The sequence below is a fragment of the Tiliqua scincoides genome, chromosome 1 (genome assembly GCF_035046505.1).
Source record: "Tiliqua scincoides isolate rTilSci1 chromosome 1, rTilSci1.hap2, whole genome shotgun sequence".
In the NCBI taxonomy this organism is placed as follows: Eukaryota; Metazoa; Chordata; class Lepidosauria; order Squamata; family Scincidae; genus Tiliqua; species Tiliqua scincoides.
The window spans coordinates 14,191,818-14,263,906 of NC_089821.1; the positions used below are offsets into that span (position 1 = coordinate 14,191,818).

Genomic DNA, 72,089 nt, shown 5'->3' on the forward strand with positions numbered 1-72,089 from the left:
CTTGGCATGAAGCAAGCCCATGTAGCCCTGCAGCTGCTGCTGCCCCGATGGTGATTACCAGCCATAAAAAGGGGTGCAATACAAACCATATAACCACACCCAGCAATGTGACAACACCATAGAGAAATATTACTCGCTCTGTTCTCAAAGAAGCCAGTCTCTGGGTCAACCTGTGACACTGATAGGCAGTATGTTCCAGGATGAACAAAAGGAACTACAGCTTCCCACAGCTGATAGTCACTAGAAATGAAACTTCAACATGCAGAGCCTGTATACCTCTGTAGCCTGATTACCAGATGCTGCAGGCAAATAATGGAAAATGGTTATCCATGAATCATGCTGTCCTTATGTGCTTCTCTGAGGCACCTTGCTGAGCACTGGATGTTGCCTGAGGGCCCAATCCTATCCAACTTTCCAGCACCGGTGCAGCCACAATGCAGTCCTGAGGTAAGGGAACAAAAGTTCCCATACCTTGAGGAGGCCTCTGTGACTGCCTCCTCACCACAGGATGCAGTGCACGCCCGATTGGCACAGCTGCACTGGAAGATTAGATCGGATTTGGCCCTGAGTCAGCTGATAGATCCATGAGGCCCAGTATTGTCTACAACAGTGGTTCTCAAACTTTAAGCAGCGGGACCCACTTTTTAGAATGAGAATCTGTCAAGACCCACTGGAAGTGATGCCATGACCAGAAGTGACATCATCAAGCAGGAAAATTTTTAACAATCCTAGACTGCAATCCTACCCACACTTACCCAGGAGTAAGTCCCATTGACTATCATTGTTAAAAGCATATACATAGTAGCCTGTTAAAAGTACAGATGTATAACATTTCCCCAAATGCAGTCACATACCATGGTAGCACCATGTCTAATATATTAAAAATAAAATATTGAAATGAATGGGAATCCACCTGAAATAGGCTCGCGACCCATCTAGGGGTCCCAACCCACAGTTTGAGAAACACTGGTCTACAGTGTCTACCAGCAGCTCTCCAAGCATTCAGACAAGAGACTTTCCAAATCCTCTACCGGAAATAACTTTCCTTTGAGATGCCAGCACTGCTGGCCTATCTGTGAGGCCAACTGAGGCTGTCAATTCAGGCAGCAAACTGGTGGGAACTGCCCATCTTCATCTGTCCACTTGCCTAAATTGCTCCTCCTTCCACTTCCTGGAGACACTCAAGCCCCCCACAAAGTCCTCTTCACCATATGTCCTCTTTGTCCTCCTCTCCATTTTCCAGATGGGAGGAAAAAAGGTAGCATTTGGCAGACCTTGGGCAGGTCCTGGGTACAGGAAATCAAACCTGGGATTTTGTACATGCCAATTATGTACTCTGTCACTCAGTAGCATAGCTATGGCATATGCTATGCTATAGCATAGCTATAGTCTTGCAGGGCATCTCCTGAACTGTGTAAGTTGTCCCTCCCACTGACAATTGGAGCTATTCCCAGTGTCAAGAACTAAGCAGAGGCATCTCTTCTGCAAAACTTGGTGCTGTGACCCCCCTGTAACTACACTACTGCTGTCACTGAATTACAATCCCGGCCTCTGCTTATTGGAGTATATACAAAACAGTGGTGTATGCAGAAACCTTTGGTCTTGTGCAGCATGGCAATGTTTACTCACTAGCTTTGGAGATCCTGGTGAATAGGTAACACATGTCTGGACAAATGCACTTTGGCAGCCTGCTGGGAACCTTCATAAGGCATGAATTTACTGGCACGGCCCCTTCCAGCACAGGGGTGAATACTTGTTCTAGGTTCTTTTCACAAGGCAGCATTCCTGTTCAGGCTTTGCACACAATCATGTCCATAGGCCACAGAGTGAAGTCATGGTAGTTGATCGTGGTGAGTCAGCGCAGGGCAAATCAACACTACAGATGAAGTTATTTCAGTTCCCAAAGTAACAGAACTGTGATTGTATAGTGATGCTGGAGGTCTTTTTCATTGATGGACTGCTCAGTATTGCCTGCAAACTACAATTCCCAGGATTCTTTGGGGAAGCAGAGCTAGTTAAACTAGTATAAAACCAATATATTTGCATGGAGCTTTGTATATCTGAATCAAAAGGATGTCAGTTCCTTTGCTTGGCGTTTGACATGCCATAATGGCAGTGCACATCAATCCTCAGTGCACACAACTGACAGCAGGTCCGCAATAGCAAGAAGTTTTCCCAGGTGATACATTGGGGATCCTCTTGGGGATTACTGGTTTCATTCACATGACCTGCTTATGGCCACCTCACAGCATACAGCTTCTGCCAATCATGTTTTTGAACATAATCAGAAGCCAAACTCTACTTGGTCATTTGTGGTGTCATGCAAAAGCTTAATCCCGGGGAGAGAAGAACATTGGTCGGGACCTACAAGGAGATTACTGGATGATTTGTCGTAGATTCTGGTGTATAGTAACACAGATGTAGATTTGGACTTGTATTCGCATGTCATCTCAGTGTATTGGCTCACGTTGTGCAGCAGAGAATTGTCTCCACCCCAAGCCAATATTTTACATTTGTCTCTTCCCCACCCCACTATTCTGCATATGGCTCGCATTGCAGAACTTCAGGGCCACTAAAAACCAAATATCTTGTAAACCTGAAGCCTGCTCAAACATAATCCACCTGACCATAGACACATTGCAATGTGCACAGCAATCCAAGAAAACTAAGTTTTGCAGGGAGCCTTTCCGTTTTGCTCCCCCCCCCCCCCATGTCCAGAATGACTCCAGAAGGGCGGCTTGCAAGGTGCATTCAGCCATCTGAAAAATTTAGGGTGCAATCCTAACCCCTTATGTCAGTGCTTTCCAGCACTGACATAAGGGCAATGCAGCTCTGCAGTAAGGGAACAAACATTCCCTTGCTTTGAGGAGGCCTCTGTGAGTGACACTCAACTGCAGGATGCAGCACAAGTCCCATTGGCACCACTATGCCAGTGCTGGAAAGTACTGACATAAGGGGTTAGGATTGCACCCTTAGTGCTTTGCACCCCCTCTAGCTAGGCAACTGCTTGAGACTCTATGTGATGGTGTCCAACCCATGAGCTATTAGAGAGCATTTCCTGGTGCATGTGGTGGAGCATTACCTGGACAGATAGCGGGGGAGCGCAGCCAGCAGCCCTTCTGCCACAAGGATGTGCCAGGGGTGGGGAGGCAGGTGAGGAAGAGCCTCCCCACCTAAGTCCTTTGAAAAGTGTTACTGCTGTGTGAGGCACCCAAGTGCTCACAATCTGGACATAGGGTAGGTGGGGAGGCAAGTGAGGCAGAGCCTCCCCACTAGAGTCCTTCAAAAAGCTTTGCTGCTGTGTAGTAGTAGTAGTAACTTTATTGTCATTGTGCTACAGCACAACCAAATTTATGCACCTTTGAGATACAAGCATAAATATATACTACTATTCCAACAATCACACTCTACACACTCACCCACACATTCTATACAACACGCATCATAATATAAAAACATTATAACAGACCATAATGCCCAGGAGCATGGTAACAACTATATCGCCTTATTCAATGTAATTATGGCTGTGGGATAAAAACTGTGTGAGCAGGGGCGTAGCTAGTGGGGGGTGGGAGGCAGCCCGCCCCGGGTACCACCCTTGGGGGGTGACATACCACAAATGCCCCAACATCACTAACATCGCGAAGCTTTGAAGCTCCTTGGCCAATCCGCTCCGGGCTTCCGAAGGGAGCGCCACTGCTCAGATGCGGCTGCAGGGAGAGCTGCAGGCTGGGCTCGGCGCAGCGAAGACTCCTCTTGCTGCGAGTCCCAACAGCCTCCCGAAGAGTAGCGTCCAACACGCCGCCTGTTCGCGTGGCAGATGCAAGCGCAGCGGAGGGAGGCAAGCGGAGGTGCGCCGCTTGCAGGATCCCTGGAGGGGCCTTGGAGGGGAGAGAACCGCGAGCCAAGAGAGGCACCGCTTGTGGCTCCCCCAAGACCCACCCGCATTTGTGCAGCCAGGTCTCCGATGGGACGTGCCATGCGGGCAAAGGTGCCCCCTCCCTCCTCGGATGTGATCCGGTCCCTAAGGCAGGTGGGAGGCAGTGGCGTAGCGAGAGGGGCTGCAAAGCACTAAGTTTTGCGGGAAGCCTTCATTTTGCTTCCCCGCTATTCAGAGAATGGCTCTGAAGGGAAGGGGGAGGAGCCCTTTACACGCTGCGGGGAAGCTCCCTGCAAAACTTAATGCTTTGCATCCCCTCTCGCTACGCTACAGAGAGGGGGCTTAAAAGAAGGACCATGGGGAGCCCTGATGGCCCAGCAGCCGCCTCTCTACCCGCTGGAGGCCCCTGCACTGTGAACGCGGGCCAAGACGATCCTCCTGCTCCCCAGGGCCAAAAACACGGGGGCGTGAGAATCGGGGTTCGCCCGCTTGTGTGCATGACCCATGCGTGGGGGCGTCTCATCTCAGCAGCTGCCAGAGTGCTTCAGAAAGTGCCAGGCAGCCTAGAGAATTCTCCTTTGCCCACCCTGCAGGGGCGTGCGGTGGGTGGGGAGGCAGGTGAGGCAGAGCCTCCCCACTTGAGTCCTTTGAAAAGCGCCTCCGCAGTGTGAGGCCCCCATGCACCCACAACTCCTGGGATCCCGGGTCGCTCTGTGCGTGGCTTGAGAGTGCTTGGGTGCTTCACACAGCAGCGGTGCTTTTCGAAAAACTCAGGTGGAGAGGCTCTGTCCTCACCTGCCTCACCTGCTCTGGTGGGGAAGGCTCTGTCCCCACCTGCCCTAACCAGAGCGCATGCGTTGTGGTTGCTTGGGTCCCTCACACGGTGGAGGACTCCAGTGGGGAGGCTCTGCTTCACCTGCCTCCCCACCCACCACAGATCCCTGTGCTGCGTCAGAGCAGGTTTCCTTCCTGGGGTCTGTTTTTTCAGGCCCCCTGGTCAGCTCCAGACGTTTCAAGAAGCTTCCAAAGAGTCTCCGTCGCTTCCCTGCCTCTGGAACCCGGGCTGCCTCATCCCCCTGGGATCATCCCAGTGCAAACACGTAAAATGGGAAGTATGTGATAAACTTAGTGAAAGTTCTTTTTCTTTTCCTGAAGTCTTTGTGCAGCTTTTCTTCCATAAATCCTTTTTACGGCCTTACTACAATGGTGTGTAAAGTATTGAGATCACAATTGTTCCCATTTTGCAGGTGGGTAAGTGAGGCTCAAGGTCAGGGACTGGCCCAAGCCATCCTGTGAATTCCAACTGAGCCTCCCACCCCCAGGTCCGCATTGTGCACGAACAGCCAGGGTTTCATCCTTGGACACATGCCCGGAATAGTCTTCTCTATGATAGCTGCTGGTCTCTCTTTCCTTCCCAGTCTCCTTCCCACGAAGGTTGCTGCCCAGACGAGTCTTAGCCCACCATGTCCTGATCCAAAGTGGATAAAAAATGCAAAATATGTCAGTCTTTCTCACCCTACAAAGAGTGACGTCTCCCCCTACTCAGGCTGATCTGTCCCCATTTAGTTCCATAGACTATAATGGGACTTACATCTGAGTAGAAAGGCATAGGATCAGGCTCTGAGGCTGCAATCCTATGCACACTTTCCTAGGAGTAAGTTCCCATTGAACACAATGGAACTTACTTTTGAGTAGACGTGCATAGGATTGGCCAGCCTGTCTACTCATTTCGGAGAAGAGTAGCGGAGGCCGAGAGCCGAACCCAAGCCGCCTTCTGCCCTCGCTGAAATTCCCTCCCAAGGAGTGCCAAGGGGCAGAGTGAAGCGTTTGGGTAGGTGGGCCCGGGCAGGCTCACTGGCGCGGAGGGAGGGAGCGGGGCAGAGCTGGCCCTGTTGTGGCATCTGGCCTGGAGAGCAGGGACGGAGCGCCCCGCGAAGCTGTTGCATTAAGTTGGGCGATCGATCTATTGAATGGCAGGTGTTGGCCACCCAACAGATGGAGAGCTCCGAGGCCTCCGCCGGGCATTTGCATGGAAAAGCGGCCATCGATCGGGAGCCCAGGAGACCCGCGCGATCGCTGCGCCGCTGCGGCCAGGAGGGCTCGTTTCGTGGGTTCAGCTCTGAATAACGAGGGGGGTTGTGCGTGGGACTGACAGCCAGCCCGGGTCGGACTGAGCCAGCCAGAGAGAGCGAGCTGGGGGTTGAACTTGCTAGCATTTGCCAGTCAGATTTTGATTTGGAAGTGTGTGGGGAGGGTTTGGGGGGGGGGAGCCCATAACTGCCCCATGCAGCCGATGAGTCCTCTGGGCAGGAACCGTTCTATGCCCAGCGCGTAGCAGGCGACCCATGAAGAGGAAGGGGGTCGGGTGCAACGAGCAGTCCGTGGTCCTGAACGTTCTCTTGGAAGCGAGCCCCATTGAAGCAGGGACGTACGGTGGGGGGGGGGCAGGTGAGGCAGAGCCTTCCCGCCAGAGTCCTTGGAAAAGCTCCACGCGTGGGAGGTGTGCAAGGACGTAGAGGTGTGTGAGGTGTGCTTGCGGCAAGGACTTCCGTGGGGAGGCTCTGCCTCACCTGCCCGCCCACCCATCCACCCACCGCGCGTCCCTGCATTGAAGCCCATGGACTCTCCTTGGAGGCGAAGGCTCCTGGGCTCGGGGAAGCCGAACCTCCGCCTCGAGGGTCTCAAAGCCCACCTTTGCGCTGGCAGTGCGGGGCCCGGCGCCGAGGAGAGGGCACAGCGACAGTCAAGCGCCCCGAGAGCTCACCGGGAACGCGGCGGGCAGAGAGGCGGGCCGGGCCGGCCGGGGCTGCTCCTGCAGTGGCCGCTTCTGCGCCTCCTTCTCCCAGCCCAGCAGCGCCGCGGCACGTGCTCCGGCGAGCCGGCTCCTTCGCATGCTCGCGGGGCTGCAGGTGTCCTTTGTGCACTCGGGTGCCTGGAGCCTGCCGGCCCTTGTGGCGGCCCCAGTTGGCACGTGGCGTGCCCGGCCGGCTCGTGGCGGCTCTCGGAGCAGATGAGACACGCGCCGGCCTCATTTCAATGAGAATGGAGCCAGGTGGCAGCAACAGTTTGCAAATCCCCCTCCTTCTGTGCCGAGCGGGAAACCCGCATCGACCGCATCCACACCCCTGGCCCCTCTCCGGAGAGATGTTCCCGGGAGGGGGGCCTGGGGGCTGGAAACCAAACGGGGGTCGCTGCTTTTCTTTTCTTTGCTCCAGTTCTTCCGCAGCACATGGCTGGGTCAGGTGGCAAACTCTGGACCAGGAGCCTTTGAAAGCAGGGACGTCTGGTGGGTGGGGAGGCAGGAGAGGCAGAGCCTCCCTACCGCAGTCCTTCGAAAAGTGCCGCTGTTCTTTGAGGTGCCCAAGCATTCACAACCTACTCGCACAACCCATGGCGGGGAGGCAGGGTTATGAGTGCATGGGCACCTCACAAGGCGGCAGCACTTTTCTAAGGACTGCGGTGGGGAGGCTCTGCCTCATTGCCTCCCCACCTACCACACATCCCTGCTTTCAAAGACTCCTGGTCCAAAGTTTTTCGAAAGACTGCGGTGAGGAGGCTCTGCCTCACCTTCCTCCCCAACCCATTGCACGTCCCTGTTTGAAAGAGCTGTCAGGAAAACCCACCAGAACAGACTGGGGAGTGGGAGGAGGGCAGCTGTTCCACACGGTGAAACTGGAAACAAACCAGGCGGGATCATAACTTCTAGTTTTCTTGGGATTACTCCAGAGTAAGCGATGTGAAGGTCGCAGTGCTGAATCTCGGCACGTGAGAAAGGAGGGGAGGGGAGGGCGGACCGGAGAGGGAGAGTGGTCTGTAGGGGAAACGTGAAAAAAGTTCCTGCACGGGACCAGGACAGCACTTTCCTGAGAGTAAGCGCCATGGGATTTACTTCTAAGTAGACATGTCTAGGATTCGGCTCTGAGGCCAGTGTGTTTGCAGGCCACAAGGAGCCCTGGCTGCTTTCATCAGCTGCTGCTTCTATCTCCACTGCTCTAGAGATGCGTTTCTTTGCAAAGCGAGTAAGCGACTGCTTCGCTTTGTCTTCACCACAACCGCAAGATCTCTCCCATTCGCATTTGACAGACTAAGACCTGGAGAGGGTAACTTGCCCAAGGGCATTCAAATGAGTCCGTGGCAGAGATGAGACAGAGGGCACAATCCTAGGCATGTCTACTCAGAAGTAAGGAGCATTATATTCAATGGAATTTATTCCCAGGGAAAGGCACCTCACATGGTGGCGGAACTTTTCGAAGGACTGCGATGGGGAGGCTCTGCCTCACTTTCTCCCCACCCACCGCAGTTCCGTTTGAAAGAGCTATACTGTAGGATTGCAACCTTAAGCTTGGGTTCCTAGATTCTGATCTGCACCCACCCAGTGGCGTAGCTAGAGGGGGTGCAAAACACTAAGTTTTGCAGGTGCCTTAACGTTATGTGCAAGTGCCCCCCCCCCAGTCATTCCGGGCGGTGGGAGCAAAACGAAGGCCTACGCCCGGAAGTTCTCCTTGGAACATAGTCCGGAATGGCTCCTAAGGGGAGGGGCCGCTTGCACAGCGTGTTCAGGCACCTGCAGAACTTAGTGCTTTGCACCCTCTCTAGCTACACCACTGCACCCACAGGAACATGCGGGTTGTTTACATGGCCCTTGAAAACCTTTTAGTCCTTTCTTGAACTGAAGACAGAATTTTCAAAGCACATATGCGCTGCCATACATACATACATGCAATTTTGATGGGAAATGGCCACGATCCGCGTGGTCGTGTCTAGCTAGTTCCCAGAGGAGTCTTCCCTTGGAGACTGAACTTTCTGTACCCGTAGGCTACCTGCGCGCTGCCTCCTTCCACCAGTGTAACCTCATGCACCACCAGTCCCCTTATCACGCTTCAGCCGCCTGCCAAAAGACCCGCAGGAAACTGATAGCGGGCAAGAAGGTAGAGCAGGCAGAGACAACCGTCCTGATACTGAGCCCACGAACACAGCAGCGGTTCCTTCCAAGCGCGACTGCTTCGTGGAGCACTACTCTCGTTTTCTGCTGCGCCGAGCTGGAGAGGTTGCAGGCGGAAAGAAAAGGCACTCAGGTAGCAGGGACGTGCGGTGGGTGTTGGAGTTGGGACAACTCCGTCTGCTTCCAAGAGGTGGCAGGGTACTGTCCTAAAAAGGGTTAAGCCATAGCCCAGTGACCCTACACTTTACCTGTCCCCTTTGGATGACCTATGTGGGGGCGTGGCCCAGACACAATAACTAACCCTTCTTCTCCAAGCATGCCCTCTCTTCCTCACTGGTGACGCCATCTTGACCACATGGCATGCAGGATGAGGCAGCTTCAGGGCCTTGTTATCTTTTAAGTTAGAGTAACCTCTGATCTCAGTCAGATGCTGTAACCATACTTCTAATGAACCTTGAGTAAATGAATCTCCTTTGCAACTTCAACCAGCCAATGTTGTTTGTCTTTCTTGATTAGCAGTCAGCGGGGTGTGGGAGGCTCCCTGAGTTGATTCCCAGCAAGAGGGGGGGTCTGCTGCTGAAGCTACACTGCTTCCCCCCTAAAGAGGAAACCAGTTTTAAGAGATTCCTCCAACAGTGGGTGGGGAGGCAGGTGAGGCAGAGCCTCTTACTGAAGGCAGCACCGCCGCCATGTGAGGTACGCAAGTACTCCCCACCCATGCGGCCGAGACGAAAGGACTAGGTAGGGAAGCTCTGCCTCACCTGCCTTCTCATCCACTGCACGTCCCTACCAGGTAGCCAGGTGATGGACAGGTGTTGCTCCAGTGGTGCTAGGCTTACTTCCAGATATAAATCGCCTCTGGAGTTTCTCTGCTTGGTCTGGATGAGGAAGTGGGCTGAGTGTTCTCTTTCATCCTGGGAGATCTCGTTTCCAGAGGGTCTCTCCTGAACCCCTGGCCTCCAACAGTGATGCCATCTGGTTGAAGCTGATGGGTTTTCAAACCGATTTCAACCCCATCCTCCAGCTTCACAAGGCTGTGCAGAAAAGAGAAGAAACAGCTTGTCCCTTCTCAAAAGAGTCCTGAACCAGGAGCACCAAACACTGCTGCAGACGGTGTTTTGACTGTGACTGTGACTGTACCAGGAAGGGCCTACCAGCCTTGAAGATACAACAGCTGCAGGTCTGGAGTGGACTTGACCTGGAGAGAAAACCAGTTGGTCCACAAAGCCCAGAATAGCTCTCCAAGGTCTCAGGAAGAGAGAGGCCTTTCCTCTGAAGTGGAGATGCCAGCCATTGAACCTGGAACCTTGTGCATGGAAAGGACAGGCTCTCCCTTAGGGAGATGAGCTGGAGCTGGAGAATGAAAAGAAAGTCCTCAGTGATCAAATATTCCCCAACAGATTAACCCCTATCTACACACTGCACAACAGCTAGCAAAGAGCAGGCTCAGACAAGGATTGGGTCTCTTTCTTCCTTTATCTTTTCCAGATCAGCCAGTCCAACAGCAAAAGGCTTTTATTATTAGTTCACAGGTTAATGGCTGGGTATGATTAAACCAAATCTCTTCCTCACATTCCAGCCATGTCCCATTGTTCAAACCCTTCCTGCACCATTTTTCTGATGTCAACTCTCTGTTGTCCAAAGTGCTGCACAACTACATCCAATGAAGCTCTTAACTTGATTTTCTTTTACTGCAGCTTCTCTTTCCATACGGCAACTAGAAACTTTTCAGAATGCAGCCCCTTTGAATGCCTGTAAGGGAGATAAAGTAGGGTATAAATGTGTAAATAATTAAAATACAATAAAATAAAATCTGTTTTTGATGTCACATGGTGATCTATTCCAGCAGGTGGGGGAAAGGAGTCAAAAATTCCATAGGGCTCACACATACCCATGGGCCTGTCCTGAGTATCCCTCTGATCTGTGATCAAAGTTTCTTCACTAAGGTGGCAATCCTATGCACACTTTCTTGAAAATAAACTCCACTGAAGACAATGGGACTTACTTCTGATTGACAAGCATAGGATTGTGCTCTAAGTGTGGTCAAGCATTAACATAGCAATAGTTCCTGTTTTCATGATCAACAAAAAAATTCTGAAAGATGTGTAGCCGCACAGAGCCACAGGAGCACAGGTCATCCAAATCCACCCAAGAAACTTTATCCCCCTCCAGACCGCACCCTATTTATTGTGGGCACTCTACTATATTTTGTTATAGTGCTGTGATTAAGAATGATTTGAATCTTGCCTCTGCCATGAACTTACTTAGGCAAGCCACTAAGCCCTTAGTAAACTCCTTTACTAAGCTCCACTGAACTCCATGCGTTTTACCTCTGAATGACAATAGTTAGAGCAACCTAGGCAGCAATTATTGAGGAGTAAATCTCCTTAATTCAGTGGGACTTCTTGGGGAAAAAAAAACAGGAACAAAACCAGACTGCACAAGATACTAAACAGAGACATACCACACATTGCCATAAGAACACAAGAACAGCCCCACTGGATCAGGCCATAGGCCCATCTAGTCCAGCTTCCTGTATCTCACAGTGGCCCACCAAATGCCCCAGGGAGCACACCAGATAACAAGAGACTTGCATCCTGGTGCCCTCCCTTGCATCGGCCCATTTCTAAAATCAAATTTCAAATGACATAGCCTATTTCTAAAATCAGGAGGTTGCACATACACATCATGGCTTGTAACACATAATGGATTTTTCCTCCAGAAACTTGTTCAATCCCCTTTTAAAGGCATCCAGGCCAGATGCCATCACCACATCCTGTGGCAAGGAGTTCCACAGACCGACCACACGCTGAGTAAAGAAATATTTTCTTTTATCTGTCCTAACCCTCCCAACACTCAATTTTAGTGGATATCCCCTGGTTCTGGTGTTATGTGAGAGTGTACAGAGCATCTCTCTATCCACTTTATCGTTCCCATGCATAAGTTTGTATGTCTCAATCATGTCGCCCCTCAGGCATCTCTTTTCTAGGCTGTAGAGGCCCAAACGCCTTAGCCTTTCCTCATAAGGAAGGTGCCCCAGCCCAGTAATCATCTTAGTCACTCTCTTTTGCACCTTTTCCATTTCCACTATATCCTTTTTGAGATGTTGTGACCAGAACTGGACACAATACTCCAGGTGTGGCCTTACCATCGATTTGTACAAATTAACCGTTTTGTTCTCAATACCTTTTCTAATGATCCCAAGCATAGAATTGGCCTTCTTTACTGCCACCGCACAGTGGGTCCACACTTTCATCGACCTGTCCACCAGCACCCCAAGATCTCCCTCCTGATCTGTCACAGACAGCTCAGAACCCATTAGCCTATGTGTGAAGTTTTGATTTTTTGCCCCAATGTGCATGACTTTACACTTACTTACATTGGAACGCATCTGCCATTTTGCTGCCCATTCTGGAAAGATCCTTCTGGAGCTTCTCACAATCACTTCTGTTCTTCACCACTCAGAAAAGTTTGGTGTCCTCTTGTAAACTTTGCCTACCTCACTGCTCACCCATCTCCAGGTCATTTATGAAGAGGTTGAAAAGCACTGGTCCCAGGACAGATCCTTGGGACACAGCTTTTCACCTTTCTCCATTGTGCCATTTCCTCCTCCACAGTAATGTGAAGCCCTGAAGTCTTGGAGGGCAGTTACCATCAACATAGACAACAATAGGCTTGGTCAACCAATCCGAGTCAGGATATGAGAGTTTCAGATGTTTAAGTAACTGTGGATCATTAAGGCTGTATCCTTTAAATCCCCTTTAAATCCCATAAGATCTCCATCCAGAGAAAGTTGTGAGTGCTCCACTGGTGTGAAGGTACATTTTAAAATGCAGAAGCCACATGACCCCCCAAAAGCCACACCCCATTAAGACTATAATAACAACAAAAACCCTTTAAATTTCTTCCTTACTGTTCTTCTGTTCCCCAACCACTTATTCCTACTTTGAAAATTATTCTTTATTAATATTATAAATAAAGTTTATTTAAAGATCTCTCTCATTTCATCCCAGACTCTTGGAGTGGTTTGCAGTAACATAGCAACAAATGTATACAAACTGAAAAATGGGATTTTTAAAAATCCCAAATACATAAAAATATTAGAGTGTCAGCCTCTTCATGTTATTCAGAACTAAGAGGCCAATCCTATACATACCTACTCAGAAGTAAGTCTCATTATAGTGAATAAGACTTACTCCCAGAAAAATGTAGCTAGGATTGCAGCCTAAGTCCCACTGTGTTAAATAAGACTTACTCCCAAGTAAATTTGCATGGGAGGGTAGGCAAACAGAGTGAGTGTTGTTGGAGTTTGGAGCAACTCCATCTGCTGTCCAGAGGTGGCAGGATACTGTCCTGAAAGGGTTAAGCCATGGCCCAGTGACCCAACACTTTACCTGTCCCCTTTTGGTGACCTATGTGGGGGTGTGGCCCAGACCCTATAACCTTCCCTTCTGCTCCAAGCATTCTCTTGCCTCTCTTCCTCACTTCCTTGCATTCTCTTGCCTCTCTTCCTCACAAGAGAGGCTGCTTCTCTTGCCTCTCTTCCTCACTGACCACTGAACTGACAAGATGGCACCCAGCAGGGCTCTGCTGGCGCCGCCATCTTGACCACATGGCACGCAGGGCGAGGCAGCTTTAGGGCCTTGTTATCTCAAGTTAGTGAACCTCTGATCATAATCAGATGCTGTAAACATGCTTCTATGGAACCGTGAGTAAATCATTTGACTTCTTTTGCAACTTCAACCAGCAATTGTCGTTTGTCTTTCTTGATTAGCTGTCATTGGGGTGTGGGAGCTTCCCTGGGTTGATACCCAGCAAAGGGGGGGTTCTGCTGCTGAAGCTACTCTGCTTCCCCCCAAAGAGGAAACGACTTTTTTAAGATTCCTCCAACAAGTGTGTGCATTTTCATTGAGTAATCCATCTCAACTCTAAAGTTTCCTTCCTGGTTCATCACTGACAGCTCACACCCCATCTGTGTATATGTGAAGCTGGGATTTATATATGTATTCAGGATGTATTACAGACAGTTAATTGAAAAAAATTAAGTAAAACCATTACATTCACGGGGACTGAGATTTCCATAGAAATCAGCACACAGTAAAGGATGCAGAAACTGTTACTAGATTATTAAATTAAAGGTTGAGGATTAAGACAAATTGAGAACCTCCAATCAAGTATTTGGACCCTATGAGTGGACATTGGCCTATGGAATGTAAACCCACCAAATGTCTATCCACCTTTACCAAATATCTGAATAAAAGTCAAAATCTGACCAACTGTCCAGACTGAAGACCTCTCAGATAAGGGTTTCTAGGAAAACTTATGCACTTACTTGTAAAAGATTTGTTACTCAGTGCCAACTTTTAACTATCCTGTCCAAATAAAAATGGTTGAAGAATAATAACTCTCTTTATTCTTTCATTGATAGTTCAATTAAGGGCAATTGAAAAGTTTCAATTAAGGGGTGTAGAGTTTAGTCAATTAACCAGTCAGATTGATTGATTTTAAAACTTCAGATTTCATTTCATTTCTGTTGGAGGAATTTCTTGAGACTGGTTTCCTCTTTAGGGGGGAAGCAGAATAGCTTCAGCAGCAGACCCCCCCAACCCCTTTCTTGCTGGGAATCAACCCATGGAGCCTCCCACACCCGGCTGACTGCTAATCAATAAAGACAAAAACGGCAATGGCTGGTTGAAGTTGCAAAAGAAGTCATTTACTCATGGTTCCAATAGAAGTATGGTTACAGCATCTGATTATGTTCAGAGGTACACTAACTTAAAAGATAACAAGGCCCTGAAGCTGCCTCGTCCTGCGTGCCATGTGGTCAAGATGGCATCACCAGCAGAGCCCTGCTGGGAGCTGCGATCTTGTCTGGTCAGTGGTCCTGAGGAAGAGAGCAAGAGAGCGTGCTCAGAGTGAAGGGAAGGTTAAGTAGGGTCTGGGGCCATGCCCCCCACATAGGTCATCCAAAGGGGACAGGTAGGGTCACTGGGCTATGGCTTAACCCTTTCAATGGACAGTATCCTGCCACCTGTGGAAGCAGACGGAGTTGTACCAACTCCAACAATTTCATCATTTCAGACCAGGATGCTTTGCTTCCAAATAATTTTCTTTATATGTAAATGAATGCAGATTAAATGAACTAATTAATTGATTAACACCCCTGCACTGATTAATCAGCTATGATGTCTTTAATTGGGTGGTATAACCCTGATTCTATTTCTGTGACTGATTGTGACTGCAGAAAGATAGGAGGGACATGTGATTATTCTGAAATCATTGACGTGGCTTATAGAGTGTGATCCTGGATAAGCGGCAAACAAAATCCAACACCCAGTACTAACTGAGGTCCCACACAGATGCTGGGGGAGCTGCTCCCTGATGATTGGTAAGATGTAGGTTGAGAGTCAATAGCGATATGTTTCTGTCCTTTGAGCTTGCCCTCTGCAAACTTTTGCATTCAGCTGCCTGATGTTGCTTATTGCAACTTTTTATCTTCATTTTTTGTCAACACTAAACAGATGGCCAGTTAGGTTTAATGTTTATTATTTTACTACGGTCACTTTAATAGCTACAATCACAACAATATAACACTAGTATCACTCTCCACTTTGAGAAGATTTCACATCTGTTTGCTACTACCAGGAAGAGGAGTGCGATTGAGTAGTCATTCTCGGGGGGGGGGGGGGGAGAGATCAAGCTGGAAGTAGTGGGGACATTCACGCAGAAGAGGGGCTAGGTTTCAGTGGGGCTGAATGTTCACCGCCCACATCATAATATTTGGATCAAGGAAGGGAAGTCGGTGCCCAAAGCGTGCAGATTAAGCGTGAAACTCTATCCGGGAAGGGGCAGGCTGGGAGGATGGCAGTGAGGCTTGGCAGAGTTGTGAAAAGAAGGGGACCCGCTTGTCTTGCTCTAACCTACATTACCCCGGAAGAATAGAGAGAGTCCATCTGGTGCTGCCTGTGGATCCCCAGCACCAATGCGATGCCCTGCTCCTGCACGCCGGCTTGTGCCAGATGGTGCCTGGGCCAAGTGGCCATGCGTGGGGTGGCTCTGGGTAGCCTCATAAACCTCCAACACGAGTCAAAAATCAAAACACACACATACTAACATCTGCTAGAGCCCGCAGTAGCGGCTAGTCTTTCAGGGGCGAATTAAAGAGCCCCACCGCCTTCTGTTCCCCGGGTTAGGCGCTCATTACCATTGACCAAGCACTGATGTTATCTGGTCCCCCGTTTCATTTCGTGCTGAAGCTGTTAGCATCAGATTGGAGTCTGGCAGTTGACGCTGTTGCTGCTGAAGGGAGCCACGGGATCCTGCCGGGTGGACATTCCTGCCACTTGTTTACTGAGCAGTGCCACTCACGGCCGGCGGGCATCCTCTGAGCCCCGCTGCGAGAGACGTCCCCCGAGATCATAGTCAGTCGTCCAAGAAAATGGCTGCCCATGCCCATGGCAGACGTCCATGCCCATGGTTGGGCATGCTTCTCTAGGACGCTCCTTTTAAATGTTCGCAGAGCATCTCTCCTCGGGACGGCTCAGGCCTGACTTTCCGCAGAGTTTGCTCCACACCTTAACATGTAGGTCAGGGATGTGTGGTGGGTGGGGAGCCAGGTGAGGCAGAGCCTTGGAGTCCTAAGCGACTAAGATGATTACGGGGCTGGGGCACCTTCCTTATGAGGAAAGGCTACGGCGTTTGGGCCTCTTCAGCCTAGAAAAGAGACGCTTGAGGGGGGACATGATTGAGACATACAAAATTATGCAGGGGATGGACAGAGTGGATAGGGAGATGCTCTTTACACTCTCACATAATACCAGAACCAGGGGACATCCACTAAAATTGAGTGTTGGGCGGGTTAGGACAGACAAAAGAAAATATTTCTTTACTCAGCGTGTGGTTGGTCTGTGGAACTCCTTGCCACAGGATGTGGTGCTGGCGTCTAGCCTAGACGCCTTTAAAAGGGGATTGGACGAGTTTCTGGAGGAAAAATCCATTATGGGGTACAAGCCATGATGTGTATGCGCAACCTCCTGATTTTAGGAATGGGTTAAGTCAGAATGCCAGATGTAGGGGAGGGCACCAGGATGAGGTCTCTTGTTATCTGGTGTGCTCCCTGGGGCATTTGGTGGGCCGCTGTGAGATACAGGAAGCTGGACTAGATGGGCCTATGGCCTGATCCAGTGGGGCTGTTCTTATGTTCTTATGTTCCTTGGAAAAGTGCTGATGCGTCTGTGTGCAAGCACTCACAACCCACCGCGCTGCGTGTGTGTGTGTGTGTGAGCGTGCGTGCGTGCTTGCACACCTCATAGGCAACAGCGCTTTTCCAAGGACTCTGGTGGGGAGGCTCTGCCTCACCTGCCTCCCCACCCACCGCACGTCCCTGGAGGTATCACTGAACAGGACGAAATGTCCTGAAAAAACTCGCAACAGGTCCAGGATCTCCAGGAAGCGATCACAAGGGAAAGCTTCCTCGCGAGGTGGAGAGAAGTGCGTCCTCCTTTTACTGCGTGGGCTTTAACGATTCACAGCCCAATCTTATCCACACTTTCCTGGAAGTAAGCCCCATTGACTAATGGAACTTACTTCTGAGTAGACAAGCATAAGATTGGGTTCTCAGTCGGCAGAAGCCTGCAATTCAGAGGAGGGATCTTTAAAGAAAGAAAAAGGGGGAAAAAGGCAAAGCCCCCACAAGCCCCAACTTTCTAGAGCCAAACCAACTGGGCAGAAGTTCGCCTTCATTTCAAGGCCAGGGCTGCTCACCCCACCCCCACAAGCAGCCATCTGGCACGCACGAAGTTTAACTCGCCACTGTTGGTACATCGCATCTCGCAGCCACATTTTGCTCCTGGTGCTTCTTAGCTCTGCACAACATGCCAGCCTGCAGAGCCCTGCCCAAGCCGCCCTTCTTCTCTTTCCTGACAGGCTGGGAGGCAGGCCGGACTGCTCCGCAAAACTGACACTTCTGCTTTCCTGAATCTAAAGCAGGTTGTCTTCTAAAGCCTGCTTGGGAACTCGTTGCCTACTCCAAAATAAAGCCCACTCTTAAAACGAACGTGCAAGGTGTCCCGTTGGCAAAAGAAGGCGCCCACCGGTTGTCTGGCTGGTGTTACAGGTGAAAGGCAGCAGCATAAACCTTCTGGACAGGGGCTGGCACGAAAGTGGCAAGACTCATTACCATACAGCTGAAGGTTTATCTTCTCCCAGCGCCGTCTCTCTCCCTCCCCCATCCCTCCTTTTTAACAAGCTGAAATAAAAGCCACATGAAAGGCCTGCTCTGTGCCTGGCCTTAATGAGGGACACGCGACCCAACAATAAGCACACGTTGCAATCAGGCCAGGGGGTTTACTGGCACACACCAGCCGCAGCCGGGCTACAATCCCAGGCCAAGAATAGCTTCCCAGGTCTGTTTGGCACCATGCAGGAGGGAGGAGGGCTCCGCGGGGAAAAAATGCTCTGGGCCAAGTCAGTTGGCATCCTTCAGTCTCGGAAGACTATGGTATCGCGGAACAGTGTCCTCTCCAGTGCGCGAAGCCTGGGTAAGATAGATATGGAGGATACCCATGCAGCAAATCCCCCCTCTCCACGTCGCTGAAATGGTCCAATGGAAAGGCAGAAGCCAATACGGTTGGTTCCAGCTGCGTCACAGGAGTTGCCAGAACGTGACTGTGTTCAGCCATGAACTGCCTCAGGGACTCTGGCTCTGGATTTTGCCTCGAGGTTGACTCCTGAAGCCTTTTCCATAACTGGATGTAGCCACAAGGCAGTGGAGGTTTGGGATCAGAGTTTTCCTTCTCTCAGATGAGCTGCCTTCCCAGGCTAAGGAGTCCCATCTACCCGGTGGCTGTTTAGTCGCCTCTTAACGACAAGTACAGCCAAACTGAGGGCCTATTCTTATCCCCAGCCCCCAGGGGAAAGGCTCTGGACCAAGACTGCACCCAACTGAGTCCTCCTTCTCCTTTCTCGAGGCACCCAGTCCTGTGACTGGGATGGAACTTCCCCTGTTTCTGGCTGTCCTCACCTGAGGACTGAGCTCTCGTTGTCGGTTCCTGCGGGCTGGTGTGAGGTGCTAAAGGACCACATTTCTGGTGCGAAGTGAACGTTTACAACCAGTCCTCAAACACTTCGAGCAGCGAGAGCAGCATGGCTCAACTTTCAGCAGAGTCGACTCCATTGAACAAACTCCTCTGGACGGGGAGCAAATGCGAAGTCATCATAAGAACATAAGAGCAGCCTCGCTGTCTCAGGGAGCACACAAAACAAGCACAACCTGCGTCCTGGTGCTCTCCCTTGCATCTGGCAATCAGAGGCAACCTACCTCTAAAACCAGGAGCTTGAAACCAGGAACTTGGGGTGCATCGTCCTCCCCTCTTTGCCCCCACACTTCGATGGGGCTTTTCTCATCAAAGTTGGAAAGTAACCACAAAAGGGACTGAGAAGTGAAGGGGCTTCTCTTCTCTTCACGTGTGCCCGGCTGTTAAGGCGTGTCAAACGGAGTGACTTGCCAAACAACCTGGTTGCAGGAACGTGCGGTGGGTGGGGAGGCAGAGCCTCCCCACCAGAGTCCTTCAAAAAGCGCGGCCACCCTGCGAAGTGCCCAAGCACCCACAACCCACACGAGCGGCGCAGGTGCTTTTCGAAGGACTCTGGTGGGGAGGCTCTGCCTCAACTGCCTCCCTCCCACCGAACCTCCCTGCAACCAGGTTCAGAGCGTCATTGCAGAGTAATCCACTGGGTCTTTCGCTTTCTCGAAGTCCAGTTTCATTTCTGGGTTCTACCTGCTATCAACTGGGCAGCTGCCTTACTCATACATGTACACTTTGGGGTGGTGCAGTCTTTAGAAGACCTTCGTCTCTTTGGAGCGGGAAGAGAACTGCGTGGTCTTACTTTCGAGCGTCTCACTTGACTTTTCAGTGACCCCTTGATGTTATTTAATTCTGGCCAGATCTTCGTGCCCTCTTCGCGGCAGGAGCGCTGAATTTTCGAGGGGGCCTTGGCCAAGTCTCAGTTGTGCGTGTGGTACGAAATATCTCAACAGATGCTTGGCTTGTTAATAACCACCAGCTAGGCTCCTTGATGGTCAGTGCAGCAGGAGGAGGGCATTCATTCTGGATGGAGGGCTCTCCCTGCAACATTTGGTTTTCTTTTCCAGATCAGGGGGAGGGATCGCCTGAGTCTGACTGACAGTTTATATAATGAGCTCCCGAGTACTGGAGGCAACTATATAAACAGCTCGAAGGGAAGCGAGTTTTCCATTCACCGAGCGGCGCTGCGAGCCCCGGTCAAGGAGGAGCGCTGAGTTCAGCACCACGCACACGCCCTGGCTTGGGAGTTTATCAAGGCGACCTTGGCAAGCCATCAGTTTCCTCGTCTGCTGCAGGATTAACCCCCCCACCAAAAAAAAAAAAAAAACCACGCACGCACCACACACGCTCGTGGGTGGTCTGAACCCCCTGGATTATCTCTTTTCTTTCCGACTGGGGAGCACTTGGAAGGACTGGGCGTCGCAGGGACCTGCTGGAGCCGGAGACAGGAGCGCATCCTTGGACCACCTGAGGAATACAAGCCGGTCCGCCTCGGCAAGCGGAGCAGGATGACGACTCGGCGCTTCTTGGGCTTGGCGCTTGCCTTCACGCTTGTGCTGCAGCAGGTAATGGCCCGCCCGCCCCGGGGCTCTTCCGGAGAGGCTGCGGGGCCGAGCCCGGGTAAGCTGCGGGCCTGACGCGGCTCTTTTGTGTGTGTCTCCCTTGTGTAGCAGAGGGTCTGCGGCTCGGGCGTCTTCCAGTTGGAGCTGCGCGAGTTCGTCAATGGCCCGGGCGCGCTGGCTAGCGGGGAGCTCTGCGCAGAGGGCTGCAGGACCTTCTTTCGCGTGTGCTTGAAGCACTTCCAGGCGGTCATCTCGCCGGGCGCCTGCACCTTCGGGAGTATCGTCACCCCGGTCCTGGGCACCAACAACTTCACTGTCCGGGCCACCGAGGGATTCGGCAGCCCCATCAAGCTGCCTTTCAACTTCACTTGGCCGGTGAGAGCTCACCTCTAGCAAGCAGGCTTCGTGCAAGGGGAGGGAGGTGAGGGCTGCGATCCTATTCACACTTTCCTGGGAGTAAGCCCCACTGAACACAGTGGGATTTACTTCTGAGTAAACATGCATAGGATTGGGCTCTGAGCCCAAGCCTATGCATATCTACTCAGAAGTAAGTCCCATTGTGTTCAATGAGACTTACTCCCAGGAAAGTATAGATAGGATTGCAGCCTAAGACAGGGAGTCCTGTTGGCTACGTCAGACAGGAGCTTCCACCTTCATTTAAAAAGCCACTGCAACAGCAACACTCAGGCACATGCCCTTCTTTTGCTACCCTGGTACTAGACATGCCAAGCGTTGCAAAAGAAGGGGCCATGCGCCTATCGCATCGTGTGCGGAGGAAGAAGTCTTCCACCCAAAGAGGGAGAGAATTCCCTCCAATTCCCAGGAGATGAGAGCAGTCCTGGGGAAGCTCCATTTCACTGACACAGGCCAAGTAATGCTACCTGCAATTAGATTAATTGAAATGTATATCTGCGACCTGGCAACGCGGCCAGCGAGAGGTTTTCTGGTTTCACCTGATTGTTTTCGACGGTCCGGCCAGCCACCTCCCTTCCGATCACTTTTCACTGGAGTCCTCCGCGGGCGCGAGGCTTCTGCTGTCCTTTCTTCTCACTTCCATTTCTCATCCACAGGGAACTTTCTCATTGATCATCGAAGCCTGGCACGCTCCTGAAGGTTATCGTCCAGCAGGTGAATATGGCTCTTGGCAGCCACTAGGGGGCAACCGCTTTCCCAATGTTCTGCTTTAAACACGGAGCATAACATAAAATCCTTAAGTGGGTTGACATCTTTCTAAAATAACTTTCACCTAAACAAAATAAATGTTATTTTATGTAGGTGTTTGGAAATATTGGGGGGGGGAGTTGCTTTAGTTTGTGAGCCAGAGCCCATTCCCTACCTCTCAATCTGCTTTGCTTTGATTTTGTCCCCTACTTAATCTCCACACAATTGCGTTTCCTCCTGTTTATTTTTGGCGTGGGAAAGAAAGGAGTTCTTTGGTGAGAAAACTACAAGGCTGCCAAAAAGTCCTGACTGCCTTTTCCTGTATTTTACACCTTTTGCAAATTCCGCCCTTTGGAAAAGAAATAATGGCTTTGGGATGTTTTTCTGACATAGAGGAAAAGGATATTTCAACAGCACAACAGTTCTTACTTTGAAAGCCTTTCTGCAAAGTTTCTCAGGTCCAGGGTGAACAATAATTGATACTAAAGACAGCAGCAAACAGTCCTTTGACATCAGTACTGTGATTTTTCTCCTAATTATCGGCAAACAAAGACTGAGTGTACAGGCAACAAAGGCCTCCATATACTCCTGGCTAGTTAACTTTTTAATCAACATTATTTGGGTTGAATAATACAGGAGTCTTCGGCAACTGAATATCAATAGCAAGCCATTGTCACAGGCAGCAAAGTGGATTCCCTTTGCTTGGAAATCAATCATTGACTATGTATTTTTCAAACTTCTTAGCATCTTGAATTATATTCAACAGAATGAAATCGCCCTTTTAAGGAAGGTACTGGCTGATTTGTTTGCATAGTTGGGGGCTAGAGGATTGATGCTAGATGCTATTGCACTTCACAGCACTCCCATGGAGAGATGGAATGTAATGTGAGAATGGTTTTAATTAGGGCATAGTGCATAATACCACAAAGTACCATAGTGGGAAATGGCATGATATGGAGATTACACCATGAACAGCAACGGGCATGTGTAGGGAGGTATACACTGCAAATGTGATAAAAGATGACCCATGACACTTGTCTCTAGAAAGACCCCTGTTCTTTTAACAACTCATAACAGGCAAAAATTCAGCAAGTGAAGCATCTTTCAGCAAAAAGAAGGCATGAATGAAAAAATGTTTCACTGGGTGAGCTTCTGCCTCTTAGGTGTTACAGAAGGGTTGCCAGGCCACCCCCCCCCCCTCAAAAAAAATGTGGCAACCATGAGGATGCAAGGGCCACTGTGGGAAAACAACCAGACTGAAAGATGGAGTTGCAAAAGTAGGAGTCATAATGGTGCTTTGGAGACAGGTATGAGAGGAGTGCAGTGGTAGTGTGGAAAGGTAGTGACTGTTGTGCATGGTGGCAGTTTACCAGGGGCCTTCCTTGAAAAGCGCAATTGTTTTACTCAGTGTTTCTCAACCAGTGGTATGGGTACCACCAATGGTACTTGAGGTGCTGTCTGGTGGTACTCATGGAATCCCTGGACACCTGTTGCCTGGCAGCAAGACCAGGAACACAACACAACAAACAGTGATTGGAGGCTTGGCTTGGTGGGCAGAACTTCAAAGCATGCTTTTCTGTGCTCAAAAAAGCCCTCCTATCCACCCTGAACCTCTTACTGATATCTGTTGTTTCGCAACTGGCCTCCCAACCCAGAAGTAACTGGCAATGACATTATTGCCAGTTACCTCTGGTAGTACTTTGAATAGGTGGATCATGTGAAGTGGTATGGCAGAAGACAAACATTGAGAAACACTGGTTTAACTGCTAAGCCCAAGAGGGTGCTCTGGATCTCCAGCCTGCCTGGTAGTCTTCTCACCGGCCTTGAGGCCTTGGTTTTTTCCTTAAGCACTGCAGAGGATAGGCTGTTGGTACTCAGTGGTGCTCTACACATGCTCAGAAGCACTCGCCTTTCTTACTGCTTCACATAGTCCGGGTTTCATGACCAGGGGCTGAGTCTGCACAGATAAGAACATAAGATAAGAGCCCTGCTGGATCAGGTCAAAGTCCCATCTAGTCCAGCTTCCTGTATCTCACAGTGGCCCACCAGATGCCTCAGGGAGCATACAGGACAACAAGAGACTTGCATCCTAGTGCCCTCCCTTGCATCTGGCCTTCAGAGGTAGCCTACTTCTAAAACCAGGAGGTTGTACAGACCCATCATGGCTTGTAACCAGTGATGGACTTTTCCTCCAGAAATCTGTCCAATCTCCTTTTAAAGGCATCCAGGCCAGGTGCCATCACAATATCCTGCGGCAGAGTTCCACAGACTAATCATATGCTGGAAAAAGAAATAGTTTCTTTTGTCTGTCCTAACTCTCCCAACACCCAACTTTAGTGGATGTCCCCTGGTTCTGGTGTTATGTGAGAGGGAAAAGAGCATCTCTCTATCCACTCTATCAATCCCCTGCATAATTTTGTATGTCTCAGTCATGTATGCCTCTTTTCTAGACTGATTAAGGCCTTATGGGTGGCATCGTGAGTGGAGAGCTCTGTGGGTGGCGGGAGCCAAGAGGCATGTGGGAAGCAGCATTCAGTTCACGTGTGAGGGGTCGGCGGCGTCCACAGAGCAGGGGGAGAGGGGAAGGCTTCCTCCAGCCCTCACCCAGTGTGTCTCTCCCTGCCTCAGGTGCGCAGCCCCCAGCCCAGAAGTGGCTCATCAGTGAGATGGCGATCCGGCGCTCACTGGCAGTGGGTGAGGACTGGTTCCAGGATGAGCAGACCAGCAAGCATGCCAAGCTGCGCTACTCCTACCGGGTGGTCTGCAACGAGCACTACTACGGGGACAACTGCTCCCGTCTCTGCCGGGGTCGCGACGACCACTTTGGCCACTATGTCTGCGAGGCTGATGGCAGTGTTTCCTGCATGAACGGCTGGACAGGGAACTACTGTACTGAGGGTAAGTGACTGACACTGACTGACTGACTGACTGACTGGTTGGTTGGGGACTACTGTACTGAGGGTGACTGACTGACTGGGAACTATTGTACTGTGAGTGAGTGAGTGAGTGACAACTACTGTACTGAGGGTGACTGACTGAGAACTACTGTACTGTGAGTGAGTGAGTGAGTGACAGCTACTGCACTGAGGGTGACTGACTGACTGGGAACTACTGTACTGTCAGTGAGTGAGTGCTGTACTTTAAGGTGAGTGACTGACTGACCACCTCCTCACACCCTCTCGGTGAGGGGGCAGCTGCTGACTGAGGGCCAGGGAGCAGAAGGCGGGAAACGCCACGCCGCGGAGAAGCTAAACAGCTCCCCCTGCTGCCCGCCAATGCTCACCACACGCCCAGCGCACGCGAGCTGTGGGGGTCATCCGTTAAAAACCGTTGGCACTCTTCCCACTCAGACACTGGGCTGCAACTGCGCATGCGCGAGGCTTAAGGTGCGGGGGGGTGGAGTTCGTGAGAGAGTTAAAACCCTCAGGCAGAGAGAGAGAAAGAGAATTGGTCATGTGGTGCGAGGGAGCTGTTGAGGTTCGAGCCTCAGAGAGTTAGGGGAAAGAGCTATATGACGCGCAACCGCCGACCTCCGGTATCCCTGTGAACACAGTGCCATATGCGGGGCTGGTGCCACGCACGCTCAAATGAGAACCAGAAGTGTTGATGTGTCCCTTTGGTTCTCTTCAGGTCAAAAGGGAGGGACGCTTGAACTCTAAGGAAACGCACTTGCAGCTGAGGGGAGAAGGTCATTCTCCAAACCTCTTAAACTGTTAACCTCAGTCAGAACCATGCCTGCCCCTCTTTTAAGGGCTGAAAAGCAGGGACATGGAGAGGCAGGTGAGGAACCTCCCTACCAGAGCAGGTGAGGCAGAGCCTCCCCACTGGAGTCCTTCGAAAAGCACAGCTGTGAGGCGTGCAAGCGCTCACCACCCGCGCGTGTGTGTACAGCATTCAGGTGGGGAGGCTCTGCCTCACGTGCCTCCCCACCCACTACACGTCCCTGCTTTTTGGCCCTCTTGTGGTCCCCCCAAAGTACCAGTGAAAGTACCAGTTTCCCTAAGACAGAATTCCTGTGGTCTAGACTCCAGGCGCAAGGACTGGAAGGCTATTTTTCACTAGTCCCCAGAGAGCTGTTGAGTGAGGGCTTTGCACATGGGTTGTGAGTGCCTGAGCACCTCACACGGTGGCAGTGCTTTTCGAAGGACTCCGATGGAGAGGCTCTGCCTCACCTGCTCTGGTAGGGAGGTTCTGCCCTCACCTGCCTCACCTATGCTCACCAGAACATGTGGGTTGTGAGTGCTTGAGCTCCTCATGCAGAGGTGGTGCTTTTCAAAGAACTCCAGTAGGGAGGCTCTGCCCTCAGCTGCCTCCCCACCCACTGCACGTCCCTGCTGAAAATAATGAGTATTTTTGTAGCCTCGCAAAAAATGCCAGTGCCCTCAAGGGGAAGACTCTTTCTTCCTCCTGCCTCTCCGAAGTGTGGGTGTTCAAGTGCATACCAAAAATATGTGACCTCCCTTCAGGAGGGAGCAGAGGCATAACTAGAAGCCCTGGCACCGAGGCAGTGACATCACAATGTTACATAATATTGTGATGTCACTTCTGGGTTCTCCATGGAGGAGGAGGTACTGCCGGCTTTGCACACCCCATTTCTTTTTCTGTGGAGGCCTCCTGTGGGGGACACATTGTGAGCTCTCTGTTGTAGCAGGTGCCCCTCAGGCTCCACCCTAGTTACACTTCTGGAGGGGAGTAAAGTGGAGTGCCAAGCACTGCACTGATCCCTCCCAAGAAGAAGTGTGCCAAACACACCTCAGAGAGCTGATTCAGTCGTGGATTCCCGTTGGAGGCAAGCTGGTATTTGCTGATATAAACTCATAAAAGAAGAAGGGCAGCAGACGCTTATCTCCACACTTGCGGTAAACACACAAGGAGAGGCTACCGCCAGCCCACTGCATGTCCCTCCCTGAGCCTTTGTGGAATGGACTGCATCCTCTTCACAAGTTACCAGTTTAGGACAGCAAACGCCACTGCACTGGCAGTGCCAACATAAAACAGCAGCAGGCTTATATTTTCTGTTCTGTGTATGTGCAGAGACATTCTTTGCTTAGCTCCAGATCCTTAGCACATGTCTCTGTAAAGTTTTATGCAGCCAGAAAAGTGTTTGTTAGGCATATATGCCTTTAAGCAGTATGAGATGTCTCATTCTGGATGGGAATAGCACTTGCACTGTGTGTCAGAAAGTTAAGGCCCAATGGGATGTGTGCTGAATCCTGCAGTTGGGTGACACTCATGGAGTCCTCCTAGAAGTAACAGAATGTTTGTTCCCTTCTCTCAAGCTGCATTGCCCTTATATCAGTGCCAGAATGTGGGTTAGGATTGCGCCCTAACAGTATTAGTGTACTTGTGGTTTTTGTGTGTTTTATCATAAGTATTGGTACTTGTAGCAGAAAGAACAGATGTTGAAAAGATGTTGAAAAGGCTGAGAACTCAGAAGCCTTGTTTAAACAGAAGGGTCTTCAGGCCTTGCCGAAAAGTCTCAAGAGAGGGAACCATTCTTAAGTCAAGGGGGAATTCCATAGCGTTGGTGCCACTACTGAGAAGGCCCTATTTCTTGCCGTACCTCCCTAGGCAGCGGCACTTGTAAAAAGGCCTTCTCTGGTGACCTAAGAGGATGAGCTGGATTGTACGGGAGTAGGCGATCTCTAAGATACCTACTTAGAGATCATCCTCAAATTATTAGTGGCAGGTTTTTATAATCCATCCTGCACCAGCTATCATTCCAAGATAACTTTGAAAAGAAAGGTATATTCAGAAAGATATATCAGTGGTTCTCAAATATTTCTGCCCCGTGACCCATCTTCAGCATGGAGCTCAGCCCCAGAAGTGTCATCACATCACCACCAACACTTCCAGGTTGTCAAGCTTTTACAATTTTTAAGTGCAAAAAGTCCACTTCCTGAGCATGTTCTTGCTGACAAGTGTGTTTACATTAGCAGGAACATGACATGATTTGGCTGGAGTGGGTTAAAGACTGCCTTGGCACTCTGCTCAGTGGTCTTTGGCCTGCTACAAGTCAAGTCATGTCATGTTCTTGCTAGCATCAGCGGGAATAGGTAGGTAGCTTTGCTACGTAGCTTTGTTCATTAAAAAAATGCAAAAGCTTGGCAACCCCAAAGTGTTGGTGGTTCCAGGTGGCATTCCATGATCCATCAGAAATCAGGTCGTGCCCCACAGTTTGAGAAATGCTGTATTAGATCATTCAAATCTAATAAGATCTAATCAACATTACTTATACTTCCAAACATCAGAGCACCTGCTTAGAAGTATTGATGAACCACGTAAAATATGAAATACAATAGTATTCTTACACTGGCATTTTAACAGTACATCTGTTAAAGTTTGGAGCTGTTTTGTTGCTAAAAGTTGTGTGTGTGTTGTAGCATTACTACCACCAAACCTGATGAAACTGCTGGCAGTGCAGCTATAAGAGTTTTAAAAATACAGCCACATTCTTTTTTTTCCCCTTCCTCTTGGGAAACCAAGCTATATTTGTTGTGAAAACAAATTCAAGCCTGGCTGAAAGGAAATCTGTATTTACATACAATGCTGGTGCTGTATATTCTCCCTCTAGCTTTCTGTGCCCTTTAACAAAATTCAGATCCTGGATTTGCAATCAAGCATGCAAATAGTGTGGCTTTAGGTAAAACAAGTACATTGGATTCCCAAGTTATTGATGTCTAAGTTATAGACTGCCAAACTGGTTCATTCATTATGGTGCTTTCAAGGAGGCACAAAAGTGCTAGGTGGGCAAGAGCCAGCTGTTTCAATTTATGAATGTTCCAACATTTGTTCCCTCTCCTGTCCCTGTCCAGACAAACCTCTCAAATGGAACTGGAGACTTGCACCCTTATCTTGGAGACTAAGGGTGCAATCCTATCCAATTTTCCAGCACCAATGCAGTCATAACGCAGCCCCAAGATAAGGGAACAAATGTTACCTTGAGGAGACCTCTGTGACTGCCTCCTGCCACAGGATGCAGTGCACACCCCTTTGGCACAGCTACATCCGTGCCGGAAAGTTGGATAGGATTGGACCCTTAGTGCACACTGTACATTGATTTGCATAATTCTGTGCATGGCGTATATCATTGGAAATTGGATTTGTTTTTTTTTGGTGCAAAATTAAAACTCCTGGATATGTCACTCTGGACCAATCACACTTTTCCAAAAGTTAGCCCTTTCTCTTATCCTACTCCATCTCATATGGTGGTTGAAAAAAAAGATGAAAAATGTGTATTAAGCATGTTGGAAGAAGGGGCAGATATAAACGTGTTATGTGTTTTGGAAAGCATTCACATCACTTTGAAAAAGAAAAGTTTAAAACTTTTAACTAAACTTTTTTGTTTACTTTCTTTTCTACAGCTATCTGCCTACCTGGATGTTCAGAGAAAAGTGGATTTTGCAGAAATCCTGGAGAGTGCATGTGAGTAGCTGCTGTACTGAATCATTGTGTAGATAATCCCACCTTTTAGCAGATGCCTAAATCCCCCATTTCCATTGCCATTATTTGCCTTCAGTAGCTCCTAGGTCTTATGAAAGAACTCAGCATTTCCAATAATGTATTTCCAGTTGTCGTAGTGGTTGGCGAGGCCACTATTGTGATGAATGCATTCCTCATGTGGGCTGCCGCCATGGAACCTGTGAGAAACCAGGGAAGTGCATATGTGATGAAGGCTGGGGAGGCCTCTTCTGTGATCAAGGTTAGTTGTGTGGTTACGACATGTGCACTCATTTTAATGTGGCTTCTTTATAATTAATGTGCTCTCTTTATAAATTACTGAGTGGCAGGATCTTAATGTAGAGATGTAACTGCTAAGAAATCTAATCCATATAGTACAGTAGTTTGAATCAGATTCTTTTGGCTTACAGTTCCATTTATAGCCAAATTTCAAAGCTTCTCTTAAATTTTTCTTTTTCCGTGTTAGCGATGATTAAATGAAAGTTTGACGGAATATTCTAAAGTATTTGTACTTTTTTCTTTACAACTGGTTGACAGAGCTCTACATTCAGCTATGTACTGTATATTTACAGATGTGGTTTTCTAAAAATTTCCCATCAAAATTAAATAGACTTTAGCCCTTCCTTATTTCTGCTCATGTAGCCTTATGTGAGAAATGAAAAGCATAAAATAAACAATATCTCAAAGGTTTGGTTTAAGTACTCCTTTCACCAGTTACTGGAAATTACAGCACAAGCCTATGTGGGTCTACTCAGAAGTAAGTTTCACTAAATTCAATGGGACTTACTCCCAGGTTACTGTGTGTAGGATTTCAGCCTTACTCAGCTTCTGAAGTCATCTGACTATAAATTTCCAAAGTCATTTATATATAATTAAACTGGGGTTACAAGTTGTTTCTATATCATGTAATCCTTATGGAGCTTTCAAGACTGAATGAAGAATCATGTATTGGCATAAGCAGGAAAAGTAAAGTTGGGATTTTCCCCCTGCATTTGAGATTTTTTTTAACTTATGTACACAACTCAGCTACTTTAGCACAGTTTTACTACCTATAGCAGCCATTTTCAACCACTGTGCCATGGCACTGGTGTGCTTTGAATGGTCTTCAGGTGTGCAGTGTGAGTTTGGGGGAGGGCCATTGGGGGATTTGAGCCCTCCTCCAACAGCACAGTGTGCCTTGTCAGTTGTCAAAAAACTGATGGTGTGCTTTGACAATTTTAGTACCTTGTCAGTGTGCCATGTAACAAAAAAGGTTGAAAATCACTGACCTATAGGGTGTTCATATTTTGGCCAAGGGAGGTAGTGGATTCTCTCTCACTGGAAATCTTCAAGCAGAGGCTTGACAAGCACCTGCTGGAGATGCTCTAGGAGAACTTCCTGCTATTGGAATGGGGTTGGACTAGATGACCTTTTAGGTTCCTGCCAACTCTATGTTTCTATGATTTGATGATATTTACTCTGTAGACCCATGTGATTAAGTATAATCTTTCAAAGAACAATATCCCCAAATCTTCAGCATTTTACACCAGTGATACAAGGATATCAATTAAATAACTGAAGTGGGCATTATAAGAAGCTGCTTTGCTTTCTGGAACTCTAGCTATATCATTTTTCTGGTATACAGTAAGAGGCAGTTGGGTAGATACTTTTAGCAGAAAAACTGTGTGAGCGGAAAGACATTCTCACCCTGCCAGTCTTCCACTTTAGTCTGCAGCTTCTGGAATTGCATTGTGTAAAACAAGAAAAAATAAGAGAAGCCCTGTATGGTACAGCTGTTTGTCTCCACAGGGAGATGACTACATAAAGGGGTAGGGGATAGATGAGAACATGATGGCAAGCCCTGCCAATGTGCCAACCCCCCCCCCCCAAACCCTGCCCCTTCCTATGTATACAACATTTGTCTACTGGTAGCATTCTTGATTATGGGGAGGATCTCTCCCTAGGTACACCATTTGTCTACACAGACATACATTGTATGCATGTGAGCACTTTGGCTGGCCCAAATGCTCTTGTTCCCACCACCACCATGTGTTTGTCTCCTTATGTAGACCAACAGTTCTATATGGCTATAATTTATCCTGAAAGTGTAGACTGCTTTAGCTGTTTTAGAGTATAAGTGGAGCACCTGTGCCCCAAACAAAGTCAGTTGTATTGATAATGTCAAGGTATATGCTAGTTTGTGTTATACATGGAACATACGCTGTACAGATTAATTGGTGTACTTTTCAGCTTGGTAAATTCATATTTAAATCTTGTTATAGCTAAGTGGTTTATACACATACAAAGGAGAGTGTGGGTTTCTAATGCATTAATATGGTTAATAGCTTGTCAGGCCCTTAGAATTCAGAGCTTAGTCATGATAGGGTCTGGAGCCATAAACCTTCCCAGGGATATAATGGGTGCTGCTCTTTTATTTAGCAGGGGGAGAGTAACTGGCCCTCCTCACCCCAGTAGATTTTTTTCTTCTTCTTCTAGTGGCTGTCTGCTGGTGTTTTGCATCTTTTAGATTGTGAGCCCTTTTGGGACAGGGAGCCATTAGTTATTTGATTTTTCTCTGTAAACCGCTTTGTGAACTTTGTTAAAAAGCTGTATATAAATACTACTAATACTAATACTAATACTAATAATATACAGACAGTTACTGTGAGATATGTAATTTCTACCAATCTCTTCCAGTTTTTGTGATTTTTTTAATTGTGCTAGGAGGTAAAATACTTACTGATCCTCTACCAGCAGTGCAGCATGTCAACACATGTTGATGGCACTAAAACTCATCTCAATTTAATTTGGTCATCTGAGGTCTTTATAGGATCCAATAGTCTCCAGCAGCAACTGTTACCCTGCAGATGCCTGATCTTGGAAGCTAAACCAGGGTCAGGCCTGGTTAGTACTTGGATGGGAGACCGCCTGGGAATACCGGGTGCTGTAGGCTTATACCATAGTCTTTCGAGAGTGAAGGTTGCCAACCATAAAGGATCCACAAACCCATGAAACTATTTTCTGCTGTCCCTCTGATATGCTAGCCTCTGGGCTTTGAACAAAAATGAGAACCATCAGCTGAGCTATCTGTGCTGTGTCTTAATCAAACAATGAAAGGCTTTAAACTGTTAGTTCTGCCAAAACGTGAGAAACTAACAAACTTATCTTACACACCCTTGAACAAGTCTGTTTACTTTAGGTATGCTGACTAGTCCTCTGATCAAGGAGGCTACTCAGAATGCAGAAGATCTCATAGTTGAGCAATTTTCATTGTTTCTATTGACAATAAGTTGAAGGTGCTTTGGCCAAAGTCTATATGTTTTGCTGTTTGTAGTGCTTCCTTTGTGCTGTTATTTGTTAAAACATAAATATCTCATTGACCGAAAGTTTTCTCTCTTCTGCTATGCCTGTATGTCCTTGCAGATCTAAACTACTGCACCCATCACAGGCCCTGCAAAAATGGAGCCACCTGCATGAACACTGGCCAGGGAAGTTACACATGTGCTTGTAAAGAGGGTTTCACTGGCACCGATTGCGAACGGAATATCAGTGAATGTGACAGTAATCCCTGCAAGAATGGAGGCAGCTGCACGGTAAGGACTAATTTTAAATTGGAAGATGAGTGTAAAAACAGAAATCACTTTCCAAAACTGTTTGTTCATTAGATTTATATCCTGCCCCTCCTCCAAGGAATTAAGGGAAGCTTGCAAGAGGTTCTCCCACTTCACAACAACCCTTGTTGCCTTGTCTATGTCACTTGGAGAGTGTGTACCTGATTACCTGTACTACAGCATAGTAGTTAAGTATTCCAATTTGTCTCTAATGACACTTGTTTGGAGACAGATCATCACTATCCTGTAATGATGGAAGGAATCTGGAAGTTCCTGCTTTTGAAGAGACCATAATATCAAACACTTTCTGTTTGACAAGACAGTTGTAGTTATTCTGAATATTCAAACAGTCTCCCTTTGGTGCTGAATCCCAAGGATATTCAATAGTACTATAGTGCAGTGGTTCTCAAACTTTTAGCGCCAGGACCAACTTTTTAGAATGAGAATCTGTCAGGACCCTCTGGAAGTGATGTCATGATCTGAAGTGACATCATTAAGCAGGAAAATTTTTAACAATCCTAGGCTGCAATCCTACCCACACTTACCCAGGAGTAAGTCCCATTGACTATCATTGTTAAAAGAATATACATAGTAGCTTGTTTAAAGTACAGGTCTGTAACATTTCCCCAAATGCAGTCACATTCCATGGGAGCATCAAGTCTTCTAATATATTAAAAATAAAATATTGAAATGAATGCGGACCCATCTGAAATTGCATCATGACCCACTAGTGGGTCCCAGTTCACAGTTTGAGAAACACTGCTTTAGTCTGTATCTATACTGTGAGTGGTCAAGCATAATTCATTATAGGAACACTTTCAGTTCTTTCTCCAGTTCTAGAAGTAGACTGCACTCATCATCTTTCTTAATCCTATGCTATATGTTTACTTTTTTCACCAGTAAGACCTTTAATAACTATATTTAGCAGAAAATTTCACTATATAGAATGAGTAGCCCTAATTTAATATAATGGAATTTGCTCTTAACATAAATGGTATCGAAGGAGAAGATAAACAGGCAACATAGGATTACATATGCTGTAACACAGCAGGACAGTAATTAGCTGGTTCCTAGGTCCCCTTCATTGCAACAGTTTTATGTGTGTTTGGGATGATTTGTTATTTAATTAAAAATATATATAAAACTAAACATAGTGTGTGTTTTAGTTCTGCTTGTATTCTGCATGTGCTTGTGAGGTAGCTTAATTTGTCTCCATGTAATCTGAATGTGTTTCAACTTGCAGAAACCAGTACAAATGCCCGCCACAATAGTTGCCTGAAAGCAAATACAGTTCTATGGAGCTAGATTTGAAATGCCTTATATGCCTTTGTTTACTTCTGCAGATCTTGGGGAAAGGTTACAAATGCACATGTCCCCCAGGATATGATGGTGTAAACTGTGAGCACAGTGCCTTGACTTGTGTCGACTCTCCCTGTTTTAATGGTGGTACATGCCTGGAAAAGGAAAAAGGAGCCAGCTACAGCTGCCTTTGCCCAATGGGCTTTACAGGATCTAACTGTGAAAAGAAAGAAGACAGGTGCACTAACAATCCCTGTGCTAATGGTAAGTTCTCTCTGTTGGTTTTAATTCTGTGTATTTTGTTTTGTTGTTTGTGACTAGCTGGTCGGATGACCGTAAATAATGTGTGTGTGTGTGTGTGTGTGTGTGTGTGTGTGTGTGTGTTGTGTGTGTGTGTCTATCTATCTATCTATCTATCTATGTTCTTTCACAAAGGATTTCACATTTTGAAAATAACAATGCAGTAATTTTAATCTGATTGTGAGGTTCTTCCACTGATCTGCCAATTTCATTCTCCTATTGTAATACATGCAATCATCTTCTACTGAGCTCTGAGGCTCATACTACATGACACATAGAGTTTCATATTTTTTTCCTCTATCAGACTTGGACAGATCAGAGGAAGGGTGGATGGAGAGAGGCTGTCTAATCCTTTCCCCTTCACTTATTTTTTTCAGCTCAAAATCACCTTTCTAAAGCTGCTTTAGGAGGAAGGGGAAGGAGGGAGTGTAATAATTATAACTTGCAATTATTCTTGAATACATGTATGATAATTAAATAAAACTGTAATAGGCAGTCAAGGCAACAATTTTCAGCCACTGTGCCATGGTACATTGGTGTACTGTGGATAGTCTACAGGTATGCCATAGGAGTTTGGGAAGGGTCATTTATTAGTAGGGCAATTAGGGGGTGTAAGCCCCCTACCAGCAACATTGTGTGCCTTGACAATGGTCAAAAAACTGATGGTGTGCTTTGACAAGTTTAGTGCCTTGTCAGTGTGCCATGAGAGGAAAAAGAGGCCTGGCTGCCTGACCTCCAGCTCTACTTGGGAGCTCCCTGGAGGTCTCCTCAGGGCAAGGGAATATTTTTCCTCTATTGGGCTACTTGGATCTTTGCCAGCTATTTAGGTGGTGGAAGTCCAAGCAGCTCAATGTAAGGCTGTCAGGCCCAGGAAGGGGGTTTAGGAAACAGTGGAGGTGGCCTAAGGCAATCCCGACCCCTCCTTGGCATGATCTTCCCCCACCGAGAAACACCCCCTCTCCCAGCCACCCTCCCTGCACCCTTACCTACTTGTGCCGACAGCTCTGAATGCCGTGCTGGCAGGGCAGCACAGGCCACACCACTAACACTGCTTACTCACTCAGTGTCACAATGTACCTTACAGCACATTTGTGACCCTTTTTGTAGGCGCTGCAACAGCTGCACCAGCCCAGTGCAAAGTTTGAATTGCACTCTTCATCTGTGATTATACCTATTTTTCCCCCTTGGCATATTTGCACTGTTGCACCGTTCCCTTCTGCGTATTCCTTCTACTGCATTGTTCCCTGCATCTGGAATAATCTCCCCTCCTGGGCATTGACCCAACATTTTGCTTGCTTAAACTCTCCCATTTCTTCCACAATGTTTTCCTTTCCATAAACTAGTCGCACGCAGTACAGAATATGCTCCCCTGCTTTATGCTTGCTAATTCTTTATCTGGTTTTAAGCTTTTTTCCTTTTTGTTGTATTTATGTATGGCAAGTTCCCTGTGCAGGAGCGCATGGTAGGTACTAAACAGCTATTTTTTTAAAAATCACAACATTGCTGATTGAATATTTTACTATGTTTTTTATCAACAGGTGGACAATGCTTTGTTCTGGGCCAGCTGCGTGTGTGTCGCTGTCGTCCTGGCTTCTCGGGTCAGAAATGTGAGATAAACATCAACAAGTGTTCCAGAAATCCATGTTCCAATGGAGGCTCTTGTCATGACATTGTTGCTACACATGATTACAGATGTACTTGCTTGCCAGGCTACACTGGCAGAAACTGTGATGTTAGAACTAGAGATGGGTGTGCATCTGGCCCATGTCAGAATGGGGGAACATGTTATGTTCTGCACTATGCTACCAATTTTGCCTGCCACTGTCCTCTTGGCTTTATGGGCAACCATTGTGAATTTCCAGCGACTGTTCCAGTGGGTGGAGTTCCATGGGAGGCCACTAAACCCGTTCCATGGGTGGCCATCTCCATGGGCATTGGACTAGTGGCTCTTCTCATATTGTGCTGCATGATAGCTATTGTTATCCGACAGATGCAGAGGCACCCAGAGCAGAATTCAGAAACAATGAACAACCTGTCTGACTTCCAGAAGGAAAATCTTATTCCAGCTTCTCAACTTAAAAACACCAATAAAAACAAAGACCTTGAAGTGGACTGTGGGTTTGAAAAATCAAACTACAAACCTAAGAACCGCACACTGGATTATAACCTGGTGAAGGAACTGACAATTAGAGGAACTCAGGAAGATAAATACCATAAAAGTGAAAAGTGTATAGGAGACAAATCACCCTTCTGGTTACACAGGTATGACCCTAGTTCCTTAAGAACTCTTATTTCTCTGTATAATTGCAAAAGGTGAGAAAAGAAGCTTATATACAAGTGCAAATAACTTGAGCAGGGGGCAAATCAGAAACGTGTTTGATTACACAAGCCAACACACATTTTGCTTCCTTAAACGTTACACCAATTCCTGGGTATATTTGGGGTGCTGATTCCAAAAATGGCATCCGTTTTGCCCTATCATGTCTAGTTTTGGAGACATGGCATAACCTCTTTAGTGAATGGTTCAAGCAGCTTTCTCATGAGGAAGCCTACACCATGGCTTCCTCATGAGGAAGCTGCTTGAACCATTCACTAATGAGGCTATACTATATCTCCAAAACTAGACGTGATAGGGCAAAATGGATGCCATTTTTGGAATCAGCACCACAAATTCATATCAAACCACCATAAAGTTTGGGGAAAACTTTTCTGACCCTCAATTTTGTAGGTCTGTGTTATTAGAGTGTGTCAGTTGGAGGGAGTATATCTTAGAAGGTTTTACTTATTTGAAATTCTCTCATGAGTAATAGAGGAGGGTTGGCAGTCAGTCAAGTTCTGGAAGTGCTTTATCTTCCTGATTAGAACAATAAAAAATAAATGATTCTGAGCATTAAAAATCAAGCAAAGTTAAGTTAATGAACTAAGAGCAACCTGTTTGTCACAGACAGATAAGAACAATATTTCACATGACTAGAGAGAAGGAAGATGAATGGCCCTTGTTTCTAGTCATATGCTGTATTTTCATATCATTCTTCTTCAATGTTTTCAGACTGGGACCCATCCTTAGCTCAAATTTGCAATGACATGCTCCCAATCCAGATTGTGGCACTTCAGCAGCTATTTGCTATAAGTGACAATGGGGGGTTTAAACCGCTTCCCCCATGCTGCCACTCTGATCCAGGGGACATGGCTGAACAGGCTGCTATTTAACATTGAAAAAACAAGCACATGCTTATAACAACAAATAGTTTGGCCCAACAGAACTTGAATTGCACATACTTTAACTTGGTCTTGAGAGTCTAACTTGTGGGGACACAATAAAAGCACAAGAAAAACGCTTAGCATGTCTAGTTCTGACTTTTAGTTCAGCCTTCTAAAAACATTTGAAAGAAAAGCAGCCATCAGCTTTGTATGTCTACAGCATTCAAGACTTTGTATTAGGTCCTGGGGGAAAAATATCCCCAACCCATCTCATTTTCCCCTTTCGGAAAGAGGAATAATATCACCAATCCTTCAAGGTTGTTGCAAGGAATAAACAGGATAGATGTTTTCAAATCCATTTCATGTTAGAAGTTCTGTACAGCTGGTATATATTAATATAGTTAAATGTCCACTGTTTGAAGGATGTGTGTAAACTGAAGGTCTCTGTCTGGCTCGAACTTCTTGGTGGGATACAATGTATTTCTTGTATTCTATTCTCTGATAAACACTGTATCTTCTTAATGGGTTCTGGTGAGGGCAGCATCAAGGTCAGGTATGGTCCAATTGGGTCTGCAGCCACCCACTCCTGGCTTGCTGCTGCCATCACTGCTGCAGAATGCGCACACCATTAAAAAAAAATTTTTTTAAGGCCATTACCTCCTCACCTTGCTCCTTCCTCATGCAGCTTTTTTCAAAAAGAGGCTGGACTTCCTGTTTTATTTAAAGGGACAATGCAAGAAAGGAGCGAGATGAGGGGGTAGGGAAGTAATCCTTTCTCATGCTGAGTTTAAAAGTTAATGGATCTGTGTCCCTTTAGCCAAGACAAGGAAGGAACTTAGTAAGGTCCCCTCTGGGGGAGAAAGGCGGGACAGAAATAATTAAATAAATAAATGAACACACTAGATGATCTGCTTCATACTTAATAGGTGGATCAATGTAGATTTATCCACAGTGGGCTGGAGGAGGCAATGGCAGATTCAGGGTAAAGGGTACCCCAGATATGCTACTTCCTCTGCCATCTGCTCTTGTCACAAACCATATCATCTGCTTTATGGATGGGCTAGCCCTGGCTAAGGTAGTGAATGTACCCTGTCAGGGTAGTGAATGGGTTTTCTTCTATTATAATGTTGCCCCAAGTGCAGTGCTTTACTTTAATAAGAGCTAATAGCACCCATTTACTCTTATTGGTGAAAGATGTGCATTCAAGGACTGTCATGGGGTTTGGTGGGTTAAAACTGTACCTGGTGACTCTTATGTTTTGAGGTGAGAATTATGTTTTGCCCTCTCAAGTGTATCCCAGATTGCAGCTGGTTTACTTTGTCCTATAGAAACTAATGGGTGCTATCAGAAACCAAGCCACCCTTATCTGCATAGCCCCCCATGATTTTATTACTTGGTCTTGGTATGGTGTGTGAAACTAGAATGTGATGGAACCTGAGAAATAGCACTTTTCGATGTCTATTACCTTGTTTTACTTCAACCACAACTATTGTGGAAGATCCTTTCTTCACGTCATAACATGTGAAACCAGGATATTTTGATCAGAATTTTTATAATATTATTTTGGTGTTTCTTACAGTGAGAAGCCAGAATGTAGAATATCAACTATATGCTCTCCAAGAGATTCTGTGTATCAGTCTGTCTTTGTGATAACAGAGGAGCGAAATGAATGTGTTATAGCCACAGAGGTATGTATGCTGCCTACAATTATGTCACTGTGCAGTCATTAGTACATAGAGAGGCAGCATTTTGTCTTTCGTAAAAGAAGTCTAAGAAGATTGCAGTGTGGTTCCTGGCCTTCAAGAATTGTAGGCATTCATCTGTCATATGTGATTAAAATAATTACTGAGTGTTACACAGAACTCTTTCTAGTGCTGCTTCAGACAATCAGACAAACTTAGAAAGGAAAATAGATGAGTTAGGTAAATTTTGGTTTTCTTCAGGATCTGAATACCAAAGTAAAGATATTTGCTTGGCTTCTTACTTTCACGAGCAGAAGTTCATTTATGGAATGGACCTTTCTTACCTCCCCTCTTTAAACTGCAACCCCCATAAAAGCAACTCCTGAGATTAGGAGACACTCTAGAATGGCATGGATTTCATGCAAGGGCTGCAGAAGGAAGGGAAAACTGATGAAAATTTGCATTGCTTGTGCAAGTGTCTTTCACTCATGCAGTAGTACCTCTGGATCCAAGCCAAAGAGGATCCAAGAAGATGCTGGGCACAGAAAAATAAATTAAATGTCAGTGAATTCAGATAATTATTATTTAGAATATTTCTATACAAAAGTTCTCAAAGCAGTTTACAAAGCTGATGATGAATAAGATGAGGGTTTCCTGTCCCAAAAGGGTTCATAATCTCAGAAAAGACATACAGAAACCCCAGCAAGCAGCCTGTGGAAAAACATTGTACTGAATTGAATAGGGACAGTTGTTCTCACTCTGCTAAATATAAGAGAGTCACCACTTCAAAAGATGCCTCTTTGCCCACTTAGCAGCAGTAAATGATTTAGGGCCCAATCCTACCCAACTTTCCAGCTCCAGTGTAACCACAATGCAGCTCTGAGGTAAGGGAACAAATGTTCCTTTCCCTTGAAAAGACTGCCCCCCCCCCCACTGTTGGCACAACCACATTAGTGTGGGAACGTTGGATAGGATTGGGACTCAGAAGATCTACTTTAAATAAAGAGATACAGACACTGGTGAAATATCAGCAAGACCCTACTGCATTCTCAAGGGTGCATAAAGACTAACTTGTTAAGTTATTTGTAGGTACTTAGTTTGTACTGTACTGTATTGACTTTTTCATTTTAGAAGTTTACTGGACCACACATTATGCCTGTTTCTCATTTCTCTTTTGATTTTGTTTATGAACAGGTATAAGAGTGAAGGCTGCTCTGTTTGCACCTCAGATTCGGAGATGCCACCAGGTGGACATTCCCGCTACATTGTTTACAATTCAGAATTGGATTGGACTTGGATTTTTTAATTATATGCAATTTGCTGCTCTCAGGAGGAGGCGGAGGAGAGGATGGACATGGGTGAACTGGACAGACTGTGAATTTAAAAGATGCAATAGACCTTTTTGCTCCCTATTCCCTTATTTTGAAGTCTGATAGGAGGAATGTAACTGACTACAGGGAGGGGAAAAATAAAAGTGACGTCTTTTACTAGCCTTTGAAATTACATTGCTGCCAGTTGCTCGAGGACAATGGTGCGACTTTCCAGAGCTTCAGTCTTTGGGAAGTACCAGTAGATGCAAAAGGCACTCAGTCATCACAGATGTATACCAACTATACTGTGAGAAGAATGAATGAAGAAGATATTTTGCTATGCAGTTAATGGATACAGAATAAATGAAGTCACCATTTTTTCTGGATTTAAAAGTGCCTAAAGCATGACTGAGAATCTAGAGAGCCCAAATCAAGACATGACTGCCCTTTTCCCCCTGCGGTATCCAAACAGTATTGGCCAGAAGTGGTTGACAATACCTACTATATTACATCCCTTTTTTCCCTTCATGTATTCCATATCATGTGAGGAGAGATAGGATAAAGGGAAGATGGCTTTTGAATTGGCATTTCATCTCCTACGATGATGCTTTGGTAAACTGAGCAGTCAGTTGGGATTTGGTCCTATTTCTGAACCACATGGACAGCCATGGACTTAAACTGAAGTGACGGATAATGCTGTCTCCTTTCCCGAATTAGAGGAAGCTTAATCCCAGTGCTCCCTGGAAGCCTTACAAGTGCGTTTAAAATCAATCAGCTGTTTTCATGTCCTTTGCACTACTAGTCACCCTGAATAGAAGTGTGTTTCTTCTTCTTTATGTACATTAGAAAAGACTTGGAATTTTGTGTTAGATATCTGAATCTGGTGCCACCACTTCAACTGCAAATAATTCAAAGTCTGAACTATTATTTTTTTTACAGCCAGGGAAGTGTTTGAGTCCTGTCTTCATATTCCCTATTGCAGAACCACCATCACTACTAAATCCATTTTCCAAACGTCTAGCAGAGACAAAGCTACTAAGGGGACTTCTTGAGGGATAGACTGTTGAAGAGATCTTAAATCTCTTGGTTTGCCCAACTTTTTCATTCCTTCACATTGCTGAAAATAGAGGGGCAACTCTTTGAGTCCAAAGGAGCAGTTCTGAACTGGAAAACTCAGTGCACACAGACTCTTATACATTTACAGCAATAATAATAGACATTTCAGATAGGAAGTGCTGTGATGTTTGTAGTGATAAACAAGTATGTGGGAAAGAGAATATGGCGGAAGCAGAGAGAGGAAGCGAATTCTCATTCAAGGAAGCTGGGATTGTGCTTTCTGTGGCGGAAGAGCAGTGTTCCTGACCTTGTAAATCCCAGTGTTGGATTAGTCCACCCACAGCCTTGAATTGTGCAAGCAAGATTTTGCTTGGAATGCTCACTACTGACCTTCTGTTCTGACCATTCAAGACCATTTTGAAGATGACCTTCAGAAATCAATAATATGGTTTATACTCGTGTCTGTTTGTAGTTTATTTTGAAGTCTAGTATTTCAATAATTTAAAAAGAAATTGGAAGCACTGAACTTTCTACATTTTGTAACATTATTTTGTATATAATGTATATTTATAATCAAAAACAGAAGTGTAAATATGTTTATTACTTATCATGTAATGTTTTTATGTGATGACAAAGTTTGAATTTTATTTTTTTTCCAAATAATGAAAATACCTTCCTGTTACTACAAAGTTTAATATTGTTTCTCATTTTATCATGATCTTGCAATATTTACAGGATATCTCCTAGTTGTAGAGGCTAAGCAGTCTAATAGCTGGAATGCTAGAAAAAATTCTTTTGAGCATATAATGTACAAAGGTCAGATGAATGTCCTCGGTGAATGAATTATATGTTCTTTTTGAGGCATTCAATTTATTTTGTGATATAAACATATTTAAATTTTAATCCTTAAAAACCAGGCTTTAAAAAAATTTATTCTTACACTAGAAATAGAATCATATCCCAAATGAATTGCTCTTGCTAGAAAAAAAACAACAAAGAGTAACAGAATTTACATCTGTTCCCCATTCTGCAAAAGATGATTACATTTCCTTCCAGAAGAGTAACGAACTCACTTCTCAACCACACTTTGTTAGCAATATATAAAGTTACTTTTTAAATGCTGTTCACTCTTCATTCTAAGACAGGGGTGTCCAAAGTTTTTGGCAGGAGGGCCACATCATCTCTCCGACACTGTGTTGGGGGCCAGGGGGAAAAAAAGAATTAATTTACATTTCAAATTTGAATAAATTTACATAAATTAATATACTAGAAGTGGAACTTATATAAATGAATGAAGGTCTTGCAATAGCTCAAGGCCTATAAAAGGCCTTGAACAAAGCAAGGCTGGCCTTTCCTTTGCTGCTGCTGCTGCATCACAGATGTGAAACAGCAAGCAGTGGAGGGAGCCCTCACCCCACAGCTCATGCGAGCAGTCGAACAGTTGGCCATCACGCTGAAAGTAGTTACGTTGTGCCAGTGTGGGCTCCAGAAAGTTTCTGGAGGGCCAGAGGCTCATTGGAGACTGGGGTCTCCCTGAGGGCCACATTGGAAATCCTCGAGGGCAGCAAGTGGCCCCAGGGCTGGGGTTTGGGCACTCCTGTTCTAAGAATTCATGATCTGTCAGAGTGACGGTGCATTTCCATGACTTGTAAAAGGGGCAAAAAGCGATAGTAAGGAAACATATGTTCAGGATAATGCTGATGAGGTCTACTTTTTAAAAACTGCAAGTCTGGTAACAAAATTTATTGAATTTCAGCATCAGGATGATGCATTTTATTCTTGTGTACCTCAAGGTGTTTTGAGATGGCTGCTTCCCTCACCAATGCAGAAGCAGCAGAGAAGCATACCTAGATAGAACCCAGAGTGTTGCCACTGCTGATTTTACACCAGGTTCAGGGCCACCCATACTGATCCTGTTAGAGTATTTGGACTAGCAGCAATCAGCATGGGGTTAGAACAGTCTTGTGTGGATTTCAAATGACAAAACAAATTATTAGGCCAACCTGTCACTCAAAACAGACTCTACCTAAAGGTTCCCTAATTTAAGATAGGCTTGCTAATGTTACTGTCCCATTTTAATTTTATTCCTTTTTTAGTAAAACAAATGCAAAAGACTAACAACTTGAAAAACAGTCTGGTTATGCCTGAGCACTTGGACTTATGCCCAGAAAGTCAATGAAACAAAAATCTACTTAACACCAAGTATACCATTGGTATGCAGATTAGTGTTCATTTCTCCTCTAAAACAAAATATTTTTCAAAATAATTTGAAATTACAAATTCACGTAACACAGAATTTTCAGCCACATGATTAAACAACAATCATAACAATAAAAAATTCTCATGCTTGTAATAAGCAATTTTGTTTACTTAAGAAAAAAACTGGGCATGTATGTCTCACTCTTTCATGCAATTTTTTGTAAAATCAGTTGAAAATCCTGATCAGTCTCCTTGACTACTGGTTGAGGCAAACAATCAAGATGGAACACAAATAAAACACTCACCCTGTGGAGCAAGTTATGAAAAACAAGTCATTGACAAAAAGCTGAGCAGATGCTGCTGATTTGCAGTCCTTCCTTGGCAGTATGAAAGAAATCCAGCAGATGCTTCTCTTAATTGAATGCACAGATTACACACACAGAGAGAGAGAGAGAGAGAGAGCGCCCTGCTTAAAAAAAAAAATCCAAGTTAAACAGGACAATAGTCAGGAGCTCTTCCTATGGCTTAACCAAGTAGTACTGAGACCCAAGCATGGCTTTTAGGTTTCAAGAAGAAACAGGAAATCCTAATTAGGGACAGGACTGAGAGACATCCATTGAAGCCCATGAAAACAGAAATCTGCCATAAAATTCCATCTGCACTGTGCAGTACATCAATTTCTTTCTAGGCCACAGCCTCTAAAAATAATTGGCATCGCAAGATTTTGAAATGACAGCTTCAGGTGTTGTTGCACCAATTTAAAGAAAAGGAACAAAGGATTATTTGGAGTAACCGTTCAGGTGAGTGATGCATGTTGTAGGAAGGGATGAATGTAAGTAGGTTCATTCTTCTTATTGTAAGCAAAATGATAAAAGGAAGTAGGTTGAATATAGCTTGCCGTATGTACACAATGGCATACACCCACTGGGAGAGCCACTGTATTGATAAGGACTTCACCAATTGCTCTTGCATAGTAGAGAGAATGCTGTGCATGAGTCTGTTGATTGTGCCCCTGGAAGGCCTCCCAAACCGCAATCAAAATACTGTAGAAATCTTGCTCACAATTTCATTTGTAAGGAAAAGAAAATTGTTTTCAACAGTTGCGAGAGACAAGGCAATTCAATGTCTCGTCAACACTATGCTGGTCTTTCACAAATGATGCATCAGCAGCTTGCAGGTGCATTTTCACCTTAATTATGAAACTGTTAATGACAGACAGTGCTAACATTATTTTAAAACCTGACCTCCTGTGTGATGGTCATGTGAGATGTCAAAATACGTTCCTGGCCCCTGAAACCATCAGGTAGAAAATGCAACAGACTCTGAGAATATAGTTTGCTCTTCCCTCACCTCCAGAAAGACACAGCTCTCCCTGTAAAAGTGCCTGTTCTCAAAACAGCACTACCACAATGACTAGACAATAATAATTGGTTTCTTACTTGGTACAATTGTATAAAGTACAATTTTCTTCTTAAACTATGAGGTGGAAAGCAAGCAAGCAGTGAAACTCCAGTAGTGCTATGGTTAAATTCACAAAGTTTATAGGGTGTCTTCTCTATCCTATTCTTATATCCAACCTCCTTGATCCATATATATTGTTCATATACTGGATATAAGATAGTGTGTTTTGCTTACTCCTAATCTTAACTCTAGCCCAAAAGATGTGATATAACCAGTGGCGTAGCTAGAGGGGGCGCAAAGTACTAAGTTTTGCAGGGAGCCTCAGCACGGCATGCAAGCAGCCCCTCCCCCGCTTTGGTCCCACCACCCAGAATGGCCCCAAAGGGGAGGGGGAGGGGCTACTAGCACGCCACTGTGAGGCTTCCTGCAAAACTTAGTGCTTTGCACCCCCTCTAGCTGTGCCACTGGATATAACTTGATGGCTCATTGCCACATTCTCTCTTCTCATAGAGGCAATTTTTAAGACACTTTCCGGAGAAAAGTAAAAGGACCCTGGTATAAAAGCCTGTTTTTCCCCCTGTCCTGAAGATTGCTGCTTTATCAAGGGGTGGAACAAAACTGGATTACATGTTCTACTTCTGCCAACACTCTGCACTCTCTTCATGTTCTCCCTATGTTTGGAATGATATTTCTGTGTGACCAGAGTTCAGTGCCTACAGGAACGCTCTGTGTCCTTCCATCACTCCCATGTTGACCTTCTTAGCTATGCTGTTCTCTTCCCTACCTCCACTTACACAGCCACTTTTTGTTTTGGTTTTTGCTCTTTCAGTGTAAACTCTACGGGGTGTGGATCAGGGTTTGTTTTCTAAAACATCAATCTATTTCTGCTTCTGGCTATCTCCGGCTGCAATCCTGTACTCACTTTCCTGGAAGCAAACCCCACTGAGCACAATAAGACTTACCGTACTTCTGAGTTGACATGTATAGGATTGTGCTGTCAGTTGCATATACGATCAGACACAAAGCATAATTGGATTAAAATGTACTGGCATTGAGGAAGAAAAACACTGCAAGGTGCTCTGAGGCTATAGGAGAGGGCTGGATAAACATGCATAGTATATCTGATCTACAAGTCCCTCCCTAAGCAATCTTACATCAACTAATTAGTAGGCTACTACTTCTATATGGTCACATCCTACACCACTCAGACTGCAATGTTCTATGTACTTACCTGGGAGTATGTCCCATTGAAGTCAATCAAGCCTGTTTCTGAGTAGACACACAGAGACTTGTGCTGCCACTGTTTGATATGGGGAGATTGTACCCATCAGTCAGCAATTCTAGTAATCAAAGATTTTGAAAACTTTTGGCCAACAATGGAGCACCCAATGAATGTATGAAAAGAAAAGGCATGCAGGTCAGAAGTTTGGGAACTGGAAGTGCAAAGAGACTGAGAAGAGATACTATGAGAATGAGACTGTGAGTTATGCAGGGCCAGTAGCATAGCTACGGGGGGGAACACTGCACTAAGTTTTGCAGGGTGCCTCAATGCACTATGTATGCTGCCCCTCCCCTCCCTCCCCAGAGCAAGCTGCACATTAAGAACATACCTGCACATTAAGGAGAATTCCAGAAGCAAGACCCTTTGGGGACATGCCTGCATATATCTGAAGTCACAGCTGTAGAGACAGCCTGTTAGAAAAACGTAAAGCAGCATCCCTCAAAATAAGTCAGGAGTTTGAATAGAAGAGATTGAATAGAAAAGATAGATTTAAGAGAGATCTAATATTAAGTTTAATCTTTATTGTATTAAATAATATAAAGATAGATATTATTATGTATGTTTGTAAGCCTGTAGAAGAGATAAGTGGAAGTCTTTTAAAATTTTGTTAGGTGTTGTCCTGAGTTCAACATTGTGATTAAAGATTTAAAAAAAAATGAACCAAAAAAAAAAATGTCAGGAGCAGAATATGTCTCTATAGCCAAGTGAGTCAAACAATGAAACAGGACTCCTTTGTACGAAAGAACCCCCTTTCTAGATGAAGTGGGGAAGGCACCACATTATAGGCCTGCACTTCCTAACCATTTTTTCCCACTTTGTTCCCTTCGCTGGAGGAGAAATGGACAGGTGACATGGCTGAGACCCCTAGATAGGACCCACCCCTATATATGACAGCAAATTCATTCTGGTAAATCCCGAGATAAGATCTCTGGTAAGACCTAGAGGAGGTCCTAGAACTCATCAAACCTTTTATAAACATTTGTGTAAAGGGGGGGGGAGTTGCTCTGTCATGATACATGCATGCATTTTAGGGCATCATAAGGGCATTTTGCTGCATCTAGTGTACTGTGGATTGTCCCTAAGTAAGAGGTTTCTGAAGGGAGCAGGGCATTGTGCTGGGTGCATTTGTCAAGATTGCCTCCATATGTATGAGTTTCTCAGCTGCTTTGCAGGCCAGACTGCCACTCCAGGGTACAGCAGGTGCCTCTTTTTCTCAGGCAAGGAATTCTCTACAAGGCTGCACAGCACAGAGAGGCTGGCCGAGGGTGGGGAAGGCTCTCAGATTGCACTGCACACCCATATAGTCTTCTGACAACACACATGCTCAGCCATACCCAGGTGCCAGAATGTGTGCACACAAAAGGTGGCAACCCTAAACTGAGAACTTCCAGTGTGAGTGTGGCAGTTGCCATCTGGACTTTCCCTTTGGCAATCGGAGGGCCTTCTCTGCTGCTTTCTCTTTCATTCTTTGGTCTGCCATTCGTTGCTCACTGGCATCCCTTTTCCCACACGAAATTCAAACTCTGTTTGGAAATCAATCTTCCAACTTGATACACTTCTGATGTTTATCAATTACACCAGGGGTGGGTAATCATTTTGGCAGGAGGGCCACCTCATCTCCCTGACACTGTGTCAGGGGCTGGGGGGGAAAAAAGAATTAATTAACATTTCAAATTTGAATAAATTTACATAAATGAATACATTAGAGGCGAAACTTATATGAATGAATTTTACTGAGCTTATTTATAATACACATGAAAACTATAATACACACATGTAGAACCACATGAAAACTATGAACTGTGTGCCACACACCTCTTGTACAGTGAAAACATACAGACCAAGCCAGAAAATGGGGAGGCATAAGTTGTTCAGATGCAATTGGGGGGAGGGGCTTAAAATAATGCCCAGGGAAAAGCAGAAAATACATGGAGACTATAAAAGATTTTGCTCTAACTCGGTCCGCAGCTCATGTCTGGTGGTCATGACTGGCAGTCATGGGCCAGTGATAGGCCAGAGGCTCATCTGAAACTGGGGGCTCCCTGAAGGTTGGATTGGGGGACCCTGAGGGCCACAAATGGCCCCTGGGCCAGGGTTTGCCCACCCCTGAATTACACAATTTCTCATGATTTTGTATTGAAATATTACTGCCCCATTCACATTCCAACTCTTGCACTTGTGATTTTCAAAATAGGGCCAATAAAATTAGCTATGTTGTTCCCAGTGGAATTCAGAGCATTCATTCATAATTTCTGCTCTTGAAAAATCTTCCCCTTAATTAGGGTGAAATCTCTTTCCCTGTTCATAACAGGGAGCAAATAGGGAGTTTAGAGTAAGCTGTTACAAACATCTATTAATCTTGATTTATAGATGATTTTCTTTTTTTTTTTTTAAAGTTACAAAAGACAGATAAGCTCTTATCGCTTATGCAGTACTACAGTGTACAATCTGCTTGCACAAAATAAAATACTCAGGCTGACATAATTGGAACCAAAACTGCTCCCTTCTCCTGCACTGATGGTAGGGAAGGAGTTTTTTTCCCCTTAAGTTTCTACCCAAAGCAAGGAGATCTCATTGTGTTATAATCATTGCTTCCTGTTTGTTACTTCATGACATCATTTCCTGTTTCCTGTCTGATTATATCCTTGCCAACTGTTTTTCTCAAGTATTAACTAACTTCCCACTCTCCCACCCCCTTTCTTGTTAAACAAAAATACCATAATAAATATCTCTGTAACTGGAGGTCCTGACAGAAGAGAATGTAGCTCTCTCAGTTAACCATTCAATAGCCAGATTGCAATCATAAACTACAGGACAAATCACTCACTTTTATCTATGAGTGAAAAGACCATTGAAACTTTTTGAGACAACTTTTTGGGACATAGCCCATCTTGGTTGTTGTGGGGACCCTAACTATCACTATTGTAAAAACAGTTTCTGGAAATCAAATTGACACTTTATAATTTAAAGCAGTGATATTCAGTCAGGATGACCTCTTTTTCCAGGACATGTCCCCTTTTTTAGCCTCGTGTTCTGAAAAAGAACTTAAATGTCCTCTTTTCCCTGTAAGCGGGCCCTGCATAGCCTTCTTGTATAATCTAGATTTTTAATTAACCACATGAAATCAATATACAAGTGTTTTTTGCTTTTATTTTGTCGTGTCCTATATTTTTCCTGGATGTCCTACATTTTGAGGTGCCTTGTCCTCTCTTGCTGTAATGTCATCTGGTCACCCTGTCTTCAGTGTTTTTCTCCTCACAGCACACTGACCTCTATGGTCTTCACCTCTTGTGATGTCACTTATGGTCTCCAACATTCTCGTTTGGGTTCTGACGCTCTGTTTCTAGGATAAATGTCTGTAGTAACAAATTATTTGTTCCTCTTTGACAAATTTGATGCTACGGACTGTTGTCCTAGGAACAGAGCTGGAGAACCTGGAAGAGTTTTCCAGCTATTTTCAACCGCTGTACTCCAAACTCCTGTGGACCTTTTATGGCACACCAATGAGCCATGGCACACTAGTTGAAAATGGCTGATTTAAAGATAACAAATAACATGCACAGTCATATGGGTGGGCAGAATCAGAGGTCGGTCAGGTTGGGCATTGGCTGAGGGCCCCCATAACTGACCCACTTTTATAGTGGCCAGCAGCAGCTCAGGGCACTCATTGCAGTGTGTCCCTGCTGTGCATGATTGGCCAGAGGGTGGGAAAAGCAGGAAGAGCCAGTACAACTCTCCCATGACCTCATCCTGCTTCTCCCCAACCCAACTGGGCCATTGGACCTTCTGGACACAGAGGACCTGGGAGGAATCAGTCTGATTGGCCAGAGGATGGGGAAAGGGATCTCAGGGAACAAGAGATCTAACCTGCTGGCTTGTTAGCTTGCCTGGTTGGCTGAAAATCAGGCAGGTATCAAGCCTAAGCAGAGATCTGAACCAAGTCCACCCAATTCAAATCAAAAGCAACACTACGCAAGCTCTTGTACAAGCTGGCAAATATGCACACAGACCCCATAATTTCAGATGTAGAAAAGGAACTTAAAGTTAAAAGCTGAAAGAGAAATGAAATCCTGACATTGTGTAAAAAATTCAAGAAATGTGCCCGTGATTTAAAAACAAAGTACAGTAACAGGGTTTCACCTAAGATTGCCATAGAAAACTACTTATACACAGAAAATCTTTACTTTTGATATAGATTGTAACTAGACCAAAAGACATCTTTTCTTTTCCTTTTTGATAATTGTTTTTATGAAGAGTTTTTAATTCATTGTACATTTGTTGTTGTCGTTGTGGTTGTTATACTTTGTGGTAAAAACAAATAAGCTTTTAAGTAAAACTCCATGATATCAAAGGAAAACATCTAGAAATGTTACCAATAAATTACTACAAAAGAAGCAACCTAGTGACCAATATTCATTCTACGTAAAGACTGGCTTGTGAATTGGTCCTTATTCTCTGGTACCATCATAGCAACATGCTTGCACTGAGCAACACACTAAGGGTCGAAGTACATGTTCTGTTGACCCTGTGTGTTGATTTTTAATAGTAAATAGTAGCGGGGGGGGGGAGGAGTGTGGAAATTAGGAAGGTCAATGGCAGCCAACAGCTGATTCCCTCTCAAGGTAAATGCAACTTTGAAGTGCCGTTTTTTTCTGGGACCACAGCATGAGGAGAAAGAGTTAGTTCCTGAGTTTGGATGTTGGTCCACATTTGGTTCCAGGTCTGGCCCCAATACTAAGGAATATTTCTGAAATGTTTCCCCAGCTGAAGGCATAACCAGACATTCATAGGAGATCTGTGAGCTGGCTCTCCAGTTGCACAAGAGTGCATTGGGGGGGGAGGGGATATCTGTTCCTCTCCATGCTGTTTTCTTGATTGAAATTATCCCTTTCTCATTAAAAGTGATGAAAATCAGATACAGTTGAAAGCAAATAGACAAGGAAATTTTCTAGGACCTATAAGAATCTTTCTTAACAGTCACCCTCTTAAGGGGATCCATGGCCCATAATGTTGGTTTTATCTTTAGAAGATCCAATGTGGCAGCATATCTGGAAACAAAGATTAGCTTTTTTCAGTATTATTTTTAAATAATACTTAATTCCTTGGGAGTTTTTAAAAACAGCTGGTACAGGAACATGCCAGTTTCAGAAGTGATGTAGTTTAAGAGGAATGGATGTTCACATGTGGTACGGATGTTCCCAGTAAGAAATATTACATTCTGAATAATCGGCCTGAATCTATCAACCACCCCAGAAGTATTAGTTTTGGAGTATATTCAGACAATTGTTTGGGTAGATAATTTTTTTTAAAAAACTGGAGCATAACATCAATTGCAAGAAAGGTCTGTTTGGCTTGGGTTTGGAAAGAACCAGAATTGACACTAAGGCTAGTTAAAAGATGGGATATTACTATAATGGAAAAACTAACCTATGCTACCAAAATGAGCCAAATTTATTACAAAACAGATGGACTTCATTTGTTCATTTCTGGAAAACATATGGTTGAGATGATAGGAAAAAGCTGTACAAGATGTTCACAATGTGTTTCAAACATGGCTTGTGGGTGAATTTGGGAAAAAAATATTTAATTAAAAAAGAGACACAGACCCTGACATGCTCCACCCCACCAAGTTGATGTGATTGACCATTTTTCTGTAAAGGACAAACAGCAGCTTCAGGGATGGGAGAGAATTTAATCAGGAAAATGATTTAGAGGCAATGGTTAACTTTCTGTTTCCCATAAATTTGCAAGCCCCCTCTCACTAGTAATTTTTTTTAAATGCAGGAAATCCTGATCATGGATCTCCTGCATTGTGTCTACTTTGGTCCCAAGGGAAAGCTTTGTTGCTCCCTGCTAGTTTATGTCTGGTTTTATAATATTTATTTTGTTATATTGGTTGTGTTATATTGGTTTATTGAATATATTTCTTACGCCAACGCAGTCTTCATAAATGGGGGGGAGGCTGGGCTGGGCTGCAAGGATGCGAGACAGCTTTGGACTTCCTGTTGATTTGGCTTCTCTGCGTTTCAGCAAAGCCAAACAACAACATCTGATTTTGGAGAATCTTCGGTCCAGAATTTATTGTGAACATAAGAACAGCCCCACTGAATCAGGCCATAGGCCCATCTAACCCACCTTCCTGTTATCTCACAGCGGCCCCACCAAATGCCCCAGGGAGCATACCAGATAACAAGAGACCTGCACCCTGGTGCCCTCCTTTGCATCTGGCATTGTGACATAGCCCATTTCTAAAATCAGGAGGTTTGCGCATACACATCATGGCTTGTACCCCATAATGGATTTTTCCTCCAGAAACTTGTCCAATCCCCTTTTAAAGGCATCCAGGCCAGATGCCGTTACCACATCCTGTGGCAAGGAGTTCCATAGACCAACCACACGCTGAGTAAATAAATATTTTCTTTTGTCTGTCCTAACTCTCCCAACACTCAATTTTAGTGGATGTCCCCTGGTTCTGGTGTTATGTGAGAATGTAAGGAGCATCTCTCTATCCACTTTATCCTTCCCATGCATAATTTTGTAAGTCTCAATCACGTCCCCCCTCAGGCACCTCTTTTCTAGGCTGAAGAGACCCAAACACCATAGCCTTTCCTCATAAGGAAGGTGCCCCAGCCCAGTAATCATCTTAGTCACTCTCTTTTGCACCTTTTCCATTTCCACTATGTCATTTTTGAGATGTGGCGACCGGAACTGGACACAATACTCCAGGTGTGGCCTCACCATTGATTTGTACAATAGCATTATAATATTAGCCATTTTGTTCTCAATACCTTTTCTAATGGTCCCAAGCATAGAATTGGCCTTCTTTACTGCCACCGCACATTGGGTCCACACTTTCATCGACCTGTCCACCAGCACCCCAAGATCTCTCTCCTGATCTGTCACAGACAGCTCAGAACCCATTAGCCTATATGTGAAGTTTTTGTGCCAACATAAATCAACAGAGGGCGCTCTTGGCACACCTGTGGACTTCAAGCCAGCTGCAACAAACATATGCAACCTTTGTACACTCCAGGGAAAGACAAAGTAAGCCCATATTGCTGCTTCCATGTATTTCCTGAAAGATAAAAGACTAGATTGCTTTTTGCCTGTTGCTTGATGGCTGGTGCAAGAGTGATAGATCCTCACAGCCACATCAGTTACACCTTCCAGACCCAAGGCCTTCTTCCGAGACCTTGTCCAGGAGGCTAACCTTCCCGCTCAGAACCACAAGTGCAGTGAACCTCCAATGAGCCACAAGGCTTGTATCCAATCCAGTCTCAACCTGCTCTCTGAAGCTGCAATCCTATGCACACTTTCCTAGGAATCAGCCCCATTGAATACAGTGCAACTTCTGAATAGACATGCATAGGAGTGTGCTGTAACAGCGCCCCCCCACCATTCCTTCCATGCCCAGAGTTTCCAATTCAGCCCAGTCTGAGAGAAGGTAGATAGTTCTAGAGTCCCTGGGAGCCTTTCTTGTTCATTTGTGTCTTCGGTGTCTTCATTTGTGTCTTCATTTGTGTCTTCGGTGTCATGTATTGCAAACACAACTTACTGACAGATAAGCATTTCATAAAGCTCAGAAATGAATCTAACTTAATGGTTTGTGTATTTATAAACACACAAGTATTTATATCCTGCCTTACCATTTTATCTAAAATCTGAGGGCTGCTAATAGCATAAAAAGTTTTAAAATTCAGAAAAATCTAACAATCCAATAATACATAAAACTGTAAGAAAACACCTGTGTTAGGAGAGCTCACAAACCTCCATTTTCAAAACCTCAATTTTCAATGCCGGAGCAAAACCCTGGAATGTATTAGTATGAATCAGTTCAAGTGTTCCTGAGCAGGTGTGGAGTGCGTTCTTGTACCTACTGAACAGACACAGAAAGTCCTTGTACATCAGAGATTCAAGAACAGGGCTCCCAGATTTTGCCTGCAGTTTTCAAACTTCAGTCCTGGCCTTACAGGACTTTTTAGGAAATTGTGTAGCTGTATAAAATTGTTGTAAATGGCACAGGTTTTATGTTACTAATGGCTCCGGTATCACCATATGGAAGTTAGATATGTTACGTGTGGCCTCTTTTCCTTTCCTTTCTCTGAACTGTTCAACCATCGCAGCTTGATGAGAACCTCATCAGGAGTGCTACTCTGTTCAGTTTAGGTTCAGGGCTGTGTAGCACTGCAAACTCCAGGCAGGTGTCCAAGAGTGGGCATCCGCCCAAGACAACAGAGTACAATCCATAGCAATGAGTAATAGTAGTACAGCAATAGGGTGTGGTTACAGCCCAGTCCTAACTCCCCACACAGATGCAGCAGTGCCAATGTGGTACCCGCAGCTTTGGCTTCTGGAGGCCTCCTTCGGGTAAGGGAACATTTATTCCCTTGCCCCTGTTTAAGCCCATGCTGGGTCACCAGGTCTACTCAGACCTGTGCCAGCAATATACACAAGTTCATGTAGATCAGGGTTAGGGGATTGAAGCCAGGAAGGGGGTTAGAATTTGACAGGTGCCACTGCCAGAAAACAACATTCTCCCCAGTCCAGTTCCATGCACCCTCGGCGTCCCTCCCAGCCCCTGCACACACTTACCTGCTCCAACAGGCATCTGAAGATCATTGGCAAGCAGAGCTGACCACTTGTGACTTGCAACTGCTGTGTCACGCACTCTGGCCTGTTTCCTTTTGTGACAGCCAGAAAGCGCCTGATGCTGCCAAAACAATTGTAGTTGAGATGCTCAGAATTTAGCTCATCTTGTAGAGGGAGATATACACACATCCCAAGCTCCCTTGCTCCATTTATGCATTGGTCAAGGATCTGTGTGGTCGGATTCCAGCCTTTTATTTCTCTGAATATGGATGGGTGAAAAGTCCTCTGCTTCTCTGACCGAAGAGTCAGTCCCATTGAACTCAGTGGAACTTAATTCTGGGCAAACATGCTTAGGATCTCGTGAGACTTCTGCTTCATGAGGGAGATCCCATCTTGTATTCAAGATTGCATTGCAATTTCTGCATCTATTTTCTTAAAAAAAAATAAAAATCTTTGATTGCCTTTTAAGCTTTATTTGTGCATTTCTGTGTCAGTTTACTGAGAGACAGCTCAGTACCAAGGGTGGCCTGGCCATGAGGTGCCTTGGCCATGTGGAGCAGCATCGGTGGAGGGGTGGTGAATGAACAGGGAGTAGCCTGTCTGTCCACTGCCCCCCTCCAGCCCACCACTCCACTGAGCACTCCAATTGCAGGATTGCAGCAGCGGATTACAGCAGCAACAACCAAGGGAGAAGAAACATAAAAGTCAACTGCCACAGCTCCAAATCACTTCTCCCCACCCACTTACTTATGAAGCTTACAAAGCACCAAGTAGGCAGGAATGGGCAAGTTGGAGCCCACCCCCTTCCCTTTACTTATAAAGACTGCATGCACTGTGCAGCTTCCCCCACTTCACGCCTCTTCTATTTGCAGTGAGCATGTGCAGAGAACGCGGCATCTCCTGCTCCCATTCATTTCAATAAGGAGAGACACATGGCAGGGAGGAGATGCAGTATGCCCACTTGCTTGCCTGCTTGCTTGTCCTCCTGCCCTCCATGGGAGGGGTCCACACATGCCCAGCAGTGGGTAGGGATTCAGGAGTTGTGGGGGCACGAGCTGCCCCTGTACAGTATCGTCAAAGTAATTCAGTAACTGTTGACAGTATTGTAGCCTAAACTCAGGAAAGGATTATTTGAGTTACCATCATTGGGGTTTGCCTTTGTTTAGGTTTTTGGCTCCTGTTAACAACACTGCACAGGCGATGCATTATTAAGAGGTGACTGGTAACAGGCTCTCTTTCTGAACATACAAAAGTGGTCTGGATGAGATAGATGCCTACTGGCATATGAAGTATTTGATATCTTCAGGGAATTCTAACAGGCTCACAATACGCCTGCTGCCCAGTTCCAAAAATATATCATGATGGGAAGAATTCATTTCTCAGGAAATCAGCACATGCCCCAAAGCAAGAAAGCTGGTGTTCTTTGAGACTTTCTGACCTAGTTGTTTAGACACATCTACTTCTACTTAATCCTGTTAAGCGACTTGACCCAGAAATATCCCGTGGCAATGCATTCCACAGGCTTGCTCAGGCCTGATGAACAACAACATCCTTTCATGTGTACCAGTTCTTTGGCCTTTTCTTCCGTTGAATGGTGTTATATTCTTTCAAGGGTTGGCGAATAGTTTGTCTAACGCAACAGCAGTAGCTAGGAACTGAAAGGCACTAATTACTCTGCATTAATAATGGGGATCACTAGCCACTCCCAGTCTTGGCCTGGGCAAGCATGGTTTGCATACCCTACACAGCACAGGCCTTGGACTTTTGGCCAGCACAGGAGCTTCTGTCTCAGTTTAAGAAGACAGTTTGTTGGGAACCAGAATAATATACAGAGAGTGCTTCTGCATGTTACAAAACTGGAGAGGGAGGGAAAGAAGGTCCAACACTGGTCAGCTGCTTCCATATCTATATCTCAAGTACCTGGAATATCTCTGTGAAAATGTCCCCCATATTCTTCACTATGCAAAGGAGTCCCACCTAAAGCTGTGTGCTCTCTGCAAACTGAGCATGTGGGAAAGGACTTGGCATTTTGAGCGGTTTACCTTTTAAAAATGACTTTAGCCATCAAGGTAGAAATGACAGGGTGCATCTTCTGAAGTCCACAATGACTTGCCTGGTTGTTGCCCCTGAGAGTCCTTCCACGAGAGACTTCTCTGACAAACAATGAAGGAACCGGTCCTCAGTACTAAGCTTTTGGGGGTTGGAGGTGAACCACCCATGCATCTGCATCTGTGCCCTCTCTTGTCAACTCTCTGACAAACAATGAAGGAACCTCATTGCCCTCTCTTGTCAACTTCTCTGACAAACAATGAAGGAACCGGCCCTCAGTACTAAGCTTTTGGGGGTTGGAGGTGAACCATCCATGTATCTGCATCTGTGCCCTCTCTTGTCAACTCATCTCCATGCTAGGGGCAAAACCTGGCACTATACCCTCCTAGAACTCATCAAGGGAATGTCTCAGGTTACTGGTCCATCTGAGCCTAGAATCATTTAGCAGTGGCATACCTGAGAGGAGGGCAAGGGGTTCAAATGCCCCGGGCACCAAACTTGGGCGGCACCACACCACCATCCACTCCCCCTTGCAGCACCCCCCGCGGCACTCAGTGGGCATGCTGATATTGGTGCACCAATCTAAGGGCCGCCCCCCAGAGGTGTTCTCAGGGCCATGCATGGCCTTCCCAGCCCTCAGAATGCCTGGGGGAGAGGCAGCAGGTACAGGGGTGGCACATCTAGGTGGGGGTGGCACCACTGGGGGTGTGCCCTGGAGGGGCAGTGGCCAGGAATGCCACTGTCATTTAGATCAGCTATTTTCAACTAATGTGCCACAGAACATTGGTTTGCCATGAAAGGTCCATAAAAGTGCTGTGGGGATTTGGAGCACAGTGGCTAAAACTAGCTGAGAAATGCTTCTGGATTCTGTGGTTCTGTCCCTCTTCCTCCGCTCCACAGTGCCAGCAGAAGAGGGACAGATAATTTGTTACTACAGATGGTTGCCCAAGAAGCAGAACTGCAGAACCCAGAAGAGTCTCCTGGAAGCCAGAAGTGCTGTTACAAGAAGCAAAGACCACCAAGAAGACCATAGAGGTTAGTGTACGATGAGAAGAAAAACATTGAAAATCACTGGTTTAGATGCTGGTTTAGTGTCTCACATGGGCTGCCTCATCCTGCAGCTGTCTCCCTCACTGCTGAAATACAGACTCTTGGTTTACTGGATGAATGCAGGCTTTCTGCCCACCTGGTAAGGACTGGATCCCTTTCTTCAAACCAGAGCATAATCTGCTTGCAAATGTCCCATTGATTTCAAAGGAATCTGCTCTCAGCTAACTACTTCTAGAGGTGTAGCTGTGTTCATTTATAGCAGCAGAAGTAACAAAGAACCTTGTAGCGCCTTAAGGGTAACACATTTATTGTAGAGTAATGTGTACAGACTACAGTCTGCTACTCCATCAGATGCAAGAAATGTTAATTGGTAGATATATACCAATCAAATGAAGATAATTTGATAATCAGGCATTTGATGAAGTGGACCATACTCCATGAAAACTTTTGCTACAATAAATTGGTAAGTCTATAAGGTGTCACAAGACTCTTAATTTTCTAGTAATCTGCCTCGTATAGCCATCTTACAGCACAAGCCTTTGCATATCTACTCAGAAGTAAATCCTACTGTGTTCAATTCCACTTACTCCCAGGAAAGGGTGTATGGAATTTCGGCCTTAAATTCGCTGCAACCCCTCCAAATCTGGGCTCACTTGGCAGGACCTGGTGCCACAAGAAGGCGAGGTTGAATTTGCTACTTTAAATGAACTCTTCTTTGTAGGTAAGGAAATGCAAAGCAGAATGATGACTCAATGAAATGAAATGCTGGTGAAATGAAATGCTGTGCCCAAGTCAAGGGTAGGACTCCCCCAGTTGCTCACGCAACAAAGGGTGATGCTGTATTTGTGTCATGACAGTCATTTTTCTGAAGGCTGTTATGACTTATTGGCACCACTTGGGGACTTTCATTTCCTCCAGTGCTCATTTCAGTAATTTAATCGTGACATAACTACATAGTAGAGGGATTGCTTGTCCCACTTGTGACTTCAGGATTCCAATTAGGCAAGAATTGCCCAATCATTTCTAGCCAAAAGGAACAGGGGGGTTGCAGCATCAGCCAGTGCTACACAGAGTCTTTACCTTGACCTGAATGGTTGGTTAGCAACCTTCAGTCCTGAAAGACTATGGTATAAGCCAGGGGTGCCCAAACCCCGGCCCTGGGGCCACTTGTGGCCCCTGAGGCCTCTCAATGCGGCCCTCAAGGAGTCCACAGTCTCCAATGAGTCTCTGGCCCTCCAGAGATTTGTTGGAGCCTGGACTGGCCCGACGCAACTACTCTCAGCATGAGGGTGACTGTTTGACCTCTTGTGTGAGCTGTGGGATGAAGGATCCCTCCACTGCTTGTTGTTTCACATCTGTGATGCAGTAGCAGCAGCAAAGGAAAGGCCAGTCTTGCTTTGTGCAAGGCCTTTTATAGGCCTTGAGCTATCACAAGACCTTCATTCATTCATACAAGTTCATCTTTAATATATTCATTTATGTAAACGTATGTAAATTTATTCAAATTTTAAATGTAAATTAATTCTTTTTTTCCCCGGCCCCCGATACAATGTCAGAGAGATGATGCGGCCCTCCTGCTAAAAACTTTGGACACCCCTGGTATAAGCCTACAGCACCCAGTATTCCCAGGCGGTCTCCCATCCAAGTACTAACCAGGCCTGACCCTGCTTAGCAGCTAAGATCAGACAAGATTGGGCATGCGCAGGGAATATTGATGTCAATATTAGAAGCTTGCTTTTCTAGCTGGCCTAATCAAAGGAGCAGCACCTTCAGCTTCCTGTTTTTCTTAGTTGAAGCACACATTCTCTAGGTCCAGCTGGCTGGTCATGACAGGACCTCCCTCTCTCCCAGTGGTGTTGAATTGTCAAGTGACTTTCCTGAGGACGTGCAGTAGGTGGGGAGGCTGGTGAGGCAGAGCCTCCCTACTAGAGTCCTTCAAAAAGTGTCACTACTGTAGAGTGAGGCGTGCAAGCACTCACAACCCACACGCTGCGCACATAGGTTGTGTGTGCTTGCTTGCACACCTCTCATGCGGCAGCGCTTTTCGAAGGACTTGGGTGGAGAGGCTGTGCTCAGCCTGTCTTCCCACCCACCGCAAGTCCCTGGACTTTCCACAGCAGATCACTGAATTTTGATGCAACCGCTCTGAGTAAATCCTTTCACTGAGTGTCTCCTAACCTGTAAAGCTGGACTGCTCACTCATCTGCCTCACGCAAGGTGGTGTTAAAGTTTATGGAAAGTTTTGAGCAGTACTAGAATTACCAGCGATTAATGCATCCATCACAGAGAGTAATAATATGATTCAAACTAAGTAGGGAGATTGGCTTCTCTCAGACCTCTTTAGTATTCCTGCGCTGCAGTTCTGTAGAGCCTCAGATCCTCTGTAAGCCAGTCCATTCAGGGGTACCTGATGATGACAATAATAATAATAATAATAATAATAATAATAATAATAATAATAATAATAATAATAATACAGGTATTTCTATACCGCCTTTCTTGGTCCTCAGATTTCTCCTTAGACTTTATTCAAGGCGGTTTACATAGGCAGGCAATTTTTAAATCCCCATAGGGATTTTTACAATTTGAAAGAAGGTTTCTATCTTTCAAGAAACCACAACATTCAGATGTTTCTTTCTTGATCTGGTCACACATTCTGGCCTCCATCCTCCCAAGCTCAGAGCAGATGGAATAGCTCGGCTCAGCTTGTCAGCTGCTTCAAGGTCGCACGGTGCCGGTGGCCTCGAACTGGCGACCTCTGGATGTTATCTTCAGGCAAATGGAGGCTCAACCCTCTAGACCAGACCCTCCTGATATGGTAACCTGCCACTGGGCGTGACCTAACTTTTTTTTTTTTTAATGAATTTCAAGAGGTCCATTTTCTGTTGATCATAGACATATAACTATGAAGAGCTCCTATGAAGAGTTACTATGCCTTCCTGCCACTTCAGGTTCTTTCTGAAAGAAGGCGAGGGGTCTCACAGCAAAAGCTCAGTATGGATGAGCTTGCAATGAAGGCTCTTAGCATGCATGATCAAGCCAGGGCAGTATGACTGGGAACACCCCCTAAAGCTGCCTTGAGTCTGCCATTACCTCCTCTGCTGCAGCACATTGAAAGCAAAGTAGCTTACCATGCTGCACTGTGCAGTTTTCACAAACCTGGAGGTGCATTACTTCCAGTTTTATTTAAAGGGACTTCATGAACAAAGGAGCTTGGTTTCGTTCATGCAGTCCTTTTAAATAAAACTGGTTGTCCTGCCAGTTTTTGGGAAAACCATGTGATGGTCCATGATATGGTTTGGAACACATAAGTCATCTCATATTCACAGCTAGCTGGGGGAAGGCAGCAGCAGTCTCAGCATGAAGGGCATCACAAATCTGCCCAACCATCCCATGCCATGATGCGAGCCACCTTAAATCACTTCAGGATAAATGGCATTGCTAGGGGGTGCGGGCCACACTACCTGATGCGCACGGAGGGGGGGGTGACACCACTACTTGCCAAAAAAATTTTAAATCTCAGTATCTTAGAATAATATATGAAATTTTATACAGAATGCAATGAAACAAACTACAACGAAATATCTCTATTCTATCAAAAGTTATAGCCAAAAAAAACTGCAGGGGCAGGGTGATGGTACAACATGACGCCCACTGCCTGGGGCACTGCCCTGCCCACTGCATGGGATGAGGTCTGTCATAGGGGTGACGCGCTGGCCGCCTGTACCAGGTGATGCAAATTCTAGGTGCAAAAGAGAGCGACTAAGATGATTACTGGGCTGGGGCACCTTCCTTATGAGGAAAGGCTACGGCCTTTGGCCTCTTGAGCCTGGAAAAGAGACGCCTGAGGGGGGACATGATTGAGACATACAAAACTATGCAGGGGAAGGATAAAGTGGATAGAGAGATGCTCTTTACACTCTCACATAACACCAGAACCAGGGGACGTCCACTAAAATTGAGTGTTAGGAGAGTTAGGACAGACAAAATAAAATATTTCTTTACTCAGCGTGTGGTTGGTCTGTGGAACTCCTTGCCACAGGATGTGGTGATGGCATCTGGCCTGGATGCCTTTAAAAGGAGATTGGACAAGTTTCTGGAGGAAAAATCCATTACGGGGTACAAGCCATGATGTGTATGTGCAACCTTCTGATTTTAGAAATGGGCTATGTCAGAATGCCAGATGCAAGGGAGGGCACCAGGATGCAGGTCTCTTGTTGTCTTGTGTGCTCCCTGGGGCATTTGGAGGGCTGCTGTGAGATACAGGAAGCTGGACTAGATGGGCCTATGGCCTGATCCAGTGGGGCTGTTCTTATGTTCTTAGTGACGCCACTGGCCATAGTTCAAGTACAATGCAAACTAGCATTTAGATTCAGAACGAAAGAGAGATTCTCAAAACATCTTACAAAATGGAAGGCTTGCTGAGAATCATGCAACTCGTGGGCATTCTCTCACGTGTCCACTGCATATGCTGCTTCCCGCTCAATGCTCACAGCGCTTATTCAGGGCGGTGGCACAGGACCAAGATGCAGGAGATGGGGAGACCAAACAGCAGGCCTCTGGCTCGCCTATGAAAACCGCTGCTTCTGCCCCACAGCTGCCTGACAACTTTATCCGATCTGTGATTGGCACAGGCATCCTTCCCAATTAATCACAGCAGACTCCTGCAGAGTGTCGTTTTGTGTCACTGCTGATGCTGAATTTCCAAGGTCACCGAATCAGATATCCACTGTCCAGTCCTCCAGCTGCATTTGTCTGAATATGAAATTTGTTGTTATGTGAGAGCAGGTGTCCCCTGAAAGCAAGCTAGGAATCAGGCCAGCAGTGCATTTCACTGCCCAAGGGACCTTGTTCTTGGTTGCTCTCTCACCTGAAAGGATCCTGTTGCTATTTATGTCACTGGAACTATTTCTGAGGTAAACACTGACTCATAAAAAGGTAATCTTCCCCCCCTCAGGGCTTATTCTTCCCTTTCTTTCTGAGTGAGATGCATCCCACACGGAACATTATGTCATAATTAAGCAGGGCAATTTCAGGCTCATTAAAGCACTCCTGTTTCCCAAACAAGCACCTTGGTTCATTTGCTCCTGACACCCTAGTAACACATTTTTTCTGCATTTGTCCACAGAACTGGTCTTGACTAATCTGAGTTTCCATGATGGCAAAATGGCTACACACAGATCAGTGGTATAGCTAGAGGGGGTGCAAAGCACCAAATTTTGCAGGGAGCCTCACTGCGGCATGCAGGCAGCCCCTCCCCCTCCCCCTCCCCTTTGGAGCCATTCAGGGTGGGGGAAGCAAACCAGAGGCAAATGAGCCAACTTTACAGCTGGCACAGGCCAAAGGAGCACAATAGGGTTATATTTTCCCTTGCCTCTCCCAGGCCTCCCAATTGTCTCCCTTCCATAGCATGCAGCTGTTTTGGCACACCTTCCTGCTATAGTGGAGGTGGGGAAGGATAGAATTGGGCTCTTAGTGAACCACTGGTCTACATCAGTGTAAGCCTGCTTCATATTTTCATCAGAGACATGCAGGTGGGTGGGGAGGCAGGTAAGACAGAGCCTCCCCACCCGAGTCCTTCGAAAAGCACTGTTGCGTGTGAGGTGTGCAAGCACTGCACATGTGGGTTGTGTGTGTTTGTACACTTCACACATGGTGGCACTTTTCAAAAGACGCCTGTGGGGAGGCTCTGCCCCACCTGCCACCCCAGCTATCACATGTCTCTGATGTTTATACAATGTATGTTCAGCTAATAAGGATCTCCCACACCTTATTCTGGGGAAGAGATTCTGAAAATTTCAGGTGACTGTTATGAATGACAGCCACAACCCCATCTTCCATGCACAGAAAGCAAGGCATGAAGCTTCTTGCAGCACTTGAGCAGCTATTTTTCTCCCCCCCCCATACAAGGGTTTGTTGTTTGACCCCCATACTGGGGTCCTCTATTTCTACTGGAAAATCCCCCAACCTGCACAGGCTACAAGCATGTGAGAAATTTGTGGGCATAGCTCATCCCATGCTTTGTGTGGTGAAGAGGAAACTTTGGCTCATGCCAAATTGCAGAAGGGCTGAATGGGGAAGGGGAACTGTCAATGCCAAAGCACCCCTGGGGAGCAAAGCACCAAGCCAGAGTCATATCCACCTGGCTCTGATTTAGAATGAATGGACCGTTTTTGCACACGGCACTTCAGTCTAGTGCATGGCTGACAGCGACACCTGTAGGACCAGAGCAGTCGTCGTGTGCCTCTGCATGGCAGGTAGGCTGCATGTGATGAATACTGGGGAAAGGTACCTGCCTTTGCTGGGTCAGTGCTCAGTTGCAGAAGCAGCGACACTGGCAATGTACACGTCTCAAACTCACCCCTCCCCAGAACACACACAAACACACAAGCAAATCCTAGTTAGATGGAAAGGATACAGCTATTTAACCAAGCATCAGGAAGCACAAATATTAATTGATGTAACAAAGGGCCCAATCCCATCCAATTTTTCAATACCAATGTAGTTGCAGTGCAGTCCCAAGGTAAGGGAACAAACATTTCCTTACCTTGAGAAGGTAAGGCCTTTGTGATTGCACCCCCACTGTAGGATGCAGTGAGTGCCCTGTCTGCACAGCTGCATCAGTGCTGGAAAGTTGGATAGGATTGCACCCAAAGCCATACAAGCTAAGAGACACAGAATGCTCCAAATCATCTATTAGAAGGCAGCTGGGAAAATGTGTCTATAGCAGTGAAGCAGAGAGTGAGCAGAAAGTTGACTCAGCTGAATTCAGGGCCTGGCACCAGGCCAGGGTTCTTGCTGTCCCTAGAACCTGCAGTGTTCCCAACATGACGCCATCATGTCACCTGTCCCGAATGAGCAGCCTTCAGCTTCGACAACACATTCCAGGGTGACTGTTATGTAATGCTGGGAACGCTGCCTCTTGACGCTGTGACTCTGATTCCATTATGAGCTGTACAGTCACTTAAACCATAAGCTTCCAGCACGTGAGTCGAGAGAGGAGGTAGATTTGCCAGCCAGCCAGAGAAAAACCAGTCTGTCCTGTTCCTCTTTCTTTAATAGAGGCTTAACACACAGAAATAGCTGGTGAAACCTGGAAGCTTTCCCTGGCCTGGAGCCAAAGTTATCACTTCCTAATAGCTGGAGATCAAACTGCTGTTAAAGGGAGAGCTGCAGGGATTGGTTTGAAAGTTGGCCACACTAAGCAGAGGGAGAAATGGTTGAATTTACTGTATAGGTAGAGGCATGACTTTCAGTGTGATTTTCGATGATGGCAAAATAAAAACACATAACACCGCTTTCTGCACTTCCAATGCTTGTAAAAGATTTTATTTTTTCATGGATTTTGGTGTTTTCCAAAGTTAGAAGTGCAGAAAGTGGTGTTATGAGTTTTTAATCCAAGGGTGCATTTTAATAAATTATAATTATAAATTATAATCACTTTTAAAGTAGGTGGTTATAAATTATAATAACTTTTAAAGTACTAGGTAGGTGGTATCGTGTCAGCAGATGCAGCCACATGCATGCAGAGGTGTTAGGGAATGGTTTTATTTTTTTGCAGATTTCACAGATTTTGGTGTTTGGGCTTCTTTTACAAAAATGAGAAGTGCAGAAAGCAGTTTTATGCATTTTATTTCATTATCACTAAAAAAAACACCCATCTCTCTACACATAGGTAACCTTTCACTAGTGCAACTGACAGCACAGTCCTATGCATGTATACTCAGAAGTAAGTTCCATTAAGTCCAATGAGTTTTAGTCCCAGGTAAGTGAGTATAGCAGAGGTTCTCAAACTTTGAGGGAACTTTACTCCCTCAGTAAGTTCTTGGGAGGGAGGGGCTAGGGCAGCAATGTGATCCCCAGGATCGCTTTGCACTCGTGTTATGTAGGCAGGGCGACCCACCAGTTTGAGAACCACTGGTGTATATGATTGTAACCTACATCTACAAACCTATCCACACACACCAGGAAGTAAGCTCCATTGACTATAATGGAACTTACTTCTGAGTAGGCATGCATACATTGGCACACAGTTCTTTGCCACATTTTGTCCATCCAGCTCTGTTGTTCCATCTGCACAAGGCACCTGGCCACGACTGAGTGCAAATATCAGAGGAGGACGGGAGTGGCAATGCTTGCATTCAATCCTGGATTTTGTTTGTTTTGAGCTTTCTATTCCACCTGTCTGCCAAAAAAGGAACCCAAGGCAATGCACAGAAAAGAGTTAAATACAAAAAAATTAACTTTTAACTTTAGAAAACAAAACAGCAAGCGATCAAAGCAACCATCATAGCAGCACCAATTCAGAAATTATACAAGTCCCCAGGTCATGCCAGGAGCCCAACAGAAAAGCCAGGTTTTAACAATCTATCTAAAGACAGAGATCAAACAGACCATTAAGAGGGAGGTTCACAACCTGGGCGTGACTGGCAACCAACCAGATGCCAACCTCAGCACACACTTGCCTCACTAACTCATATTACTGCACTTAATTAGCATCTTCCTTGGGTTTGAGAACATCAGTGTTCATTCAAAATACAGGCCATGTGCAGCTTAGGAGAGTAAGCACCTCCCAAACTGTGTACAAATTTCAAGAATGGGAAAATCCGTCAGAGTTACACACTGATTATATTGACTGAGGAGCTTAAGGGTCATTTGGGTTCACTCTCTAGTTTCTTAGAAGCTATTTAATCTAGAGGGTCACACCTGGACACTAGTGCCCTGTGCTCCTTCTCTTACACTTTCAACCAGAAGTTCAGGTGGTGACATCCAAGGAAAAGGAAGACTCCTACTATTTCAGGACCCTACAACACCACAATTTTCAGGCCTAGTAGCCCATCACGTACAGTAGACTGCAGTTGTCCCTGCCACAGTGTGTAGGAGGTTGAGCGTGAGGCCACCACAGGTCTTGTGTAGAAGTAGGATATCCAGTCTCCAGTTCCCAGTTTCTGTGGGCTCCAGGCAAAATGCCTGGGTCCCACCTCCAAACAAGATGTCTGCTTCTCCCCAAGGTCACTCATTTCTCATTTCCATTGTTCTCAATCCACCTTTCTCACTGATCTTCCATATGCCTAGAAAGCAGTGAGAAGGGTGGTTTAGGGATTGGTTATGTCAGTGGCATCTTCTCTCATGTGTCAGGAACTTCTGCCTGGATGCAGTGTAAGGCTGTATCTGAGCAGCAGATTCCTCTTCAAGTACAACTGCCCTGCTCTTAGAACATGTCCACAAGAAAATTGCCAGGACAGCAGCAGGAAGGCAGGATGGATGGTGCCGGCATCAGTACTTCTTGGCCTTCAGAGATCCATGAGGTGCTGCCAGACCTTGCCAGGTGCTGCAAACAGCTATGCTGATCCTGGAAGCAGGACGCAGGGGCACTCTTTAAAATAGTCCCAGAAATGAAATGTCCAGGTTGTTCTTGCATCTCCATTTGCTCAGTTCACCCATCATTCTAGATGGACAGGTGTCATGAATATGTACAGTTTAGGCCTAGTAGCATTGCAAGGCCTGAACCAAGCTAAAACAGTAACACAGAAGTGGCTTGCATTTCCTAGCTGCTAGGATTTACAACTCAATGGAAGGTGATTATGTAGCACCTAGGCAGCCAGAAAGACGCCCATCAAGGATGGAATGCAGGCAGATCTCCAGGGGGGGAGGGAAGAGCTGAGAGGGTGAGCTTCCAGCCCCACTTCAGGACAGGGTCTTTGTTCCTTGTCTCTTGGTGAGAGAGGTGGCGGGTGCACATCCTGCCCCACCAGGACCATGTGGCCTCTTAGGTATCTGAGGATCTACAAAAGAAGCTGACCCAGGTGAGAGTCAGGGATTAATAGAATTAGCCAGTTAGCTTTGTTGTTTTATGCTGATATGTTTCCTAGAAGTTTTTTATGCCTCTAGTATTTGCTGCCTTTGTAACCTTTTTGTAACCCTATGTATTTAATAAAGTAAAAAATCCTTTTACCATGTTGGTTCATTGTCTGTTGGGGACAAAGGTTCAGAATCCTGCCTAGCCGTTCAGCAAGCTACCAAAAATCCTCATTGTGGACTAGAAACTTGAGGACTGAGACTAAGTAAAGAAAGTGCTCAGTGCCTACAAGGGATATAGTTAAGCCTAGAGGGTCTCGGTTTCCCTGGATTGAGGCACTGGCTCTTACAGGGTGGTGGCAGTACTACCGAACAGGGATCTTTGAGGGCTCTAGGGTTCAGAACCAACAACTCTGAGCACCCCAAAACCCTGGGAGTGAGACCAAGTGTACGACAACAGGGAACAAGCTCTACTGCTTATCATTGATTTAGATGCCCCTTTCCAGAGTTTGATTCATTTGGGAAAGCACAGAATGCTAAGAGCCCAGAGCCCTGCCTTGGAGGGCTGGAGGTCCTGAACCAGCCGCAGAGACATTGAGGGGTCATGTTCATGGCAGATAAATACAATGTCATTCCGATTCAAATATCGGAACTGCTTGTGCTTTTGTTATTGTTGCTGTTGTTATGATTGTCCTTCCACCAAAGAGTTCAGGGTTGTAGTGTCACCTTAGGAGTGCCTGACTCTGCATAGAGTCATGTTGTTTATCTCCCAGCAAGCAGCTGATGTCAGCCAGCTGGGAGCAGAATGACTGGCCCAAGGCCCTGTCCGTGGCTGAGTTAGATTTGCACCAAGGTCTCTTTAACCAGCACTCTACTCACTATACCAGGTCACTTCCCTGAGACATAATTGCAACGGCAACAAAATAGAACCCAACTAATCATTTCAAAGTGTGTACTAACATCCTAGAATTCATGTTTTCAGAATTGATGTCACCAAGCTGCACTTTTTGTATGGTCAGAGCATACCTCACTCCCCATAAACAAAATTACAACATTCAGTTTACATTGTACATCCAGTTCAGAAGTAAGACAGCAATACTATACCGTCCCAAACTCATATAGTTGACACTATGTGTGATGGTCTTTCAATCTAGGCTTGGCTGCATCACATGTGAATCAGGGGCAGGGATGCAAAACAGTACAAAATGCACAGGTGGGGTTGTCAATCTTTTTGCTAGCTGCTTTTCTTGCCACATCTTATTCTCCCCCCCTCCCCCCCCAACAATGTAATTTTTTCTCCAGGTGCTCTGATGTCAGAAGCAAGTCCAGCTGAAAGAAAGCAGCTGGGGGAGAGGGGCTGGAGGGAGAAAAGCAGGAGTAGGAGGTTCAGGACTTGTGGTACTAAAGTAAAAACAAAAGATTTCACTAGTAGTCAGTAAGAAATAGGGTAGGATTTTTTTTTGCTGTTATCTGGGGGAAGGTTATAATAAATCTAAACTAAATGACTTATAGCACAATCCAATGCATGTTTTCTTGACTTCCACTGTGTTCAGTGGTGCTTACTTCCTAGTAACAAATTTCAAAGTATGAACCAGTGGTGTAGCGAGAGGGGGTGCAAAGCAGTAAGTTTTGCAGGGAGCCTCACTGCAGTGTGCGACTCCTTCTCCTCCCCTCTGTTTTGCACCCACTACCTGGACTAGCTCCAAAGATGAGGGGGAAGGGCCACTTGCATGCTGCAGTGAGTTCCTGCAAAACTTGGTGCTTTGCATCCCCCTCTAGCTACACCACTGATCTGAACACTGTTATGATTTTAAGGCTCCTTTTCTTCCCTGCTTCAGAATTTTGTAATGAACAGCCATGTTTTATGAGTTCACTGAGTTCCAAGTAGCTTGTGCTAGTAACCTGCTGTATCCCTAGACCTTCACACACAACATAATGAGCACTACTCTGCTGTTCATGCGGGTGTGGGTATCATGACTCCAAGAACAGAGGCCACACAACTGAGGGATGAGGCTGAGGAGGAGACAGAGTGAGGAACCCCTGGAAGAGTCAAGAATCCCCTGAATTCTTGGACACCCCTTTTTTGGGAAACACTGGATCAGGCAATGGACTCAGCAACCCCTCCGAGGACACAGCATGCCCCAGTGTCCTTTAGAGGACACTGCAGAGAAACCCACAAAGAATCCACCATTTCCCTATGCCACAGGAATTAACCTTTTAAAAATCAGGCAGGGGCACATTAATCCACAATAGGCATCCCAGGGACAGAGCAAGTTGCCTCAAACTTTTCAGCAGCCATATAAACCCTCAGCTAAGCCCATGTCTCTGCTGGAACAACATCTGAGTCTGCGTTGAATACTGTAGTTGGTCTGTGGGTTTCCCATAAAGCTACCTGTGGTGCTGACTTTTGCTTCCTACAGAAATTCTTGAATTCTTAAAACAATGGTTCCCAAACTTACCATGGATAAGGCACCCTTCTTTCACTGTAGCCTCTTCTTCCTGGCTCTCCCAGGTGCTGCCATCTTGGATTGCTTGAGATCCCATGCAATTCTGGTGAAATCTTGCACAATCCAAGATGCAACACCTGGGAGAGCTGGGAAGAAGAGATCACCAGGGACAGCCTACAGCACACCTGTCAGTTCGCCACTACAACCTGAGGCTCTGCAAAACACTGTTTGGGAACCACTGCCTTAGAGGTTTGACTCACTTGACTGAGCTCACACTGTCTCTTTGGTCCCCTTGTGCTGCCAGATCATTCTCAGCTGGGTCTAAAGCAGGATAAAGAATTGCTTCTTTGTGTTGTTTGTAGCACAAGAGCAGGGAAGGGGCAAAGAACTGTAAAACTTGTAGGCACTACAATCACCACTTTAAAAAAAATCCAACTTCTGTGATCACCACCATAAACCTAAACCAACAATTTCCATTACATCTTGCTAGAATAAAGATTTTTGAAAAGACACAAGATACTCTGGTGTATCTCCACATACACCAGCACAAGGATAACCATGCCAGTGTGGAAGCCCACCTGCCCCAACAGACGTACTGTGGATGCCAGCACCACTCTGGAAAGATGCCACAGCAATGTAGCCTGTACATCACAGATACCAGCACAACTCTGCCAGTGGGGAGGACAGAACAGAGAGAAGATAGGGATGTGACATGGGAGGAACAAGGAAGCATCAGTGTACACAATATCCTAACTCCCCTTTCAGACAATGATCATGTCGCTGATGCTGTAAAGCTGTGTAAATGACAGAGCTGGCATAGGTAGGAATAACCCAACAAAGAACAGCAGAAAACTGCACCTCCTGCCACCCGCATGCCCCATCCACTCTCCCACAGTGGAACATAGGATACAGGTTACATTTGGCAGCCAATCACAGCACAGCACTTCCAATAATAATAATAATAATAATAATAATAATAATAATAATAATAATAATAATAATAATAATAATAATAATACAGGTATTTATATACTGCCTTTCAGATTTCTCCTCAGACTTTATTCAAGGCTATACATAGGTTATAAGGTGCATATAGGTTAAAAGGTGTATATATTGTATACAAGGCTATACATAGGTTTACATAGGCAGGCTATTTAAATACCTGTAGGGATTTTTACAATTGAAAGAAGGCTCTATCTTTCAAGAGCCACAACAATTCAGATGTTTCTTTCTGATCTGGCTTCCATCCTGGCCTCCATCCTCCCACACTCAGAGCAGATGGAATAACTCCACTCAGCTTGTCAGCTGCTTCAAGGTCGCACGGTGCCGGTGGCCTCGAACTGGCGACCTGTGGATGTTATCTTCAGGCAAATGGAGGCTCTACCCTCTAGACCAGACCTCCTGCCCAGTGCAGTACCAAAGTCCCTGATGTGGTGACAACAGCTTTCTCTCACACAAGAAGAGACTCAAGCAAAAGTTCCTTAACCTATCAAGAGAGGCCTGGCAGAGCTCTCACCACCCATCTCAGCTACTGTCTGGGGAGCAATGTGTGGCTTGCTTGTCTTGCAAGTCTGCTTCCCACACTACTCTCCAGCATTGTACTGGTGATGTGTTAAAGCACCAATCACAAAGGTGACGGAGCTCCATTTCCCTTGCCAATGCCACACTTCCAGTGAGGCCACTTCCATTCAGGCTTGTTCGGTAAGATTAATCCATTTACATATGATGTTGCAATTTGGGAGCTG

General features: G+C 45.9%; 1 protein-coding gene across 1 annotated transcript; it reads left to right on the top strand.

Moving 5' to 3' along the window:
* Positions 1-20,095: 20,095 nt before the first annotated feature.
* DLL4 (delta like canonical Notch ligand 4) lies at positions 20,096-42,104 on the top strand. Its single transcript, XM_066626236.1, has 11 exons — positions 20,096-20,472; positions 20,578-20,844; positions 21,540-21,597; positions 24,259-24,528; positions 28,995-29,055; positions 29,202-29,332; positions 32,494-32,663; positions 34,025-34,244; positions 35,819-36,542; positions 39,061-39,169; positions 40,358-42,104. The coding sequence occupies exons 1-11, from the start codon at positions 20,416-20,418 to the stop codon at positions 40,361-40,363; spliced, it is 2,073 nt and encodes a 690-aa protein (XP_066482333.1). The 5' UTR covers positions 20,096-20,415; the 3' UTR covers positions 40,364-42,104.
* Positions 42,105-72,089: the final 29,985 nt, after the last annotated feature.

Coding starts and splice junctions, on each gene's coding strand:
- DLL4 (XM_066626236.1), top strand. CDS start 20,416: ATGACGACTCGGCGCTTCTTGGGCTTGGCGCTTGCCTTCACGCTTGTG. Junction 34,245..35,818: donor TAACAATCCCTGTGCTAATG/GTAAGTTCTCTC, acceptor TTTTATCAACAG/GTGGACAATGCTTTGTTCTG. Junction 36,543..39,060: donor TCACCCTTCTGGTTACACAG/GTATGACCCTAG, acceptor TGTTTCTTACAG/TGAGAAGCCAGAATGTAGAA.